This window comes from Pipistrellus hanaki (genome assembly GCF_964339955.1).
Source record: "Pipistrellus hanaki genome assembly, chromosome: 4".
Lineage (NCBI taxonomy): Eukaryota > Metazoa > Chordata > Mammalia > Chiroptera > Vespertilionidae > Pipistrellus > Pipistrellus hanaki.
The window spans coordinates 44,121,841-44,193,929 of NC_140506.1; the positions used below are offsets into that span (position 1 = coordinate 44,121,841).

The 72,089-nt window shown below is 36.2% G+C and overlaps 1 long non-coding RNA gene across 1 annotated transcript; it reads right to left on the bottom strand.

Annotated features, from left to right (window-relative positions):
- Positions 1-3,383: 3,383 nt before the first annotated feature.
- LOC311621698 lies at positions 3,384-31,604 on the bottom strand. Its single transcript, XR_014794867.1, has 3 exons — positions 31,537-31,604; positions 18,496-18,676; positions 3,384-4,485 (listed from the first exon to the last, which is right to left on the bottom strand). It is a non-coding gene; the product is annotated as an uncharacterized lncRNA (long non-coding RNA).
- Positions 31,605-72,089: the final 40,485 nt, after the last annotated feature.

A 72,089-nucleotide genomic window follows, 5' to 3' on the forward strand; every position in this document is an offset into this window, starting at 1 on the left:
GTACAATATGTCAATTACTTGTTAAGACATTGCCTAAAAATGAATAAGGCATTGGAGTATTTTACATCCAATTAGAAAGTACAAGTGAATATAATTATCAATGTAACAAATGGAATAACTTTTATAAACCCACCCCCCCACACACACACACACACGTGTACTAGTATATATATGATATATATGATTTTAGGAAATATTATAGAAAAAGAAGTCTAGAATATCCAGTTTCTTTACCAGAGAGAAAGAGGCTCTTTTGAACAAAAATCAGTGTTGCTTCTGTCTCTGTAAGCATTAGCCATGTCTGGGAATAAATGGGCCAGCCGCAGGCAGAAGAGCTCTGCTGGGGTAGCAAGAAATACAGAAGAGGTGTTAATAGTTGCATGGGCTGGCATGACAAATTGGAATCTGTAGTTTCCCAAACATAGAGCTGATTCTTCTGGCCAGGAAGTGCATTCTTATGGAGAGTATGGCAATATAGAATGTCATTGGCTGGGCTAGAGACCAGAGGGAAATCTCCAAATTTCCCCTCAGGGGGTACCTGTAACCACTCAAGATAAATTTCCCTCTAAAGACATTTGTACACTGAACCTCAGGCTGCAACCCAGGTGTAACCTACCTGAATTCCATTGGGATAGAAATAACCAACTCTTCATTCCAGGTGCCTGACAGAGAAGGTGATGTGTCTGCTTCAGGAAAACCATTTTTGCTCCCAATTCCTTGGCTATTTGAATATGTACTCTGCACATTACCAAAAATGATAAGACATGAAAGGAAGGGAGAAATCAAAATATAGAAGCAGATCTACACATGAATCACACATAGGAATTAACAGATTATTGACTTTGAAATTACATTATTCTAGTAAATGTTAAAGAAATTTGAAGATAGACAAACTAGGGAAAATCTACTTCTTAATACAGAAATAAAATTTCTAAAGATCAAACTGACTTTCTAGAATAAGTTTTTCTTAAATCTGAAATTAAGAATATGTTGGATCTGGAGTTTAGTAGCAAATTGAATACAGCCGAAGGGATATCAGTAAACATAAAAATAGGTCAATAGAAATTACCTAGATTAAAACCCACATAGAAAATTACTTTAAAGATGTAAGGACAGCTTATAAAATATATGTAGAACAATGTAGAGTCCCAAAAGAAATAATTTCTATCCTTTTATGGATATTCTCTATTTCATAAGATATGTATCTTATCTTCTTAAATTCTTTAAGCATAAGTTTCCTTAGTTTTGAACCTAATTATAGTATTTGCTTTGAAGTCTTTTAAGTCCAACATCTGGGCCCTCTCAAAGGCAGTTGCTATTACCTGCTTTTCTTTATCTTTGTATGGGTCACACTTCCCTGATTTTTACATCTTGGACATATCCTTTTAATTTTTTCTTTCACATTACTAATACATGTCTTTGTCCATATAGTATACAGTGTAAGTTTGATATGGTTCAGAAAAATCCATCTCTGTGAAAGAGAAACAACTCAAAAATCTATAGTCATGTATTCATATGTTACTAAAAAACACAAAACACCATAAAATAATTATTACCACTAGAAATTTATACAGGGGGAAAAAAGTAAATTTTTGTTAATTATTTTAACCTTTGTGTGTTGTCTCTACATAGCATGGTTCAATGAGAAAAGTTTTCCAATACCAGCACGTGGAGTGATGCCTTGTATGGTTCCTTGGGATATATCTAGAAACATTTCTCTGCAATCACATTCCTAGACTGTTCTTCATTTCAGAGCTCCTGGAACCTTTCTTTACATCTATATACTGTTATAAATATACATTTTTGACCTGATGTTTTAAAACCCCATGAGAAACTCCTACTTTTGTTAATTACTTATGGTAAGAATTGACTATTTACTGCCTTCACACTAGTGCTGGCCTGTGATGGTGGCCACAGGTTCAAGGTTCACCCATGCACATATCTAATTCGGACATATAACTTCACTAATTTCACATTTTGAGGGATTTTGTCTTTCAGTGTTCAAATGTTGCTTTCATTTTCAGCACTTTTTCCCTAATGGTTTTATGGCTTAACAGAAAAATTTCACAGCATAATTTTCATCAAATTGTATTTATTTTTAAAAAGAAGATGACTAATAAAAACTACAAGTGGTAAAAATCATTTGGTTATCTAATATGTGATGTCTCTGGATAGTGTTTAAATTAGCAATATTCTAATGGGCAATTTTTTCTCTTCTGTAAAAATATGTAAACATTCTCAAGATTGAATTAGCCTTTATGTGTTTCATTCAGGGATATTATAGTAATTTTTGCAGTCCTGCATAATATATTCTAGGATTTTTCTTTTAAAATAAGTACTTCTGGGGCCAATTGTTTCTAATTTCCAAAGAAACACAGAGAAATACTAAGTTAATTGTAAGAAAAACTATGTATCTAGATAAAAAGGCTGAATAAAGTGAAGATACCAATTCTCCCCAGATTAAAATATCAGTTTAATCTAAATATATAAAAGCCTAAGTGACCATTATAACCAGTTGCTATGATGCGCACTGACCACCGGGGCGCAGGTGCTCAATGCAGAAGCAGCCCCCTGGTGGTCAGTGCACTCCCAGCCAATATCCTGCTGTCACCCTCTCCCTACCCCCCAGCTAGCCATGATCAATCTGATCGGGACTGGGCCAGATGAGCCTGGATCAGCCCTGTTTGCTGGCCAGGCCCAGGAACCCCACCTGTGAACGAATTTGTATACCAGGCCTCTAGTACAATCATAAAGAAAATATGACAGTTTGTTCTTTTTCACTTCTGACAAAATTGTTCAATGTTTTCCTTTTTTTAAGGATTTATATATGATACTAGCTGTAAAATATTTGAGAAGCAACATTATGTCATGTAAAAATGACTTTAAAGACTTCATAAATAAAAGAATAAAGCAGAAATAAATCAATGGTAAAGATGAGAAAAATCAGAAACAGATAAAAATATATCTAATAACTGAGGATATAATAAATATTGTATGGCAAATCAGTGAAGAAAGAATTTCATAGTATTGGGGAAGTTGTTAACCATTAGGAAAAAATAAAATTGGATTCTTATGTCACACCATATAGCAAAATTCTAGGCAAATAAAAACTCTAAATAAAATACTAGAATAAATACAGATGTTAACTATGTAATTTGGAATGAAAAAATTTAATATATGACACCATGTAAGCAGAAAATATTAAGGAAAAGAGTGTTGGATTTCACTATATAAAAATGCAAAGTGAAAAGCCCCATTATAATTGTATGTGAGGGTAATGAATCAACCAAATTAATATGTAAGCATTTCCCAGAAATCAAGATGATTCCAGTAAGAACTTGAACAAAGGAGGAACACCAAAATTTAATAAAAGATAAAATACAAAGAAAAACATTCATATAACCAATAATTATTAAATGCTATTAAAACAATACAATATAATTTACTTTTTGCCTCTCCTGCTAGAAATGACATTTAATGAGGCTTAGAACTAGGAGAAAATAAAAAGTCCTTACAATAACAAAAGGGGCATAAATTGATGCACTTTTAAAAACAGAATTGATCACACATACTAAAGTATTAAAATATTTATCACTCATTGATCTAATAGTTATTCAGAAATCTATCACAAGGAAAACCCATAAAAGTATGAAAGGTTTATCTATGAGGATATTAATTGTTTATAATAGTAAAAAAAAATAGAAGTACCTTAAAAGGGCTGATGATTAAACAATGTAGTATACTTACATAATGATTAATAGTAGTCATTAAAAATAAAATACTAGATGATAGTAATGGTCAATAATATGAAAATATTTGTGCTAAATAATACACTGTACAATCTCATTAAAGTGTGTGTGTCCAATTAATAGTGAAAAAATATGCAATGAGATTTTTTTTCTCCTTTTGCCTACCTGTATTTACTAAAAATTCAATAATTAACATATCATTATTGCTAAAATAATTATTAACATGTTCCTTCTTCATTGAATGCCTCAAATTTCTGAGTATCATTTCTGTGTATTTGTATGCTTCCTTGTCAGAGTTTGTATAACAATAGATCTAATGTCAATTAAATATTCCAGGGATTTTTGTCTTGTTCATCTTCCTGAAACATAGTACAGTGCTTTAAACAAACCATCCTATTTCCAGATATTTTTTTGTTGAATTTAACCTTCTTCAGTTCGCTTTTTACCGTTGATAGATTCAGCTTAATTCTCCCTTTGGTGGTAGTAAATTCCCCAGTGTAGAGGAGGAGACAGCTCCTCAGTGCTCCACTGTTGATTCTCCCTTTTGTTTAGCTGGAGACCTAGGCAATGATTACAACCTTGAACACCCCACTGCTCTTCTTCTGCTTCAAAGGTGGTATTTTGCTCTTTAATTAGAATAAGCTTCTTGAGCACTGGAACAATGCAGTGTTTTTAGTTTCCTTTTCTTCTCTAATGATAACTGTGCTTTACCCAGAATGGACAAGGAAGGCAGACACTGTAAAAAAAAAAAAAAAAAAAAAAAAAAAAGTCATGAAATGGATCAGAAATCATTTTCTTTGGGATACTTCCCTAATCACACAGGAGGAATTTAGCACTTGTTCTTTTTTATTATTATTGATTAAGGTATTATTATACATATGTGTCCTTATCCCCCCATTGTCCCTCAATCCACTCATGCCCTCACCCTCTTGGTGTCTGTGTCCATTGGTTAGGCTTATATGCATGCATACAAGTCCTTTGGTTGATCTCTCCCCCTCACCCCCACCCTCCTCGGCCCTTGTTCTTTTATCTGTGTGTCCTGTCAAATGGTAAAATACATACATTATATTTTTTTTTCCTCTTTGTCATAATTTCTTATATACAATCCTCTCACCTCTACCAGAAAAAAAAAAAAACAAAACAAAACAAACAAAAAACGAAGCTTTGGGGTCAGAGCATTTGCTTTACTAATCTCTATATTTTTAGTCTCCACTACCTCAGAATATATAGTGATCACTCAATAAATGAATTCATGAATTATTGTCAATCAATCATTCTAGCACAGGCTCTGCACTTACCAGCTCTGTAACTTTAAGATGGTCAATTATATTTTTGAAATAATTTTTTTTCATTTATATAATGAAAATAATACTATCTACTTCATAAGATTATTGGGAGGATCAACTGATGTGTTATTTTTTTCCACTCCCAAAATTACATTAAATGCTCAATGAATGCACACTAATGATTCAGATTCTACTTTAACCCTGAAGCCAAACTTTTTATGTGTAAAAGGCTTAATTTGCACAAAGTCTTACTCTGGTTTAGGCAGCTTGCGTGCTCTTTATCCTTTCTTCCCAACCATGCCATCACTGATGGTGATACATTTTCACATCTTTGTAAAGAGATCACACTCTCATTCCTAATACAGTATTCACATATATAGACACCTGGCAGTTTTTCCTTTTTTTTTAATATTAGATTGTGATATCATCCAGAACACATCGTCTTGTTCATAGTTGTGGCCTCATAGTTAAAATTAGTGTCTAATACTTATGAGGTGCTTAATATGTTTTTTTGAATGAAAGAATTAAAAAGAATTAAGGATAATAACTTTAAAATACCACACATGCCCTCTCCCAAGGTATAAAATAAATATTGACATCATTTGCAGCACTTGAAATGCTAGGAAGATAATTTATAGGAGTTGGATTATTAAAGCTGATCCAACCAGTTTCCTAGGTTCTATTTTCCTAGTCTTTGTCCTGGAACTAAACTTTGGCAGGTATGCTCTAGTTATTCACTTTTATCCTGTGGAAGGAAGACCATGGGATTTCAAAATTAATTTTGACAGATATGACAAATGGGGGTTGCCATTTCACACCTAGAGCGTGAATATTTCAATGGCAAAGAGTCAGCAACTGTTAATTAAAAATGGGTATTGTTAATTGGGCCCAGTGTTGTGGTTTTGTCAGCAGCTTCAGACCCTTTCAGACCTATTTCAGTGGATCCTTATGGTCTGATAAGATAAATGTCTTTTCTTTCTGGTGTGGATGATAGCAATTATGACCCAGATTTTTTTCTCCCTCATCACACTAATTCTATAGGTGTATATAATTTTATAAAGTGGAGAAACTCACAGGAACTGAAATTTGGCTCAACAGTCCTCCCTGTATCTCAATTCAAAATATTCGTTACACAAAACAATATGACAGATAATTATCCACTTCACAATTTTGTACAACATAGAGATCAGCCATGAATTGGAGGATTCTTTTCACACCAAAGGAAACTTTGCTTAAAATGTAAAAATATTTGAGATAATAGGAAATATTCTTTTTTTTAGGTTATTACAATTTATAAATATTTAATCCTCTAATTTATTTTTTATTCTCAAAAACACACAATTGACACAGTACTTTCATGTGGAAGCAGTATTTTTCTGTAGACAAAGAAAAAATAATATTGAAAAAAATTGCTTGTTGGAATAGAATATTAACTGGGCCAGAATTAACCCAATAATCCCATTAACAGCAATTTAGCAAAACAAACAACAAAAATGCTTTAAGTATACAGTTGGATCTTCAATTCTATTTTTAGAATATTCCCTTTCTAAGTAGGTTAGCTTTAGGGTTATGTGACAATATCCCCAGATCTCTAATGAATATGAGGGAGCTAATCTTAGTGTGTATTTATAAAGGGATGTTGGGGGTTGGGAGGAGTGGGGTGTTGGGGAGAGCCACATGAAGAGCTAGTTACTCAAGACAGTGTGACTCCCATTTTTTCCACTCTTTGGTGATCCCGAATTAAATTATTTTGGGAGCCAGTGGCCAATATAATACAGAAATACCCTAAAGCCATTTAGAGTGTGCAATGCTTTGATGACAATATTTTGAGGACAAAATACTCTTCCTTCTTATTAAGTATCCTTTAAGCTAAGTAAGTATCATTAACATAGTGAGGCAATCAAGTTCAACAGTGCACATGCTCAGAGGCCTTGTCTGGCCCTCAGTCTAAATTAGGTAAAGCCTCCTTAATTCTTTCATAGATCCTTCAACTTCCTTTACAAAAATTTTCAGTTATAAATTATATACACACACTCACATACACACACACACACACATATATTATCTTTACTTATGCCTTTGCTAACCAGTGCCTAGCAGGGTATTTGGAACAGAATTGGTGTTCAGCAAACTCTTGTTGAATAAATGTGTGACTAAAACAATGAAGCAACAATTGTAATTCTGGTATATAATTTTAGTCTGAGACACTTGAAAGCTATAGGTTAGTATCATCACTGGCATTATGTGTTCTAAGTATTACCAGAATCATTACAAAGATGAAAACTATGAATGAAATTGCTAGTGTGAGGGATCTGACTGATATTTCAATCAAAGTAGAACTAGATAGTCTTAAAATTTATATTTACATACTTACTCCAAAACAAAATGAAACAAATCATTAACAATGAACAAACAATTTCTTATAGTAAATTCTAGAATCCATTTCCCTGACAATTTGTGCAACAATTTGTGCAAGTAAATATGGTCTTTATTTAAAACATGGTCCCCTGCCCTTTTCTCTGGCACACAACAAACACAAATTCACAAAAAAACACTGTTAATCATTTTATTCTTTTACATTTACAAATTAATACCAAACACAAACAAGCCCTTGCAAATGGGGCCTGGGCACATTACAACCTCCTGAATGAATCAAAATAATATTGCTAGTGTGTGACCAAAAATGTCCAGGCCCAGAGGCGTGCCTGTTGCTAAGTGCCCACTCAATCTGGCCTCCTGGTGCTCCTGGCAATGATGCCATTTAAAGCCAATGCAAGGGTGACCTTATTTTTTTTACCTTGAGATTCATTTGCTAGAAAATCACTAACTTATTTTAATTCTTTACTAACAGCTATCAAATAATAAATTAGTCTACATCAGGCTAGGTTTGTTCAATCTTTTTATCTACAAGGGAAATATTCTATATCCTGTTATCAATCCCCTGAGACAAAAGAGACCCCAAAATAGACTTACTCATAACTGAGACCTAATAACCAAAAATGTGGTGATAAAGGTTGAATTGAAAAGGTAGGATTTCATAAATCTGGTCTATAACCCTCAAAGTAGGGTAGTTGGTTCTGCCGCAGAGTTAATTAGCATACATCTGGAAACAGTTTACGATGCAGTTTAATCCCAAACAAATGTGAAAATAAGCTCACATTGTTTTGTAGAATGATTTACATTCATTATCATCTACTTTAAAAAATGCATAGGTTAAAATATCATAATTTCTACCAGGATATCAAAATAAAGTATTTTCCTATTTGTACTTTTGAAAAGTATGTATTTCCAGACAAGTTCATATTTCTTCAAATCAAAATAAAGTAGAAGCTTTGTCTATGTCTATGGTGCCCAAACTTCATCCAGATACAGAGATTACTGAATGACATCGTATTCATGATGTCAACAGATTTAATTGACTGCACATCATTAAAAAAACAAGCTTGTTCACATTTAAAAAACAACAACACATTTTGGAGCTTCATTAAATAAGATCTTTATAAGAGATTCAGGATGGAACTAGCTTTAATACTTCTATCATTTGATTTTGAAATTAACAAGACTTACATTTTAATATGGCTTATAAAACTACCTCTGTTTGTTTGTAAATATGGTTGTGAGAGAACACTGTTTGACCAAAGACACAGATATGCTCCATAGTAACAATGATGAATTATAACTACAGGCCCAGTGCATGAAATTTGTGCACAGGGGCGGGGTGTGTGTGTGTGTGTGTGTGTGTGTGTGTGTGTGTGTGTGTTCCTCAGCCCAGTCTGCACCCTCTCCAATCTGGGACCCCTCTCACAATCCAGGACTGCTCGCCTGCCTGCCTTATTGCTCCTAACCACTTCTGCCTGCCAGCATGATCACCCCCTAACCACTCCCCTGACAGCCTGATTGATGCCTAACTGCCCTCCCTTGCCAGCCTGGTCACCCCCAAATGCCCTTCACTGCAGGCCTGGTTCCCCCAAATTGCCCTCCCCTGCAGGGCTGGTCCCCCCAAACTGTCCTCCCCTGAAGGCCAGCTTGTGGCAGTCATTTTGTGTCCACATGGGGATGGCCATCTTGTGTGTTGGAGTGATGCTCAATTTGCATATTACCTCTTTATTATATAGGATGAATCTTATTTAGTGCTCATAGGAATCTAATGTCAAAGTGAATATACCATAGGCCGAGTTCACTGCCTCAGCTTCCTCTAAAATAATCTAATTATTGTAATATGCTTAGAAGAAAAATGGAGTCTTCTCACTCCTGGTAGCTTGAACTCAAGGGGGATGATGTAATATTTACCTAGGGATACCCTATTTGTAAAGCATTTGATATTACCTTTGCTTCAAATACAAGCCTTTATTCAATCAATAATTATTAAGTCATTTATCATGTGGCAGGCATAGGATTAAAGCCTTTGATGCAGTGGTGAATAAGCAAGTTAGTGTTCCTGTTCTTCAGAGGGACAAAGGCTCCTGGGGTAAATAGTTACGTAGTATGGAAATTACTAACTATAGGATAGATCCTATATAATAAAAGCCCAGCAACCAAAACAGAATGACCAGAATGACCAGAGACCAGAACACCGCAGCCTCTTGCCCAGGCCAGCCCCAACCACCAGCAGGAACCCCCATCCTGATCCGGAGCCCCCATCAGGGCATGCCAGCCAGCCCCCACCTGTGCACTTGGCCTCTACCTATATAATACAGTAAAAGGGTAATATGCAAAAAGACCCTAATGGCAGAATGACCAGAACGACTACTGGACCAGTCAATATGAGACACACTGACCACCTCTCTGTCCCTTTCCCAAGCTGTCAGGCATCGATCACCCGATGGCGAAAGGGGCACGGGTGTTGGTGGCATGGGGGGCGGGGCTAGCTATGGGCAGCCAGAGAAGATGGCCCTGATCGCAGGCCAGGCCTAGGGACCATACTCACCCATGAATTTAATACTCTGAGCCTCTAGTTTTATAATAAAGAAATTACAGAGTAGTTAAAATCTATAGGAGAGTCACAAACTCAGGGGTGAGGATATGTGAGTGCATCAGGGCTGATTACTCAAGGTAACTAAATGAAGGATGAATAGAAGGCAACAAGAGAGCAGGAAAGAGACCATTGTGAAGAGATGCTATCTGGGAATGGATAGTAATCACTGTGGCTGGCATTTCAAGTTTGCCAGTGGAAGATTAGTGGCGAACAATGCTGGAGAGATAAGTAGGGTCAGTCCAGGATGCATATTGAGGGCTTTGAACTTTCCCTTTGTTTTAACATCTACTTGCCTACACTGACGCCACTCTTCTGTAACATTTGTTAAATGTTTACTGTATGTTGAACAGTAGTGCATGTAACAGTTATGTGATTATACAATTACCTACTTGTCTCAGTTGAAATTTTGCGTATGATGATTTATCTAACTCCACCTAAAGGTGTTGATTATGGCAAATTTGAAATTAGGCACCCATCACTTCTTAATTTCAATACTTTTTATTTCCATACACACCCATCAAAAACTATTGAGTGAAATGCAAAGTCACAGTGCTTGCCCAAACTTTGTCAAATTTCAATATAAAATTATACCAAATCACCATTAATCCACTATTTCTATTTAAATATAACTTTCCCTGGCAGGCAATAAGACATGGTTGATTTTTTTAAAATATATTGTACTTTATTGAATTTTTTACAGAAAGGAAGGGAGAGAGATAGAGAGTTAGAAACACCGATGAGAGAGAAACTGCCTCCTGCACACCTCCTACTGAGGATGTCCTGCAACCAAGGTACATGACCTTGACCAGAATTGAATCTGGGACCCTTCAGTTCACAGGCTGATAATCTATTCACTGAGCAAAACTGTCTTCGGCTGACATGGTTGATTTTTTATGGGAAATGAGTACATAGAGTAGTCTTAGAATGGGCACATAAATTTATATAAGCTTGATTTGTGGGTGGGAAGTGAACATTGTGTAGCAACTACAGAATATTTGATTTTGAAAACTTGATTTGCTGGATCTGAGACTACTTATTCCAACTAAGACTTAGACATTAAGTATGTTTCAGTTCCCTGCAATGCTTCTCCTAAGGTTGGCCTTTCCGTATCTTATCATGAGAGCATCAAGAGGTAACATTATGCCTTTTGAGGTGGAATGGCTCAAGAAAATCAAGTTATATACCAGTGATCCTTTTGCACAGAATTCCACTTCAAACTGCATTATAAGTGATCAGATTGAGATTTTTAAGAATACATTAATCCCCTAAATCTCTTCTAAGTGAGTCCAGTATACAAGAGGAATGTCTGCTTTTATTCAAACTTCGTGGGCATTCTTACAATTACATGAAAACAACTGAGTTTTATGATGACAGATTCCTACCAAAAGATTTGTATGTAATATTTTTCTTTCTGTGTTTCTATTTTTTAGGCAGTAGAAGGAGAGCCCTCTAAGAAGACTCCCTGCCGCTGTCCTGGATTGTTAATCTCTTTGTTCTTTTTAAGGGTAGAACTGGCCATTTCCAAAATTGAACAGACACTAAAGACACCATTGTTTGGGAGATGCCAACTAATAAATCAAAATTTTCTTTTGGAACCGGTAGCATCAGAATTCCCCGATTATGTGGCCAACCAGATTGGCAGGCCAAAATATTATAAACACATATCTTTCTTGGTTATTTTTTTTTCTTCCTGATAGCTCCTAAATCCTCTTTATTAAAGAGCACTTCCTCAGAAGAAAACTCACCAGTAGAAGTATTGCACTGAGAATTCAACTTCTTATTCACTTTAAGAACACTTTAAATCAATAACAAATCTGTGGTAGTTTTCTCACTTCTTATCTTCCTAAATTGGAAGAGAACACCTGTTTCAAATTTAACAATAATTTGTATAATGAATTTTCATTTAATTTAGACTACAGCATTAGTTGATTTCTCTTTTACCCCCTGAATGTGAAAATTCCTTGGAACATACAAAGTGAGTTATTTTTATTGGTAAAAATTGGTGAGGGAGGTGTTTTTGCCACAAGGCTATATAAAGTATCAATAACTTTTATTTCTTTTTCTTTTCCTTATTTTTTTGCCACTATGACTGAATAGAAAATGCACCTGAGATCAACACCCCTGATACACATAAACTCAGAGAAATAAAATACAATTTTCATGTATGTATTTTCCTCATTGACCCCAGTAGTGTTAGAGATGTTTTAGCTTTTGTTTTAAGATAATGTCATTCCATTGCAAAAAATCTTTTCATAGATAATCTCCATTGTGTTCATGGGGGAAAATTACCAATCTTAGAGTAGGCACTACTCTAAGTACTTAAAATGAATTGAGAACAAAATGATGATCTTATATTCTATATTCAAGAAAGGAAAAGGCTAATTATTCTTTAGTCATAGCAAGTAACCACGAGAACTAATTTTGAGCCCATCCTGACGTCAGACACTTCGATCAGATACTAATCTATCAGTAACCACACTTCTGAACGGTCCAATCAGCAGCAGCCTCACTCCAATAACCATGCTTCTGAGCTCAGCCATGCGTAAGAACCACACTGCAGTAGCCACCCTTCCGTGGCTAAACACTCCAGTTTCTAAAATTTTGCCAATCCCCAACCTCCACACTTCCTCAAACTTCTAATAGTTTATTCAGAGAGACTATGTCTTATGAGAACTGTTCTCCTTTGCTTGCCATGCCATAATTCAGCTTTTTTGTTTTAGATATTGAGTGACAGCCTCTTCTTTCTAAAGTACTTAAAACCTTATTTTCACAATAGAGTCAGAGGTAGCACCAGCTTCGTGCCCATTTTAACAAACAGTAAAGGAGAATTTGAGTCAGACCATCTGTTTTCTGAGCCCATGATATTAACCACTAAGCCCCTATTAGTCCCTTCCTTAAGTGCTGACTCTTCATGTTCACTCCTCAAAACTCCACAACACTCACCACTCCCATCTTCCTTAACAAAGTGCCTACTGCCAGTCGCCCGAATGCTCCAGGCTTGCCTTTCCCTGTGATCTCATTGTACACATCGTCTCCTTAGCAGAAAATATTCCCTTCCTACCTCAGTTATGTCTGGGGTAATACCAACCCTTAGTTAACATTTACATTAACGCTAAGAAACGTCTAAGGATGCTATCATCTTGCAAATGTAAAACTGAGATCCAAAAAGATAAATGATGTGTCACACGGCCAACAAGTAATAAAAGCAATATCATATGCTAATACTGACTCAGTTTTACTGCATCTCATAGAAAATAAGTTCTGCATCGTAATCACTTAAAGGAAGTTCTTCCTCTCAAAACGCTCTGTAGTTTCTCTACATTCAGCTAATTTTCCCGCTCTCAAAATTGGACACACTAATGGCCTGACTAAAATAACACCAAGGGGGCTTCCTGTTTAGAGCTTACACATCATAGTATTCCACACTGTCTTTATTTCCCCCTGAAAAACAGCCCTCTAATGGTGGTTCACAGTCATCCTGCAGCTGTGACTCTGGTACTCAGGTCTAACTTGGCGGTCCAAAGGCAATCTCTGTAACCCCCTTGGTGCACTGGCAGAGCTGCTGCTCAAGAAGTCACAGGTATGATCTGCATTCTTTTTTTGCACTAATTATTTCAATGCACACCCATGGATTTCTGCCAGTATGTCATTTTGAGGTAGTCAATACAGTTGTAAGCTGGTCTTTTTCATCTTCCTATAAAAGCCTTTTAATTCTAAATATATAAGATAGAAATAGTAACATGCTTGCCTCCTAGAGTGGTTTTATGATTAAACATGACAATTCACACATGGCTTAGTACAATCATGGACACCCTCAAGAAATGGTAGCTTTAGTGTCCTATTTTAATCATGGCTATTTATCTCTTATTACATGTTTTAAATGGTAGTAAGTTCTTAAAGGGGTGCTTTATAATCAGTTTTCTTCATGCTAGTGGAAGACCGCTCCTCATTTCTAAAAGATTGGGTGATTTTTACAAGTGGTAAATATATTTGATCAAAGATGACTATTTGGTTGACTCTTGACTCTGTGCAGAATCAAAACAAAATGGGTTGCACCAATAAAAAAAAAAAGGGGGGGGGGGAGAATCTGGGCCACTAGTTGTGCCACTAAAAAAATCTTTCCAAAGTAAATAAATAAATCACCTCATCTCAATTCCCTACACACTACTGCCAAGTTAACCTTCTAAAGTGTGATTTTAACATTGTTTACTCTAATCATGAACTTACAAGGACTCCCCATTTCTGACCAAATACAGTACAGATTTGTCAGCTGAGCATTCAATCCTTGACCTATCTTCCTAATGTTTTTGCTCATCATTTCTCACCAAAGGTTCGACATCCTCATGAAGTTACCCATTCTTCCCTTTAGGTGCATCATGATTTCCCCCTGCTTGCCTTTCTGAACGTGCTCTGGATACCTTTAACGCCTCTTTATCATATCCCTCCATATGCACATAGCCTCTGTCAGGTTCGTCCCCTCAAATACTCTTTGGTTTCCAGCACAGCTCCAGGAAGCCTTCACAAAAAGTGGAACTAATCTGCTTTACCCAATGCACTACTCTCTTAGCTCTCCTGAAGCACTTCTTACTTCCTGCCTTACACTACAGCCCATTTAAGTAAGTGATTTCTTCTACTGGACTATAAATTATTTAAGTTCAAAGTCCATGTCCTTTTTAAACATTCTAGCATACCTAGAATACATTGAATGCCATAGTTGTTCGGTACATTTTTTTTGTGTGTGTTCTATTAATTTACATTTAATTAGGAGTACCCTCAAAATTTCTTTTAAAATATTGAGTTATATTTTTAAATTCAAACTTTGGCATTCAATAGAGATGCACTGAAGAGCATGAGTTCTAAATTTGACTTTGGACTCATACTCTTCAGTGTATTGATTTAGGACTCAATTTACATTTAATGATACATTTTTAAAAAATACGTGGAACATTGCACCCAAATTTTAACACATCCAAACTTTGTCATAGACATTTTAAAAGGAGGCTTAAAAAACATGGTTAAAAAAATTCATATTTGGGGTAATCAAAGTCTAGAACCATAAGTACCACCTACTTTGTATTTAGAATATTGTTTAGTTTACAATAAGTTCTCAAGACAAAATTAATTAAGATTCTGAAAATATTGGTAGTATATGTTTAGAAAATAATCCTATCATATATCCCAATTACCTTTTATTGCAAATTTTAGTTTCCTTATTGTTTTGTCCAGTCAATTTTTAAAAAATTCTATGATTAATAGTATTTCAAATCTGGGTATTTCAACATTTGATCATAATCTGACTGAGCTTCAGAGAGCAATCAATCAACCTGTGAACTAGCATTGCAATTTATTCTCAAAACCAACATAAAATTAATTAATGTTATTTGCATTTTCATGATCACAACTTTTGCCACTGAAATTAATAGAATTCAGAGAACAATGTCAAAAAGTATAATGGCACAATATAAAATAAGATTTTTAGATAAAAGTAAATACTTTTCTTCAAAGGAAGTGTAAACATGTTGAAAACAAATTTCTTCTGGCTCACCTCCAGATATTTTTCTACCTTCTCACATGCTCCTTCTCACAGCTACTTCTCACTCTAGTTCTCACTGCTGAATATTCTGTTATTATCCAGCACCTCTAAGGATGTTTCCTTCTCTTTGCTCCATATCAATTCCTTCAAGAAATATTTTCATTGCTCCCTTTTTATTTTCCATAAATTATGACTCATGCAAGGAGTTTTCTTTGTATGTGGCATATTTCCCTGAATGTTGTAGAAAAACAGGCTTTTATATTGGAACCATCCAAAGTGATTAAATAACACAAAGCTTTGTTAGTAAAAGGAGAAAAACTTCAGGTCATGTTACATTTTTAAACTATCCTTTCTCCTCTCCTTCCTCTGCTCCCCTCCTTTTCAACCCTTCACATTCCTATTGATTATTATATCAAATAGTTATTTCTTCTTATCTCTAGCCATCATATTCCCTTAAAGTTGACTTATCACCCCAGACCACCCTCTCATTCTAAGCATTTATCAAAAAATTATCTTAACCTAAGAGAAACCAAACCAAGATAAACCAAGCACTATATCTCCCCAAGAGGAATCTTGGTGCCAACTGTCAAGATTGTCTTAAAGCCTCCTACAGGTGTAATCTCTGAACTGCCTCGGCCACACTCCCGATCGCATGTTGTCTGGAGATGGTTTTCTGGAATCTGTACATTGAAATGTAACCAAGCATGACCTTTGGTGTCAAGCAGCGTGATATTGTCAGCAGTGATGTTGCACCATCGCCTGCCTCTTCTCTCCAGCAGAGGCAGAACCTGTCCCTTCCATTGAGTTCCCCTCTTGGCGATTTCCATGGTACTTACACCCACTCTCAGGCAGAAATCTACTTTCTCTCTGTTTTCAGCTGCATAAACTTACTCTTCCTTACCTTTTCAAGAAATCACCTCTTTAAAACTCTTCCAGGGTAGAAGAGAATGGTTTGATTGGGATAAGAGAAACAATTTACTCTAACAAAACAAAAAGCTATTTCCTTCTCTAGCTTTCTCTATCAAGAATAGAAAAATTATGATTTTAAAAAATCAGCAAGAGCTTGTTCTTATTGCATTTCATGCTATTTCTGAGTTTGTGAGCTCTCAGCAGCCTTCCATGGTGTCAACCCATTATATACCTTTAAAAAAAAAAACTGCCTCCATTAAACTTTAAGCTGTCAAGGATTACAACGAAAAGATGCAATTTTTTTCACTGCAGGAAAGGTCTGATTTAGTAACAAGCTATAAGCTAGCAGAGCAGCAGAATCCACATATAATGTTTCATTGAAAGGGAAAACAAAACATGCTGCTTTTTTGTGTGCCCCAACCTTGTTTTTCTCTTGTTATTATTTTTCAAAATGTATGGTCCACTTAGCTTTCAAATACAATAGAGATGAGGAAGTGTGTTCTTCTTTACATTTGTAGCTACAAATATTGGTGTTCAAGCACTCATAGATATGTGGTTGGTTTATGCACCTGTTATGGTAGAAGGGGCACCATTGAGGAAAGAACTGTTAGTCCACATTGCTGTCTAGCTCTCATGTTTAATTTTTTTAAAATATATTTTATTGATTATTTTTACAGAGAGGGATAGAGAGTTAGAAACATCGAGAGAGAGAATCATCAATCAGCTGCCTCCTGCACACCCCCCACTGGGGATGTGCCCGCAACCAAGGTACATGCCTTTGACCGGAATCGAACCCGGGACCCCTCAGTCCACAGGCCAACACTCTATCCACTGAGCCAAACTGGTTTTCGGCCTCTCATGTTTAATTTTAATCTAATTAGTTATTTAATTCCAAACACCCTGATTATCTACTTGTTTGAAAAGGCTACTTATTTTCACCACAACGCATACATTAGAACAAGGAACTGAGTAGAAAGCCAGGCTTGTGGCCTGGTGCTTTTTTGGTGCAGAAATGATTACCTCCTCCCCCAATTTCGTTAGAGCATCGCAATGTCAAACATTCCGCACACATTCCCCGAGGAATCTGCAAGGCTAATTAGGGTGAGCTTCACCATAAAGAATACAGTTGTTAAAACAGCTTCTGTACACGCTAGAGTAATGAGCATTCTTTACGCACACTGTGATTTGTTACTGCAATTTGCAGTCATATATCTCTTAGGAAATAACTCACGTGTTGTTATTTATTGCATGTATGATTATTAATGATATATTAACAACTGTTGAAAGCAACTTATTTCACCTCAATAACTCATGTACTTAGCTCAATGTCTAAAGATCTAGGGAGACATCAATTTTTTTCAGAGAAACAATGCCTTTTTAAATTGTTTTTGTTGTTGCTGTTTTTCCTCCAGGATGGTAAAGAAAATGCCCAAAGTTTGATAAATAAAAGAAATATTACTTCACTTCCCTTAAGAAAGATTTTTATCATGGTTATAGAAGATAATGTTTTTAAGGCTAAATTATTTAAAATTTTTAATTTTTTTAATAATTCAGAATATTCCTATAAACCATTGTCTGATATCATAAATAAAATGTAAATAACATGTGCCAATTTTTATTAGTGATTTGAATAGCAATACATCAGGTACACAGCTATTTTTTTAATTCATGCTACTAAAAGAAATATGTTGCTGCTCATTCAAACTCAACCCAAATATAGTTACCTAAGTACTTCAAAATGCTGTGTTGGTAGTTTATCTTGCATTAAATATTCAAGGGAGGTTAAGCTACTGACTTAAATATTACGTGTGAGACATCACACCGTTAGGCATTGATGAAAACTGAGCTCCTTACTGCTTCACCTTCAGCACTGACAGATTTTTACCAATTAACTACTACCCAAATGTCTTCTGATAATTGGAACACAGAAGAAGAAAGCTTTTGTTTCAGAAATTAGGAATGTAGCATTAGACCTAAGTTTTCATGGCTCTTTGAGCCACTACATGGGATTATTTCAGGGTCGCAAGACATGTTCTGGCTTACCTGGAATCATGGCTTGGTGTGCTTGCATCCCTGCAGACATCTTTTCTAAAGATATCAATTGCATTACAAGTGTGGCTCAGTTCCAGGGAGACAAAAGATTCTTCCTTTTGAAATATTCAGACATCTGAAGAAAACACTGCATTATATTCAGGTTCATTACCACTCCGATAATGTAGTAGATCTACAAGGTATTAGAGACAAATAAACCATTAACTCAGCTTTGATGATTAGAAAGGACAATTGTTGACACCAAGTGGTGCCATGTGATGAGATAGCACCATAGGTTACTAATTACTTGATTTTATAAAATTATTTCTGACACGTGTTCATTTTATGAGGCTTTTCAAGCTCTTGGGAAACAGTTTTGCAATGCATATTGTTGGAACTGCTAAAAGCTGATATTAAATACTACTTTCTTTGAAGTAGTATCTATTGCACAGTGTGTGTGTGTGTGTGTGTGTGTGTGTGTGCATTTTAAAATGGACTGCATTAAAAAGTCAATGGAAGGTATTCAGTTCTCAAGAGCTTGAAGCTAGAGGTCTGAGGCAGAAAGCAGTATAACAATAAACAAGCAACAAACCAATCAACAAGCAATGGGGGTGGGTCTGAGAACAATTTTTTTTTAGCAATACTGAAAGGACAGGACTAGAAGAAAAGCAACACATCTGCATGTCTAAGGAGAATGATAATAACATCAGATGAAACAAGTGAATATCAGGATTGAAAAGGCTGCAGGAGTTTGCAAGCAGATGTCAGAAGGCATACAAAAAATGTCAAAAAAGTATAACAAGCAGCTAAAACTGGTTGAGAGATTAGGGTGCTAAATATATGCATGATGAGAACACTACTCTACAGCATACAGACCAAGAGCTGCTTCACAAACAAGAAGGGGAAAAAGAGCTTCATAAATAATTTCTTCAAATAAAACTGGGGTCAGAATGTAAACAAAAGTAAAATGCAAGAAAAACTATGCCTAGAATTTGCTTCTAGAATTTCTGTGTCAGGCTACTTTATCAGATAATGAGAGAATGACTTCCATTAAATATAAATTGTAAAATGCTCTAAGTCTAGAAGGGAAATATAGAGAGATATCCAGAGGTAATTATAATCTCTAATATTCAGAAGCCTACTTTATGAAAAATTACAAATTGGAATTAGAATTGTAGAATTGCAGATGTTTTCATTGCAAAACGTTATAGTAGAATTAAGTTTCCTGGGCTCAATGTAAGGGATTTTTATTTAATGTAATTTTTGACACGACTCAGTTCTATTTCCAAAAAGAGTCACAAATTTACTCTAATTAGGCATTAATAATTTAGAGATGACAAGTTACCTGATCTACTATGCAAAATCAATAAACTTTATAGATAAACTGCCATGGAGACGTTAGCTTAATTTTTAGCTTAAACTTTATCCTTCTATGACAGCACAATATCCTTCACTCTTTAAAATACGGCTATAAGAGTTCATTATCCTCTAAGAATAGTGTTACCATGCCAAGAATCAATGAGACTAGCAAAACATTACTTTCAAAAATACCAACAACCCGACAACCTGATGGCACCACCAACTCGCCCTTGGTTTCTCTTTCAAGGACAAACTATATCTGTAGAGACCAGAAACCCTTAAAAAATAGTCAGAGTCTTAATGTTTCTATTATAAAAATTTATCTTTTTTTATTATGTTTTATTGATTTTTTAGAGAGAGAAAAGCAGAGGAATAGAGAGTTAGAAACATCAATGAGAGAGAAACATCGATCAGCTGCCTCCTGCATACCCTTTACTGGGGATGTGCCCACAACCAAGGTAAATGACCAAAATCGAACATGGGATCTCCCAGTCCGCAGGCCAATGAGCTATCCATTGAGCCAAACCAGTTAGGGCCAATTTTATCCATTTCTTACTTTTGTTATGGTAGATAATGAGTTAGCCTTTTTAAAAAAATATCACTTCAGTTTGCAGGCCAACGCTCTATCCACTGAGTCACACCAGTTAGGGCATGAAAATTTCTCTTAAAGACATATCAGTCTTGCTCACCAATACTGGAACAAAACAAGTCCTCAATAAATATTTGCTAACTTAAATTTGCTTTAAGTTCCAATTCTTTGAGCCTTTCCTAGTGTTTTACTTGCTCCTGGTCTTCTCAGCTCAGAGAAAGTTAATAAATGTGGTCCTTTATCAAGCATTTCTAAACAATCCCTTAATAAGTTTTTAAGAAGACATAGCACCTTCTTGTCCCGGAAGCATCACTTGCACAATCACACCCACTTCTGGCCATCTCAGTTCTTCTGAGTCCATCTTATCCACAACATGGCCTTTTGCATTTTCTGCATACGTACTTGAATCACATGAGAAGTTTACTTTTTATAAGGCTGGAAAAGACTTTCTAGAAACTGGTAACTCCTATCACTTAAGTAATTCAACTTAATTATAAAATTATAAAGTTTTATCAGGAAAAATATGGTAGATAATAATAGATAGATAGATAGATAGATAGATAGATAGATAGATAGATAGACAGACAGATAGATAATGTGAATACATACATACCATATGAAGTTGGGTGGATTATTTTTGGGGTGTGTGTGTGTGTGTGTGTGTGTGTGTTTGAGTGTGTGTGTGTGTGTGTGTGTGTGTGTGTGTGTGTTTCAATCCTCACCAGAGGATATGTTTTTCCTTGATTCTAGAGAAAAAGAGGAAGGGAGAAAGAGACAATCATATATGTGAGAGAGAAACATTGATCGGTTGCCTCCCATACATCTCCAACTGAGGATCACACTTGCAACCTGGATATGTGGCCTGACTTGGAATCAAACCCATGACCTTTGGTGCACAGGATAATGGATGCTTTATCCTACTGAGCCACACCATCTAGACCTGAAGTTTTATCAGTTGAAAAATTAAGCACATGGAGCCATTATATTACATTGCAGCTCATATGATTTGAGAGAAAACTAACCCAAAATGAAATTACCTCATGCTTCTACCAGAGTGAAAACAGCCCAGAAAACCACTCTTCACTACTACCCACTTCACCAAAGATATAGTTCATAGGGAGATTTAGGAAGAAAAAAAATGAGTTTCAGAAGCCAACAGAGTAATGAGAAAGTTAAGAGCAAGTGATTCTACAGAGCCACAATCTCTCACTCAAACAAGATCATTCTCAGAATTTTGGTTAATGGAAGGCAATAGCTCAAAAACCCATGGCTTTGAGCATCTAAAGAACTTCTTATGACAGTATCCAGAGCTACAAAATCAGCATCACTTTCTATTAATTTTAATAAAAGTTACACATACATCTATAACAATAAAAGCATAAAATGCTAATTAGACCAGACATCCTTCCTTTCAGACAAAGCCTCAGCAGGCGGACAGGGGCCAGGGCCAAGGCCCTTGCATGAATTTTGTGCATCCGGCCTATAGTCTATACTAATAAAAAAGAAATATGCAAATTACTGTCACTCTGCTACACTATCAGCCATTCAGAGTGAGTATGCAAATTAACCTGAAACCATTGTGGCAGCCCGCCCCCTTGCTGCTCCAGGCCTGTGGGGGTTGGAGAAGTCTGGTGCCAGTGCCTGAGGCTGGCTACAGCCTGGGAAACAAAGAAGCTGTACCTGCAGCACCAGTACCTGCAGCTGGCTGTGGCCCAGGAGATGAAAAAGCCACCCACCCTGTGGTCCAGGTGCCAGCACTTGCGGCTGCACCCCAGGCAAAGTCACCTGCTCACCATCTCCTGTGGCTGCAGCAGGCCTGGGTGCCTATGGCTGACCAGAAGGAGGGAAGCCCGGATCCTGGGTGCCTGTAGGCCCAAATTTTGTGCACTGGGCCAAAATTTAAAAGCAACCTGGATCCAACCCATGAAAATAAAAATAAAGGTTTCATTGCATTTTTATCTCTGACTAAACTCTATCCTGTCTTAACTAACTCTGCTCCCCCTGACTGGGGGAGACATGAGAAGAAGAAAGAAGATCTACATATTGTGCTGTGCCTCAGATGCATTTCTTCCTGAAGAGGGTTTTACTACTGCAAATATTTATCATTACATTTTTTATCATTACATTACACTTAAAGATAAGATTTCACATTTTATTATGTGAAATTTTATCTTTATTACCTCTTCTTTTGCCTTCTGTTTCTATCACTATACATTATTGTCACTGTAGTACTGCTCCTACTTTACCACTTTAATAAATAACTCCATTACAATAACTCTTAAATCTATCTCCAGCTCTGAACTTACTTTTCAATCCCAGATTTCTCTCTCTAACTCAGGTGTGAGGCAAGCATTATAAATCCAACAAACTAAACCACAATGCTTCCTATTTTCTTTAAAACATATTAATGTAAAAATTAAGTAATTTACATAGTATATTAGAAGGTAATAATTGACACAGAAAAAAAAACTAAACAGACAAAGGAAAAAGGTAATATCAGGGGACAAAGGTAACAATTACTATCAAAGAATCTTTTTAACCATTCTTTGTTTTTGGTAATCTACTGCTTCCCTTTACATAAATCCCTCACTTATTCACATTGAACTTCTGAAATATTCTCCATGGCCTTCTCCAGCACCTTTATCATAAAATTGGTCCTTTAAAATGTGTTTTTTTTTTCATTATGTCATTCCTCTCAAAATTCTCTCATGTTCTTGTATGTTCTTAAGTCCAACTTGTTATGTGTATTCAAAAATGTCTCCAAACATGTTCTCTAATACATTCATATCAATTCTGAAACAGAAGTGACTGAGCATCTACTAGGTACCATGTATTGTATGCTGGTGAAACATAATGATTAGGATACAGTCTCTATATCAAAAAGTTCTGGCAAAGGCCAATAGCAAACAATAAGTAATTCAAACCTACCACACTTGATCTTTAATTCTAAACTTTATTCATGGCATTTTCCTGCTACTAACTGCCATAGTACTTAAGCAATATTATCCACCTCTTAGAGCTCATTTATGGATATTCCAAATCTCCTCTCTGCAAGGAAGCTTCAACTATTAGGATAGTTTCAAAACTCCTTTAAAATTGGTCATTGGTACAGTTTATTTTGACACTTGCCTACTAAAAATCTACTTTCCTCATTGTAAAACATATATTAATTTTACTCCAAGAGGAAATATGCCCACCTAAGGAATTATGGTTCTTAATCTTCCTTGATGATGATGGTCACAAATGAGAAGTAAGAAAAAGAACTGGAGTGAGGCTTTCAGGGAAAATTTCTAAAGGAGCTGAATCAGTTGGGGCTTGCTTTGTTTTGCCTTCTCCCTGCTTCCTCTATCTTTCTTGCCTAGAACACATACATGATGGCTGTAAATCCAATAATCATCCTGGTTCATAAAATGACTTGGAGCATGAAAACCACAGAGGGGAAAACTGGATTATAGATCTGATAATTGTGGGTCTACCATACCAACTCTATGAATATCTATGAAATTCTTTTACATAAAAGAGAAACACTTATTAGTCTAATCACCAAATTTTTGTTGGTAGTGGAAAAAAGAAAAATTCATTTCCCTTACCACATGTAATTCCTAACAGATTTAGCACTGTTTAGTCTCAAATTTAGTCATTAACAAACATTTGTTGTGCACTGGACATTTGTTATGTGCCAGATATTTTGCTCCATATTGATGACACAAAGACAAATGAGAAATGGTTTTTGCCTTCCAAGAGGTTCCAAATGCAGTTGGAAAAAACAAAACAATGAGTTCAATGCAATACTAAAGCACTATAGAGACAACTCTCAGGTGCGAGGAGGACATATGCGAAGAACTTTAAAGAAAATTAAAGGCATTCTGAGCTACCTGTAAAAGGAGTAAAAAGGGAAGTAGAGGTAAGGGATTGGATACCTGGGAAAAGCACAGGTTATAAAATAGTTTTTATGCCATGTTCATGAATTTAAGGCTTTATTTGCAGGTGATTAGAAGAAATTGAAGGATTTTCAAAAGGATCAACAAAATCAGTCATATTTTGAATTTATTCATCCATCTGGGAATTATTTAGAAAAAAATTTTAAGAGAGAAAGATAACTTAAATGATTTATCTTGTATCCTCAATCTTATATAATAAAAGGGTAATATGCAAACTGACCCCAATGGCAGAATGACAAAACATACTGACTGCCAGGGGGCAGATGCTCAATGCAGGAGCTGCCCCTGGTGGTCAGTGGGCTCCCACAGGGGAAGCTCTACTCAGCCACAAGTGGGCCTAAGCTAGCAGGTGGACATCCCCTGAGGGATCCTGGACTGCTGAGGGAGCCCCCCTGCAAGGGCACAAATTTTCATGCACCAAGCCTCTAGTTAAACTATAAATTTCTAGAAGGCGGGTTTTACATTTTTTTCTATTCTACATATGTATACATAAGAATATATATATTGCATACATATATTTATGTATAAACGTTTGGGATATGTGTATAAGTGTTTATCCTATATATATATAACAGTGCCTACTAAAGTACCAATGACTAACATTCATTGATAGATATACAAATGAATTTCAAGGACTCCAAGCCCACGTGGGCAGCAGGGACTTTTAATCCTTTTTATTCCTTTCCCCCCATATCGCCTAAGCAATAGCCAACCTGTTTTTGCCATAGTCTTTTGAGTAAACCAAGTAGGTAGCCTGATGTTTCTCTTTGCTCTAATTCCTTTTATTTTTCATATCTGCATTTTCTTCTTCCGTTCAGATCATTGAGATCATGAGCAGCCTGCCTTCACCAGCTGGCATTTATAGAGCTATAAGTTTCCACAACTTCTCCAGGAGCTCTTCGCGCAGGAGCATGCCAAATCAAGCCCTCAAGCTATTCTGCAATAATTTTTACAGTAAATTTCATTTGTAATGACCTGAAGTTGAGTTTGTATCCTTTAGGAAAAGCCATATCTTCTTCAAGAATTCACAAGCCCTCTCCTTGCGATGTAAAACTCAAATTTTACTAGTATAATTGCTTTATATATGGAATGTATGGCACAAAAAGTATATCTGCTTAAAACAAACTAATGTCTTTAAAGGGTGGCATTCAAGCACAAATACACTTTTGTTTTGAAAACCACCTATTCTTCTTACTGTGCCTTCTCCTTTAGAGTTCCCTCGAACCACAATATGGTATGTTTGGGGCCTCTATGATCTGTTTTGGCATTTCACACATGGAACACCTGCATGAGATAGGTTCCTTGACTCTCCAAACAGCTTGCAGGATAAACATTTATTTTGGACGAGTTTTATTCATGCTGTTTAAGTGAAAGGAGGACCTTCAGTAATGATTTCTTCAGTTTAGTAACCGGAATCTTTTATATTCTTATCTAACTTTTATTTTCCTCTGTCTGCTTAAGTCTATTTTTGTTCAGCCTCTCATAAACCTTTCCTTTTCCCCTTTCTTTCCCCCTGATGTTCTCCAATCTAAACCAGTTCCAAACTAAATGAACTCCTGAGCAGGGAGAAGAGTTGGAAGAATGAAGGACTCAAGTGAACAGTGGAGAAGGAACCACTTTTCAAAGACATATCGTGTAGCTCGCCTCAGTCATTGTTATGTTACACAACCATTGAGTCAATAATGCTCCTAAAAGCTTTAACTTTCTACATCTATCCCCACTGGTCTCCCACAGTCCCACCAATCACCCTTGCCCCTTCCTCCACTTTATGCATTCTTCCCTCTTGTGAACTGCAGGCTCCTGGTATCTTGTGCTGTTAGAAAAGCAGGAAACTAAGAATGTCAAGCCAGGCTGTTTATGTCTCCTTATGTGGTCCCAAGGAACCATAGGGAAGAAGTGCATTCTTTCTTCACCTCCCAAGAGCAGCTTTAGTTCCTCTTTCCACAGTGAAAAGATGCAGTCCCTCCAAGTCCATGGCATGGTGGTCAAACCTCATTTCTTCCTTCGTTTTCAATCCCACTCTGTGTACGTAGCGGGTGTGGGGGTTCAGGGGTGGGAGTCTGGAGGAGCTGAGATGGTGGGAAGCTTGATTTGCAATAATTGAGAACTTCCTTCGAGCAAATTACTTCCATCCTGGTAAACTTAAATGAACACCCACATTTTTTGAAAATTTAACAATTGGCTCTCATAAACTGTTATCAGTTAACTTCTGCATAACACTGCAAAAAGATTTGTTAAAAAAAAAAAAGTTGAGGAATAATACACTCCTTTCACTTTCTACCCTTCTAATTATTTGCATTACTGAAAGATCTGCCTGTATAACTTTCTCAGGGCCACCTCTAGGCAAACTTGCAAAATTAGTGGGACTTATCCTCAGAGCCTTCTGCTTTGCCTTTCAACTTCCCTGACTTTTCATCACTTCGCTGTTCCCACTGCTTAGCTGGTGTCCTGTGATTTAGCAGTCCTGTAGTATGCTCTCACCTCCATTAAAATCACTTGCTCTGCTTAGCATTCTGTCACTAATCTAATAACTTAAGTAAGCCAATAAACTCACAAATGAGTTAATGGGCTCTAAGTGTTAATGGAGATAAGAGTTTGAGTCTGTATTCTTTCTTGTGTTATCTGCAGTATTAAGAGTGAAGGTTGGAGAAGAATGCCTGACTCTGAATTGTAACTCCCATAGCACTATCAGGCACTAGGAAAACAACAGAGATTTAGTTCTGTCATGTCAATTCTTAAGTGTCAACTGGAAATTCAGTCCAGGTTTCTGCAAAGCAGACAGGGAAAAATACTGGGAAGAAGAGCTTATCTTACTCAGTTGTTTCTGGTTGTTGTTTTTTTGTTTTGTTTTGTTTTTTTGTTTTTTTACTCAGCATTTCTCTCTGACATTTCAGAGACATTTCATTCACGATTCCTCTAAAATCTTGACCAGAAGCTAGTTTGTCTCCCCTTACTCCTCCACCTCTCACTCTCTATTCCCGTGTTTTTTCACTATACCTATAAATTGATTCTTGACCTTTCTTGTACCTCAAAGTCCTCATTCCTTTGAGATTGTGCTAAAAATTTAACTCTTACAAAAAGAATTTCCTAATTACGATACCACTATATCTCACCTTTACTTTGAGTTAATTACATATATACTGTTTGTCTTATTAGCTAGAAAATCTGGAGCAAGTTACTTAATATTCTGTGCCTTAGTTTCCTCACTTTAAAATAAAAATGTCAATAATATCTAACTGACAAAGTTATTATGGGCATTGTGTGAGTTTGTCTGTGAAATGCATTGTAGTAGAATAACTGCACATATACTAGTAACTTTGCAATGAACATCAATCTTCAATTGTAGTAGTAGTGAGTGATAGTTTATTCCTCATCAAACTCTTAGTTCTTTAAAATCAAGAGACTATATCATAATCATTTTTTTCCATTCTGAGTCTCTTTCTTCACTCAGTAGAGTTTCAATGGATATTATTGACTAACACAGGGCACCTGACAATTTTGTCTAGTTATATTACAAGCATATGTTTGGTCCTATAATCTAAATTGTAAAATTTATCATAAGAGTGATATGTCCTTTACTTTTTTCACATTCCTCAAGGAACTTAATGCAGTACAAGAGACAGACTCAGAAATAGCATTAATGAATGAATCGAGTATAAAATATTGTTAACCTTGGGTGACCTAAGTTCATTGTGTTCTCATATTATTTTTTATTTTTCTGCAATATCAGTTGTAGCACCCAGGAGAGGAGCTACCAGGGCTGCATTTGATCTATGTATTTAAAAGTGTTGAATAAGTTTTCAGTACTCAGTGAACAGTAATGACAATCCTATCTAACAAAAGAGTAATATGCAAATTGACCATCACTCCAACACACAAGATGGCTGCCCACATGTGGTCAAAGATGGCTGCCCCCTTGTGGACACAAGATGGCCACCACAAGATGACCAGCATGAGGGGGCAGTTGGGATGAACCAAGACTGCAAGGGAGGGCAGTTGGGGGCAATCAAGCCTGCAGGGGAAGGCAGTTAGGGGTGACCAGGCTGGTAGAGGAGGGAAGTTGGGGGCAGCCAGGCCTGCAGGAAAGGGCAGTTGGGGGGACCCATGCCTACAAGGGAGGGCAGTTGGAGAGGACCAGGCCTGCAGGGGAGAGCAGTTAAGGATGACCAGGCCTACAAGTGAGGGCAGTTAGGGGTGACCGGGTCTAGTAGGCATTCTGATTGTTAAACTATTATGGTCGCTGGGCTTTTATTATATAGGACTAGAGGCACAATGCACAGAATTCATTCAAGAGTAGGCATTCTTTCCCTGACTGCCAGCACTGGCTTCCCTCCTGCACCCAGGACCTGGGCTTCCCTTGCAGCCCTGGCTTTGTCTGGAAGACCCAATTAGCATATTGTAATTTTGTTATTTTATATATATATACTATTGAGAAATGATATTAGTGAGAAAGCACATAAAATATAAAAAAACCCTCAGCCATAGCTAGTTTTGCTCAGTGGATAGAATGTTGGCCTGTGGACTGAAGGGTCCCAGGTTCGATTCTGGTCAAGGGCACATGCCTGGGTTGTGGGCTTGATCCCCAGTAGGGAGCGTGTAAGAGGCAGCCAATCAATGATTCTTTCTCATCATTGATGTTTCTATCTCTCTCTCCCTCTCCTTTCCTCTCTAAAATCAATAAAAATATATTGAAAAAAACAAATGTTAATAATTATATATTTTATATACATAATATGTATTATACACACATATTATATATACACTATATGAATATATAAAAATAAATAAATGTGTATGTATGTATATATGTATATGTGTCTATATAAACTGACATTAGAAAAATAAGATAAGAAGGAAACACATATATCAAATAAATTAGGGGGGGAAATAGAGTTTGTTAGTAAATACAGATGAGGAAAAATGAATCTACTTATGAAAAAATATATAACTCACATACTGAAAATAAATTTGAAAGTCTGAATAAAATGAATGCTGTGTTATAACAGAAATTACAAAATTTGTTGTAAAGAACAACAGAAGGCAAAATTTCTTTCTAATTGTCTTAATGGAAAATTTTAAAAATTATTTATCCCTACTTGTAAATAAGCCAAACACTCTCTAAATCAGAGTTTCAGTGATGAATTCTAACCAACCTCTAAGGAATAGATAATTTACAAAGCTATTTAAAATGTTCTAGAAAGCTATAGCTTACATAAAGCCAACATAAAATTAATGTTCTAAACCTAGAAAATTATATTCCCAGATTTAAAAGGGGAAACCATAATCCTATACTACTTTCATATTTAAACAAAACAAAAGGAATAAATCCTCAGAATATCAAAGGAATAGAACACAAAATTTATACAAGAACTATAAATACAAACATCTTTATATAAAATCTATCAGTGTATTTTAAAATGTTAGAAAATAAGGAAATAAAAATAGGATTACCTTTGTAAGTAGCAAAAAAGTTAGTTGGCAAATATTAATGTCTAATCTTGATTTTTATAATTCTTAAAAATAATTGGTATTTCAAACAATTTTATAATCTATTTAGTATATGTCTGAATACAAATTCTACAATAGTATAATATTAGAAGCGTTGTCATAAATTCGGCAGCAATGAAGTAGGATGCTTATTATTATTAGCATTATTTAAATACAATAATGGTGTAGACATACCAGACATTTCAAAATAATTTTAGAAAGTTAAACTAACATTTAAAATAGAGATAAAATACTGGAAATGATAAAACATTTTTTGATATGATTATATAACTGGAAATTTTTAATTAAAATTAAAAGCAAATAAAAATAACAAATATTAAAAAATTAATTGCTTTCCTATAAACAAACAAATATTAAAAAATTAATTGCTTTCCTATAAACAAACATCCTACCTATAAAATGCAGAGAGATAGCAGTTTCATCTTTAAAATAAGAAGAATAAATATCTAGATATGAAGATAATTATAAATGTGAAAGATTTTTATGAAGAAAAACTTTTAAATTCTTCTAAAGAATATATATGTTTTTTAAAAGCTTCAAAATCAAAAAAGATAAAACATTCTTGCACAAAAAGACTCAAGATCGTAAAAATGTAAGTTCAAACTAAATTAACCTACAGATTTCACATGATCCAAATAAAATAGCAACAACCTTATTTTTGGAACTCAAGCTCGCTGAGTCTAAATTTCTTATGTAAAAATAAACATGGAAAAATTGGCAGTAGTTTCTGAAACAAATAAAAAGTAGAAAGGAGAAAACCTCGGCAAGATAGTAAGATATATTTTAATACTACTGTAATTGTTTGGTGCTGATGTCTGAACAGGCAGATTGATCAATTGGACAGAGGCTCAAAAAATGAACAGAAATACATATAAGAATTTATTGTATGATAAAAATGGCATTTCATATCAGTAAAAAAAACAACAACCGGTAGCTTTTCAATAAATGATATTGGAATAACGAGCTAGCTATTTAGAAAAAAACAAGCGCTGGTTATTGCCTTAAGAGTAGACCCCAGCCCTAACCGGTTTGGCTCAGTGGATAGAGTGTTGACCTGCGGACTAAAAGGTCGCAGGTTCGATTCCGGTCAAGGGCATGTACCTTGGTTGTGGGCACATCTCCAGTAGGAGGTATGCAAGAGGCAGCTGATCAATGTTTCTCTCTCATCGATGTTTCTATCTCATTCCTTTCTCCTTTGTAAACAATCAATAAAATATTTTTAAAAAAAGAGTAGACCCCAATAAATTCTAGATGTATCAAATATTTAAATGTAAAATTAAAAGTTTCAAAGCACTAAAAATTATATTAATAAAAAACTTGTCTGATATGGAAATATGCTTTCAAAATAAGATAAACCATCCAAAAGCAGCATTCGAAAAGATTAAATTTGACTACATAAAAATATTTTGTCAAGCTTACTAAATAGGATATTATTCTTTACTTATAATAAATAATAATATTTTTTAAAATCATAACTGAACTAGAAAGTAGGCTCATACAGAGGATAATTGAATCATACATATCTAATTATAAACTCTTATCCTTTGACTCAGTAATGTCACTTCCAACATTTATACATGCATTCATTTGTAAATAAAGATATAAGAACAAGAGTACTCATTGCACATGCTTAGGAAGAACAGAAATCTGCAATACCTTTAAATGTCAAGCAGTAATAACGTTGAATCAATTTCAGTCTATCCATAAATGAAATACACTGCAGCTGTGAAAAGCAAAAGAAGCCTCAGAGCTGATAACAAAAACATCACCAAAATATAATGCTAAAGAGAGAAATATTTCATGTCTGCCTGTGCATATAATTTTTTTTAAATAAATACAAAAGGCTTAAATCAAAACGGGGACTGGAGAGCAAGGAGAGGGGGGAGAGTTGTTCTTCATATTACAACTTCTTTATCATTTAAAAATTTTCACATGTAGATACTACTTTTTAAATTAAGTAAGGAAAAATACTGTTAAAACACGGGAAGTTGAAGTATTACTTAGCCTCTTTATACACTTCATATTTTCATGATTTGACAATGACCAATACATTGTACAGAAGTATTAGAATTTGATTACAAAATTTCATGTCACAATTTCTCATCTGAATATATCCCTTCCTTCAAAGCAAAAATAATGCTGGGAGTAAAGAGTAGGCAAAGAGTTGTGCAATGATCAATGCAATCTTTCAAAATCCTTATAATGCAACTGCAAAAAGATTAATATATTTTATTGATGCTGTAAGAACCTATTAGCATGTATGTGACTTAAAGGAAAGAGTACAAGAATTGTATTCAGATAACCTTGGTTAGAAGCTGTCTGTATGTCTTACTTGGGCAAGTTATTTAATCTTTAAAAGCCTCAGTTCATTGAATGAAAAAAACAAAAACAGAAACAGAGATATGTTAACAACTTTACAAGTATGGTTGTGAGGGTTAAATGATGACCTATTAATGCTGAATAAAGATTCCAACCAGGACTTTTGGTATGATAAATTGGCTATACAAAAGAGATTATCTTTTTAGTATTGTCTACAATAATATCTTCGGGCCAGAAAAATGGTTAGAGGTCCCAGCAGATCCAAAGTAAATTCCAAAAAAAACTATAAAAACAGAAGAATGGAAACCACATGCAACTTAATAGAGTCTCAATTCACTAAGCAACTTCTGACCAAATGTGAAAAGCTCACAGAGGCATGTGGGTTATATTCAGCTGGGTGTGTTTTGAATGCTCTTTAAATACTCTTTAATTTGTTGTTGTTTTTAAATGACCTGATTGAGAATTTCAGGGTCTACTAAAGAAGCATTTTGTTTGTTCTTTAGCACAACTCTTTTCTTCTAATTTTTTTCTCTCTCCGTTTTTTGCCCCTTCTTTCGTTACATAAATAGATAAACCCATGCCATATGTGTAATTTGCTTCAATTTCACTCTTTCTCCCCTTATAGCAAGCTGTTTTAAATGGACTCTACCAGCAGAACTGGAGGTGCTAACTAGATCAAGCAGTTAATTTTGAAAATGTTGAGGACTTTCTGTAACATTTGTTTATGTTGGCGTTTTCATTTAGTTTCTAGGAAAATTTTATCACTGTGACAGTTAATTCAAATCCCAGCAAGACCTGGTAAGCAAATAACTGGCCAAGTTTTAACTAGGAGTATTCCTTAGCCTTTACCAAAAGAAGAACCAATTTGAGGTGTATTTCTATAATGGATGAGCCTTCTGTCTGAGTATTCCATTACCTCATTCATTTTAAAGTCAATTTAGAACTCGTGGACAGTGCCAAATTTACAGCCCCGAGTCCAGACTCCCTTTTTTAGTCCACAGAGAAGGCATTGCATAAGTTGTCATGTTGCAAGCCTTCTGAGCTAGCCCCACTCCATCACATCCTTATTCCTGAGGGGACACAATGGTTTCAGACTCTCAGACTATCTAATAATGTGAGTACCATTAAAGATCAGCAAATCTAGTTGAAACCTTGGATCCTCATCTTACAGGACATTATCATATCGCTAACAGAATAGGTTGCCAATGGCAACCAGGCTCTAAAATACCCAAGAATGCAAGCCACTGGGTATGTATGTGTTTGTTCTATAATTACAAATTAGTAATCAGTAAGTTTATAAAATACTTAATTTTCCCAAAGTTATTTAAGAACCATCTCCTGAGAGAATTGGGCCCATAACAATCTAGGTTTAAAAAATGACAGTTTAGCTGAAACTGGTTTGGCTCAGTGGATAGAGCTTTGGCCTGTGGACTGAAAGGTCCCAGGTTCGATTCCGGTCAAGGGCATGTGCCTTGGTTGCGGGCACATCCCCATTGGCGGGTGTGCAAGAGGCAGCTGATCGATAATTCCTTCATTGATGTTTCTAACTCTCTATCCCTCTCTCTTCCTCTCTGTAAAAAATCAATAATATATATATATATATATTTTTTTCTTTTCTTTTAAATGACAGTTTAGACCTTCATCTCTAAGAAGAAATGATGTCATGGTTGTTTAGGGACATAGGCCTATTTGTGTGCATACCCCATCTATAATTAGCATTTTCTGAGGGATGGGCTAACACATTGCTGGGATAGGATTATCTTTGCTATTTCTCAGTATCACTGCTATTATGGGCTTGGTTACATCATTTTGTGAAATGTCCTGATGCATGAGAGAACAGAGAGCTTTGGCCCCACCAAACAACTTGCCTTTGTCACACATGTCCTGATCTTTGCTGTCTGTCTTTTCCTGCTGGTCTCCTCTGCTTAAAAATATTCATCTTTTCTCTAGGTGGCCAATGTGAACTTTGGGGGAACATCAGGTAACATCTGGGGCTCTGTGCTTTGGTATTTAGGTGAAACCTATGTCCAAGTGGAAGTTCAAAATTGAAGAAGACATCTGTTTTCAAGTGTAGGGGCAAGAACAGAAAACAAGATCGAGGCAGTTGGGATTTGAGAGGCGAGTGAAATCTAAGTGTCTAAGAAGAAAATTTTCAAAAATATGATGGGTGTCCAAGGTTCGTTTTTAATTGGATAAAAGAGCATAGAGTAGGGATGCATCAGTCTTCTTGGAAGTCTAGAGTCCAGGCGGCCAACTGTGCCTTCTCTCTCTTTTCCACCTACCACTGATGTTTTCATCTTTCACAGCCTAACTCAAATATCATCCATCTGAAGCCTTCTGAAACTCTCTTTCCTGACTCTCAATAGAATGAATCATTCCCTCTTCTCAGCTCTCTCAAGACTTGCTCAAATTGCCTAGTTTAGAACTTATCATTTTAATATAGTTAGTTAGAAGATTCATCTTCTTGAGTTGAAACTAGGTATGGTATTTTATTCCTCTTTATATCCCTAAAACATAACCAATTCATAAGGCAGATGCATAATTTAGATTAGATGAATTGAATTCAAATATTACGTGCATCCTCCATGAGATCTGACTATGCATATAATAAGTCAGAAGCTTTGGTGAACCAAAGTTTATTTCCTACCTGATTAATTCCACCACCACCATAAAAGGTGTGTTAGTATACCCTTGTATGATATGAGACATTTACATAAAATTTGATACAGAAAAACAAAACTAAACAAAAATGTTACTGGAATTATGGGTATGTGGATCAAGTGAGGTGAGTTTCAGAGACATGATAAATTTATTTCCTGCAGCTGACATGAGGAAGAGCTAGTGGGCGGATGGGGGAAGAAACAATTCCATTGATCTACCTACTGTGGAATAATATTAAATAACTATGATAATTGTGGTACCAATAACTATTTCAAAGGCAGGAAATGGTATTTATGTTCCTACTGTGGCATCCATGAAACATTTAGATAATTTTAGTTCAAGGTTTTAATCTGATTTTCGGAGCCTTCGCAGTGACAGTGTGCCCTGTCATGTTTGGAAGGAGTGCTTATTCAGAAGGAGCTGCATCTCCATTCTTTAGTCATTAGTGAAAATGGGTCATAGATCATGTCATGTTGTCTGTAACCTAGTTACAGTTCTGGCAGGAAGGAAGTTTCAAGATCATGATTTCGCATAGGAACCTTTAAAAACTCATTAGCATTTGATAATTATACTAATATCTAAAGCCTTAAAATCATGGAGCTAATTTCTGCAAAAAAATCAGCTGAGAATGTGTTCTGGTTAAGTTTTTCTCTTTCAACTTTCAGGGAACAAAAGAGAAGGCAGTCCAGGTCTCTAATATGTCACTCTATTTCAGACGCAGTAGAGTTAGAATTTCACAGGAGCATCGTGAGTTAGCGGATTCTAAAAGGAAAAGCAAGAATATTAGAGCAACATCTCAAAATGTGACTCTCGGCCCTGGAGAAGCGTCTCTACTTGTGATTGATTTGCATTTCTGCCTATGTCTGAATTCATATTCCATAAGCACAGATGGAGGTGTGATAGATTTTTTTTTTTTTGAGCACATCTATTTATTCAGACACCGGATTCAGTCTCTGAGTGGAGAGATGGTAAAAGCTGCTGTGAGCAGATGGCGCATAGGCACTATGACTTCAGAAACAACATTCTTTAAAGATAAGTGGCACAGTAATAATAATAATACTTAGCACATATATTGCACCTTTGGTCTGCCAACATTAACTAATTAATCTTCAGTAGACCTCTGTGAGATAAGCAAGTGCATATAATTATCTCTATTATGCAGTCAAGTCAACTAAGAAAGTGTCTGCACATACTGTGGAAGAATTGGCCCAAGTTAAAGACTGGTTGGATACAATTTGCATGGCTCTTTAAGATTTCTGATCTAGCAGCAGAGACTGGTATTTCTAGACACTCTGCTGTTTGGGGCACCAAGTAGATTAGAAGCAGGATCTCAACTGCAAGACATATCTCCTTCAGAAAGTTTCCGCTGCAGGAGTCCAGTTTAGGCCTGGGGGAAGTTGAGTCATTTTTCTAAAGCCCAAAAGGCCATGGTTGGTCAGAAGCAAGTGTGGAATTAGAGTGTCTGTCTACTTCTTTTATTTAAAATTTACATAAAATCAGGCAATTGGAGTACACATATCTATCAGGTACATTCTTTAAATTATTGAACAAAATTAAGAGTCCAGAGAAGTCCAAGTTTTCCTTGCTGTACCTGAGGGCTTTCCACCACAAGTTGGTTGAATGTACCTTATGGCTTTAACCAAAGATATTAATTAATAATCTATGTCAGAATGAAGGGCTGGTAAGCTTCTTTTGACAATGAGTTTCTCAGAGTATGGGGTTTTGATGCTGCTGACATAAAGGAACAAGAGTGTCTGCCTCAAGGTCTTAAATGTGAGATTATTAGAGTGTTCCATGACAGCAAGAGGTCTCAGCTTCGATTTGAAATGCATGGCAAAAAAAATCTGTGTCCACGCAGGAATCTTAATGCCACATACACAAACTTAACATGAGGATTTAAGAAGCAAATATATGGGAAGTGTCTCTCAGTACCTCTATATGATGAATGAACAAGTAATATTTCAATCCCAAAGCCACCTCTTGGTATAACTTTAGACAAGTCACAATCATCTAGACTCAGTTTGCTCATCTATAAAATAAAGGCTAACACCATCAATTATAAATAAGTTAAGACTATAAAGCTGCTTCTTTTCCTCTCAAAAGGGTCAAGGAGAATGAATAACCTCATAATTTCACATTTTAAAATCCTTTTGTTTTCTATTAGAATACTTTTTATTTTTTATATCTGAAGTCACCAATTTTTGACTTGTAAACATTAGAAGGTGATCACCTTTGATCTACTTTTCTCTTGTCTATTTTAAACCTGCTCTTGTTTTGTGGAAGAGCACTCAAATTTAAATGCTTTAAAAGGCAAGAGAGAGAATATTAAAATGTGCAGTTGCTCAATATCAAACAATAACCAGTAATGGTGTCCAAAGACAAACTAGCAACTGCATGCCCTGAATTTAAGTACTCAGATTGAAAGTCATTTTTAACACACATCACATCTAGGCACAGGTATATTTCTTAAGTCACAAAAGGTATTTCCTTCTTTGATACCACACTTGCATCCTATGCTCTGTTGTTCCCTTGGACTAGAATGCTATCTTCCTTCCTATCAGTTATCAAAGGTCTTGCCATCTTTAAAAGTTCAGATTATATCAAAGCCTTCCCCTAAAGTCATTTCTGATTTTCACAGTTCATAATGATCTCTTCATACTCAGGATTCACAAGTTCAGTCTTCTGAATACCACATTTAGCATTGATGAATGGTATATGGTACCTATTTTAAATATTACACACATTTGTACTGTTATCTTTTTAGGCTATTTATACATATCAGTTAAGAGAACTATCAGAATTAATTGAGCTAAAATACATTGAACTGAGAACTATGCTTGGCACTTAAGAAATCCTCAATATTAGTATAATTATTTTGTCATTTTGATATCATGATTTCCCCCTACTAGATTTTTCAACTAGATTCTTCCCTACTTTGCCTGACACAAATTATCATAAAGCTACCTTACGTATTATAACAATTTAGTTTATCAAGCAGTTGGTCAAACATTTCATCCTTAAAAAGTACTTAGGGGTAGGTCATATTAGTTGTCTCCATAACAGGAGAAAGTAAGGCTCAAAAAAGGTTTGCAAATTAAATTCAATAATTCAGCTAGAATCTAAACAAACAGGTGCATTGAGCTCTTGACTTCAAGACCAGTCCAGAGGAAGAATTTATCAGTGAGAACAAATGTGCTGACTCAGCAGCTGTTTCTAATATAATCCCTAAGCTTCCTTTGGCTTCCCTTCTGAGTTCTATGAGTTATATTGCATCTGAATGGGTCTATAAGTTACTTGCAGGGTATATGTCTTCTATTTAGATTATAATTTCCTTTAAGTTGCACCAACCCCTGGTGATAAAGCTTGATATCCTTTTGATGTTAAAAAAAATATTTTAATAACTCATGCTACTTAGGACTCTCATGTTAATTTTTTCTACTGATTTTTCATGTGACCACTAAGAAAACCAGCAAATATTTACTGCAAACATATTATCTGTATGTATTTTTAAGTATTTTTAATGATTTTTAGAGAGAGCAAAAGGGAGAGGGATAGAGAGATAAAAACATTGATGAGAGAAGAATATCATTGATCAGCTGCCTCCTGCAAGGCCCCTATTGGAACTGAGCCTGCAACTGGAATCAAACTAAGGACCCTTCAGTCCATAGGCTGACATTCTATCCACTAAGCCAAACCAGCCAAGGTTATATACATTCTAAAAAATGATTGCCAATAAAATGATAAAGTAAAATACATAACCTCTTGGGTTTTCACTAAATCTACTTCACTTACTCAAATTATTTTACTTAAGTAGAAAAATCATTAAAAATATAAATGCAGCAAAGTTTTCAGACTTTGTGACAGTACAATCCTCAGAAATTATGATGTCATTTGTAAAAGTCAGTTCCATCTCATTCACAGTACTTGAGCATAATTGTTGGTTGGTACTACATTGTTATGCACTGTTAACAATGCAGATTTTATGGAAACATAATTATTTAAGAACTAGAAGCCTGATGCACAAAGATTCATGCATGAATGGGCCTTCCTTTCCCTGGATGCTGGTACTGCCTTTCCATTCTGGCCCTGAAGCTTCCTCTTTCCACTCCAGCCCCACCTTCCTACATCACCCAGAGGCCCTAAGTGGCTGGGGCTATGCAGAACACCCGCATAGTCACCATGGTGACAATGCAAGCATCCTGCCCCTCCCCCAGTCACTGGGTGTCTGCATATGCAAATTAATCAGCCATCCTTGTTGGGTTCATATGCATACTCACTCCTGATTGGCTGGTGGGTGTCACAAAGGTACAGTCAATTTGCATCTTTCTCTTTTATTAGTGTAGATACCTTCTCTTCTAACAAAGGGAGAGGATCATAGCAATCATGGGAAGGCCCTGACAAATTCAATTTGCCATTATAACAGCTACAATTGGTTCAAAAAGCTTCATGTTTGCTGGGTGTTAAAAACAGAAATCAATACAAACCTATAGATTGAGTCCAGAGAATATAATAATTACTAAGTTAAAGGCTCAAATATATAAATAACTAAAGCTGTCTATCTATCTATCTACCTACCTACCTATCTACCTATCTACCTACCTAGAAAGAGAAGTGGCATAAAAGGCAAGTCAACAAGAACATTTATTTTTCAGCCAAAAATTGTACATATGAATATTCCGTTACTATTCTGATGGTGATAGAAAGAAGATTAGAGAATAATTATCATGAAAATTGAGGAGCAAATTTGGTATTTCCTCCTTTTAGTAAATGTCCCTCGCTCATTTTAATCTATCAGTTCCAGGAAAGCTTCCTTTCCAAGGCATTTGTACCCAGCTCCATGAGATTACACAGGTGGTGCTGCCTCAGTGGGAACCAGTCTTCTTGCTGAGGACCCGCCAATTATTTGTAGCGAAACTAAAACAGAAGAATAAATATTACATGTTGATGGATGCTTGTCAGGGAAGGGAATGAGGGGCTTTCAGTGGGGCTTGTCAGACACAAAAATCTTCAGCAGATCTGCCTTTTTCAATGGCAAAGTGGCTAGAATTCTACAGCTGCTCCACTGGTGAACCTCAAGATTTATCTCATAAATTTAAATTATAGATGACATAGCACTGGAATGGAAATAGATGACACCTTTAAAAATAAACCTAGTGCAACATTTGGGGGAAAAAGAATCACACATTTAAAAGGGGGGGAAGAAAGAAAGTTCGAATTTGCCAAAACAGAGCTTTTATTTATTGTCCTATTTACAATTCTCTGTCTAAAATTAGCACCTCTCTTACTTTTCCTTTTAGTCCCTTTTATAAGACATGCTGTGGAAGAGCTCTGGAAGTTTTGTGCAACTCAAGTAGTAAGCCTGGGTGCAGCTATAACAAAAAGCATGCCAAGGTTGAGAGCCAAACTGGCAAGGTTTTCTGTTGTGTCAGCGTTTGCGTATTATTGCAATGTTATCATATTGCTGAAGACGGGAGCACGGCTACAGCAGAGCCAAGGCTGAGAAGCACTGGAAGGAACGTGTGCACCTAGCTTCAGCAGAGAGTTCGGCTGCAGTGGAAGGGGCTTAACTTCAATGGGAACCAGTCAACTCAACTTTAATCCAATCTTGTAAAATTGTGCTTTAAGATTTGTTCCAGGAGATCTTGATTGGAGCAGTCTTTCTAAATCAGATAGTGGTAAAGAGTAATTAAGAATATAGGTCTGAAAGCCTGCAACATCAGATGAAGACTTGCATGCATTATAAGGAAATTTCCACTAGCCATAGTAGGGGGAGGGAGGGTTCTTTTAGGGAAGTTTGGAGAAAAAACAAAACCTGAGATCTCCCCCTCTTCCTTTCATGTATTCATTCACATGTCCAGATAAAACGCAATGAAAATTTGGACATTTGTCATAAGAAACCCCAATAGATTTCAAAATTTAAGCAAAGTTACTACCAATATTGGAGGAGTCAATTGATGAAAACTCAAAGATAAAAGCAACAGCTAGAAGCAAAAGGAGTTAAACTAGAGCTATAACCTATCATTAACATCAAAATGTTTGCGGGGAAATGTATAGCAACATTTTGCTCATTCCATGCAAGCTATGATGACAGTTGGGCTGCACTACATTAGAAACTTTTTTTAGGGAGGGGAGAAACTAAATAAAAATCAGAGGGGCTAGAGCCCAGAGAGAAACATGAGTTTTTCCAGAGTTACCTCCTCCCTCCACTACTGGTGGTTTCTGCTCTGAGGTCAATCATGGGAGTTCGCATGTATTATTCAAAAGATTTAAAGATTGAAGTGGTGAGTTTAAGAGCTTTACCCTCATTCACTACTTGCCTCGTGTGCTTTCCAAGTCCCTGTAGTGAGGCAGAGTCAAATATATTCTCACCTTGTGATCAGTGTTGGTTTTCAACTGACACTCTGCCTGTGGAGCTCAGGAAAACCAAACACCTACCGGAATGTGAGGGAAAAACGGATAGCAAGGCTGCCGAGTGCCTCAGCCTCTGTTCCATTCCTTGGGCTTTGTCAGCTTTGTCAATGGGGCATATGTGCTGAGAATTATGTAACATTAAACATGGGAAACACTTCCTGTAAAAAATGTTTCATTTTTTCTCAAGGCCAATACACTGATAGGTCTAGTGTCCAGGTAAAACACCACCCTCTAGTGTACACCTCTAAATAATGCTTTTAGGACTCCTTTGATGGTTGGTAATGACTATGACATTTGAGAATATTAAAATAAATATTACAATGAAGATTGTTTCCTATTAATATCCATAGGGCAATACATGCGAGAAATAACCATACTATGGGTAATCAAAGTAACTGTTGATTTTCATTAAAAATAAGCAAACAGTTGGCTAGATGAAAAGAATCCAGCAAAGCTCATTAATTTCATGAGTATTAGTTAGTATTTTCTATGGAATAGATGGTGTTCTATGACACAAGGATAATAAACACAAACTATAAAATGGAAGAAAATTATTCCAATAGTGGACATTATCTGAGAAATCCCCTTGATGCCAGCTTTTCAGGAAAATAACATAAATCGTTGGGGCTAAGGTAGCATTTAATTACTTAAAGAAACCTGGAAATGTATTAACAGAAACCTAACAATGTTTCTCAAAAATGCTCAAAACAATTGAGAAATAAAATGCAAATCACCCAAATACATAAGAGAAAAATTATGTAAGTATAGATTAGATGCTTTTTTGATATCATTTTGCCTGATTCCATGTGAATAAAAGGAGTAGATGGGGCAATTAAAAGTATGCTACAGCCAAAACCAGTTTGGCTCAGTGGATAGAGCGTAGGCCTACAGACTGAAAGGTCCCAGATTCGATTCTGGTCAAGGGCATGTACCTTGGTTGCGGGCACATCCCCAGTTGGGGGTGTGCAGGTGGCAGCTGATCAATGTTTCTCTCTCATCGATGTTTCCAACTCTCTATCCCTCTCTCTTCCTCTCTGCAAAAAAAAAAAAAAATCAATAAAATATATATTTTTAAAAAGGTATGCTACAATTCCCTGGCATGGGAGATTGTTGAGAAATCCTGTGAAAACATTTGACATTGCTCTCTTCTCTCTTGCACAGAGCTCAAAGAAATTGAACTCTTTTGTTGAAAATGTCTGCAGATCCTTTCTATACTGGTGACTGCCTTAGGAAACTTATTTTCTTCATCCTATCCAGCCTATATTGTTGAAAGAGGATTTGGCCTGGTACATAAAAGTGTGAAACATTTGAGAGTGTTAAAAATTCTGTCCACATTTATATTCTAGATAATACCTTCCAAATGCCTGGTTAAAATTCCCGCATTGATATTTTCCAATGGAATCAGGAACATCTAATATTTCCATCTAACAGAAACATCATTGCTTATTAGTATTATCTTTAGTCATCAGCAAGTTATTTTTGCTAACAAATCTTTTCTCACATACATACATCCATAACCTAACTGCCTCCAATCATTTTTGAAAGTTGTTTAAAGTTAATATGAGACCTGTACATGTATGTATGCATGTGTACATTTTGCCCAAGTTGTTTTGTATGTGTATAATGAAAATCAGCGGCACACAATGTACTCAGGAAGAAAATATTCCCTCAAAAGAAAATGATAGCGAATGTGCCCTAGAATTTGTCTTCAGTTATTACTAAGAAAGAAGTAGAACTTATCAGCACACTAGCATCCAGGAGATCCAAGTTCTTACACTGGCTCTAATTCTAATCAGGTATTATGAGTGGAGATAAATAGCTTTCTTCACAAATCTCAGATTCTCAATTCATATATGTATGAATAAAGCAGAATGATTGTAAAAGCCTTTTCAAGTTGTGATAGTCTGTAACTTAGAAGGCTTAGGAGTTTGGCTCTCTAATTAATATTCAAATATAAGGTTATATTACATATTTTGGAAAATTTTAGAATAATATTGACTATAATCGATACCAAATAATGTGGAACATCTAAAAGAACAACCTTTGAATAAAGAATTCAATCTCATGTTGATTCCCCTGTTGGTCTAATTCTGTGTGACATTGAGTCAGGAGGACAAGATGTGAAATGAGGCTGCCTGAATTAGGATCATCCTACTATCACTAGCTGCATGACTTCCATCACTTATCTGCACCTCTTACCAAAATATGGGAATAAAATAGCACCTCTTCTGCTTTGTTGGGTTGAAGAAGAAAAGGTAATTAAGCATATAAGGCTTTTAGTGCAGAGTATACATAGATATAGAACTTAGCAATTTTTTTATTATTATGACTATTCTACCATAGAATGATAGAACAATACGAGAGGAAAATATACTTCAATTCTTATTTTTAAAATAATTTTTAGGGGGCTATGAATTTTTCAATACGAATTCATCAAATGGTTAATAATCTTTAATTTTGCCTCCACAATTGGCATAATCTCTCATATTTACTAGTTAGAAATACAGGTAGCAGCTGGCCAATGCTCTGGTTTGTGCTATGGGAGAGATCATGCTTTCGTGAGACCTGGCTAAGCTGTCAGGTATGAATATTGAATAATAAATTAGATGGGAGAACCTTTATTAATAAAGGTATCTTTCTCGCTTTATTCCCAACAGCATATCAGTAAGAATAATTCTGAACCAGTAGCAGCTACCCAAGCGTCTGCTACCACACATACCAAATGAAAGCTGGAAGAAAGCACATATAACTGTGGTGAACATAGCAATCTACCACAGGAAATTTACGTTATTTAGTTAATCCAACAATATAGTTTGACAGGTTCTCTTAAAATAAACAACAGTGTATTCTGTAATTTATCAAGTGATTTTTTTCAAATAAATATCCACGCTGTTTCAATTAACTCAATGACATTTATATTGAGTTATACACTTGCTATAAAAATGGAAACTTGGATCCCTACAAAAGAAAGCCTTTTGGAGTTGAGAAATAATTTTCACTGCAGTTTCATAGCATCTTTCCAAACTTCAAATCCAAATGTCAGAGCTACAGATTATGATGACTGAAAAAAGTAGAGGTTTTGTTGATGTTTTCTATCCTATTACTGTTCTTATAAAGGTTTTTGTTCCAACTGAATACAACACATCATATGGTCTCTAGTTAGCACTGGCTGAGAGAAAATGAATTTGTGAGTTTGGAGAGACTAAATAGAGATAATATGGCCTGAGGATATCAGCTTCTGTACATCTATTTTTCATATTTACCAGTGTGCATAAAAAATAAGGAGGTTTTGAGTACAGAGCATTATCTTACAAGGGTGCAAAAACACCCTGAAACTAAAATCATTTTTTCAGGATTCTGACAGAAATGAGGAACTGGGGCCAAACTGACACTACTTAGCAATCAACAAAGTTGTCCGTGTATTCATCAGCTCTACTGGGCACATTTAGCACAATTGATCAGGCTAACTTTGAGAAGGATCACAAGGATATAAAGACTCTGTCGAAGCAGTAGGGAAATGAATAGTTGAATGGAGAAAATTGTGCCACACATCTTCTTGTCCTATAACTGTTAACGCCAGCAGTCACAATCAGTAGTTTATTGTATAGGGCAATCTTGTTGATTAGAAACTGGATTCAAGTTCATCAAAATGGAATAGCATATAACTCATCCCTTCTATTCCTACAGAAATAACTTATGCATCTTTATAGACATTTTTATTTGTAGCACTATGTCATAAGGATTGGCTTTGAAAATGTATATAGTGCCTTGTCAATCACTTCTGCCATTCATTTCTTAAAGGAATTTAAAAATCAGCAAAACACACACACACACAAAGATTTCACTGTGGCAAAAGAAACATTTCTATATTAATTTTATTTAAAAGTTTTGAAATATTTTTGAAATCTAATTGCTTTGTCACATTATTTGGATAATTTTTATATCAGGATGTAGGCATTTTACTAAAGTCCCTTTTGTGTAATTGTTAATTTAATGATAAGAGAACATTAAAGAAGTGGAATAATGTGCTCAGAATTACCCAGGAGGTCACTAGATGGGAAAACAATGCAAAGCCACGAAGCTTAAAGTTCATCATCAGCCACTGACTTGTCTTTCTGATCTGCAACATCAGCTCATTACCCCCAGTCTTGACCCAAACAGGAGAGGATAAACAAACTTAGTTGCTTAGCAACAAGATTGCTGAGCAAAATGGTGGTGGAACTTGCTTTAATGTTGCTTTTTGGGCTGATTGATCACTTCAAGGTCCTTACAGATTTGTGCAACTTTGAAGCCAGCAACAATGAATAGAAAGCCATTTCAATAGCAACACTACAATAATTATAATAATATTGCTATTTAATTAATATTTATTGATACATGACTATATTAAATACTGTTTTAAGTGCTTTGTATATGTTAACTTCTACTGTAGAAAATGGAGAAGAGTTGAAAATTATACATTATGTATTAGGATCACTCTACTATATGTGTGTGTGTGTGTGTTTGTGTGTGTGTATGTGTGTGTGTAAGTATAAGTATAACATATATATAAAGTATATATTACAGATGAAAAATATGCATTAAAAGTAGAAATGGTTATTAGGTTAATCCAAAAGGCAAAGATATGAAAGATATCACCATGTGTATATCTCTTTGTTTTAAAGTACATATAAACACTTTATATGAGCTTTACTTTCAAAGATCTTAAAACACTTAATTTCCATTTATCTTTCAAGTTCTTAAAAGTTGAATATAGCATAGTATGTTTTACCTTATAGGAAAAAAGTAAAAAAGAGAAAGCTTAAAAGATCATTGCCTCTTGTTAAAAAGGAGAGATCTATACTAATAAAAGCCTAGATGGTCCTCGTGCAACGCTCTCACATCATCACAAAATGGCCACCACAAGATAGCTGCCACAAGATGGCCACCCTCATGTCATCACAAGATGACCACCACAAGATGGTTAGCAGTGGAGAGCAGATGGGGTGACCAGGCCTGCAGGGGAGGACAGTTAGAGACGACCGGGCCAGCAGGGGAGGGCAGTTGGTGGTGACCAGGCCAGCAGGAGAAGACAGTTGGGACTGACCAGGACAGCACGGGAGGGTAGCTGGAAGTGACAAGGCTAGCAGGAGAGGCCAGTTGGGGCAGCCAGGCCAGCTGGGAAGGGCAATTAGGGCTGATCAGGCTGGCATGGGAGGACAGTTAGAGGTGACCAGGCCTGCAGGGGAGAGCAGTTGGGGGCCATCAGGCCAGCAGAGAAGTGGTTAGGGGACAATCAGGCTGGCAGAGAAGTGGTTAGGGGACAATCAGTCTGGCATGTAGAAGCAGTTAGGAGCAATCAGGCAGGTAGGTAGGTGAGAGGTTAGAAGTCAACAATCCGAGATTGTGAGAGGGATAACAGATTGGAGAAGGTGCAGGCTGGGCTGAGGAACACCCCCCTTCTGTGCATGAATTTTATGCACTGGGCCTCAAATTAGTCATATAATTAGCTTATAAACTTTAGTTTAATGTTCCTTTCAATTTATTGCTCTTACAAAATAAATGTTGTGTGAGTTTGTATATGAAATTTTAGCAACACATCTTAGCTAGTACAAAGGAAATAATGCGTATACATAATTGTAGTAAAGTCATTTTGCTAAATAGTTACCTTTATCAATGCAGTTAATTTATAATCATCAATTATTTGGGGCTCACTCTAAGGATGTTGATTACTAAGGTTCCCAGGGAAAGGACAAAAAACACAGCATCCTCATTTTTCCTCCTCATACAGGCACAATGTAGCAATAGAACACATAAAATTTCAAGAAAAAATGAATCATTCCAGACATATAAAAATATAGTATTTTCTACATGCAATTTCTTTCTTTAAATATTTTTACGAGAGGCCCGGTGCATGAAAATTCATGCACTGGAGGGAGGGGAGTCCCTCAGCCCAGCCTGCCCCTCTCACAGTCTGGGAATCCTTAGGGACAGGAGGTGACTCAGCAATCAGGGGAAGGACCTGGCGGTCAAGCCCCATCACACCTCTGCTGCTGCCACTGCCGGCAACACAAGCCTTGGCTGGCCCTGGCTACCTGAGCCTCAGGTGTCCTTGGGTGGCTGGGCAGCCACCATCTGAGGCTTGCCTGCACCTCAGGCCAGCCCTGGGTGGCTAGGGGGCTAAGGAGACTGGGAGATTATAGAGGCAGGTGCCTGAAGCAGCCAGACCTGCCTGGAGGTGGGCCCGGCCAGGTAGTACGCCTGCTGCCCCAGCAGGGCTGAGGGACTGGGTGCCACCATCTTGTGGCTGTGAGCTCCATCATCTTTGAGGGCATGGCAGTAAATTAGTATATTCCTTCCTCATTGGCTATGGGTACCACCATCTTTGTGAGGTCATGATGGTCAATATTCCCTTTATTAGATAAGATTGATTTCAGAGGGGAAGGGAGAGGGAGAGAGAGAGAGAAATATCAATGATGAGAGAGAATCATTGATCAGCTGCCTCCTGCACACCTCCTACTGGAGATCAAGCCTGAAACCCGGACATGTGCCCTGATCAGGAATAGAACTGTGACCTCCTGGTTCATAGATCCATACACAACCACTTAGCCATACCAGCCAAATTCTGTGTGCAATTTCAATGCAAACTTACTTATTTTGAAATATGAAATGATGCCATGGTTGCCAGAAATACTACAAACTTCATTTCTAACCAAGTTTAGTTGCTTATCTTGCTATTGTCCTAAGGTTTTTCAGATCCTGCAGATTCACTGGGAGGAGGAGGAGGGCAGTTCACAGTGAGAACAACAGTTCAAGACACCACAGATGGAAATTTAAATGTGGTGTGATACTGCACATCAGGAGCCAGGTAAGGTAATTGTATTGCAATCTGTGAAAAGATCCCTTGGCATTTTCTTAACAAAAGCCAAGTGTTCATGCCAATGCTTTGGCTTTCTTCCATTTTCCAGTGTCTGAGCTCCAATCACCAATTCTCTTTCTACATTTCACTGAGCTCCAATCACCAATTCTCTTTCTACATTTCACATCTTAAATAATTTTAGGGTTATACAATTCACACTGATATTTTCCCTCAAACGTAAACTTCCGAGATGGCAACACAGACCCTACTATGTGATTATGAGATTCTTCAGAAAAAACTATGTTCTGCTCTTGAGCTACAGTGACAATAGTCTTATGTCTTTTTGAACCAACGTTTTAATTACCTTTTCTCATGATCCAGTGCTTAATCAAGTCAAGTGACTTAATAAAACTGAACCAACTTCAAGACAGGCACAAATAAATGCAAAATAAAAGAGACTGGGAGAGAGAATACACACATCTATACACAGAGAGACCACACACATAATACAATATCTAGTAGCAAATTTGGGATATTTATCTTTAAAATTTTGCACATATAAAAATAAAATGTACATTATAAAATATAAATGTGTAATTTAAAAGATAATTTATTTTGTCATCTCATCAACACCTTCAATACTGTAATCTCATGAAGGCTTAACAAATCATTGACACAGTGATTTGTTTAAATATCACATTAATTTCAAAGATACAATGTTTTGAGGACTGAATCTGAAAAGTGATATGTAAAATTTTAATTTTAATATCTGCAATAAAATATCTCAAAAAATTGTCAACAGTGGATATAAGGCTTCCAGTTCCCAGAATGGCATGTACGAAACTTGGAAGTTGCCACTCCATTTTGACAAGTAGAAAGCTGAACAAAATGAAAAGACAACAACCCTTTCTAGATCTGTGAAATCGGGGTCACAGGGGAAAGTGCTGCCCTGGAAACTGGAGCCAGGCAGAAACTGAGACCTCACTTTCCTGGAGCAGAAGCCCAGGAGCAGAAACATCTGTGGGTGAGGGTGGAGGGGCTGGCAGGAAGGTAGGAGAACCTGCACTGTAATTGATCAAAAACCCAACCCGAGGCTCAGCATGCACAACTTTGAGGTTTAAATCTCCAGGGGGCCCAGTCATAGGGGTGACCCCTCCCCCCCACTTTTGTGAATTTTACCTCCAAGGGTTCAGGCTGGTTCTCACAATGAATATTTGAGAAAAATCCCCTCATGTTTCCAGCAAGAGGAAGAAACAGGAACCATTTTGACTATAAGATTGTGTTCTTTTTAACCAGTTTTGCTCTCAGGGGAAACAGTTTAACCAGAATCTAAGCTGCTGGGCTCTCTGAGAAACAAACTGACCTGAGTGAAAGGAACACCCAACTCCAGCCAGCTCATGTTGGGTTTTTAGGACAGTGAAACCACTTTGTGTGATACTACAATGGTGAATACATGCCTTTATACATCTGTCCGAACCCTAGAATGCACAGCCCCAAGCTAATGTACACTGTAGACTTCAGGTGATTATGTTATGTCAATGCAAGTTCATCAATTGCAATGAACGGACCACTCTGGTGGGGGCATTCAAAATGGGGGAGGCCATACATATGTAGAGGCAGAAAGGTTCTTGGGAAATTTCTGTGCCTTTCCCTGGTTTTACTGTGAACCTAAAACTGCTCTAAGAAATAAAATCTGTGTTGTTGTTTTTTTTTTTAAAGCTGATAGAGCCTCAAACTTACTTTTTAATCTTTCATTTTTATCCAACCATTCTCATAATTATATTCTTCAGTTTTTCTCTTTTCAAATCATTTCAATTGTTTTACTCTCCCTGCATTCTATTGTTAGTACATAGCATTCATTGGATGCTCACTTGGCATTTAGTGCCTAATGCACATAATTCCACTTAACTATTCACATCCATATCTTTAAGTAGAAATTATCATTTCCATTTTATATGTGAGGAATATTAGATTTAAAAATGTTATTAAATGTGTTTAAATCAAATAGCTAAGAAGCAACAAGGGTCTTAGTCCTTTATAATAAAAGCCTAATATACTAAGTGTCGGGTTGTCCAGTCATCCATTCAACCAATCAAAGGGTATTATGCTAATGATATGCTAAGACCACTCAACTGCTCTTTATGACATGCACTGATCCCCAGGGGCAGACACTCCAACCGGTAGGTTAGCTTGATGCTGGGGTCCAACCAATCAGGACTGAGTAAGACATGCCAGACATGTCCTAGAGCCCTCCCATGGTCCCTCCCTGGCTGGCTAATTTCCCGCATCCCTCCCCAGCCCTGATTGTGCACCAGTGGGGTCCCTTAGCCTGGCCCACACCCTCTTGCAATCCATGATCCATTGAGGGATATCAGAGAGCCAGTTTCAGCCCGATCCCACAGGCCAGGCCAAGGAACCTGGTCTCTAGTTAGAACATAATGTTGTCTGTTGAGTTATAATAATGTCAACCATAGTATACAGTTGTTAGTAAGGAAAATGCACTGAATCCTATTGGTATTTTGTTTCTTTTCTAAAATAATTCCTCCACTTGTCTGTTATGCATCTACTAGTGGGCTGGTGCACAAAATTTGTGCTTTGGGGGTGGGGGGTTCCCCCAGCCCAGCCTACAGCCTCTCTAATTGGACAACCCTCTCACAATCTGGGACCACTGACTCCTAACAGCTCACCTGCCTGCCTCCTTGATCACTCCTAACTGTCTCTGCCTACCTGCCTGATTGCCCCTAACTGCTCTCCCTTGCTGGCCTAATCTTGTTCCCAACTGTTCTCTCCTGCCAGCCTGATCTTGCTCCAAATTGCCCTCCCCTGCTGGCCTGATCTTGCCCCTAACTGCTTTCCCTTGCTGGCCTGATCTTGCCCTTAACTGTTTCTGCCTGCCTTATCACCCCTAACTGCCCTCCCCTGCCGGCCAATTTGGTTCTGATTGGTTGGTTTCTATGCCAGTCAGCATCAAAAGCTTTGCCTCCTAGGCAGCCAATGGCTCCTCACAGTTCACCCAGATTGGTTCTGATTGGTCAGTTTCTATGCCAGTCAGTGTTTCCTGATCTATCTCCAGGCCTGATCAGAGAGGTGGGGCTGATCAGCAGCCCCTGTGGATGCCCAAAGGAAAATAGAGATGCGACTGCTGGTGAAGCAAGAAGAGAAAAAGAGAGGCAATGGCTGATCAACAGCTGCTATGGGGGCTGCAGATCAGATACTGCCTCTCTCTCCGGGCCTCTCTCCAGGCCTGATCTGCAGCCCCTTCAGCAGTCAGTGCTGGGTCTCCATGGAAACACAGCATTTTCTGCAGGACTGACTTCTGGTGTGCAGTAAAGCCCTTGGCTGGTAGTTGCAGACCCTGGGTTTTTATATATTTGGATAAAGCTACCTTCTCCAGAATTTCTAAGTAAAATTAATAACTTCTTTTTATATATGAGCATTAGTTGATTCAAATGTTTCTAAAGCTAGGTAAAATTTTCTCTTTTTATTTTACTTGTTATCATTCAATATTTTATGCCAATATTTTGGGACAATTAGGGGTTATATTTAAGGGAATAAGGTTAACTATATTGCTGGTTAGGTGTTAAATATTCTACAAGAAATAAATGATGCCATTAAATTTTAATTAGAGAAAAAAGTTACCCAATGATACATTAACACTGCTGAGGTACATAGTAAGATTTAAAAAAGTAGATCAATCCAAAGCTTGAGGACATGAGTATATATAAATAAAATTAGAAAATAGCAGATTAGGCAGAGATTCTACTCCTCTGGAGTAAAGAACCATTTCCATGTCCATAAATTAATGGCATGTGAATATTTCTCTTGCAAGGAAAAACATTGGATAGCTTTTGGAAGACTCAATGCCATTGATAAAAATATTAACATATGAAAATGTTGACTCAGTCTTTTCTAAAAAAAAATACTAGATTTAGTAAATTGTGTTATGATTGTGAAAATCAAATCAGCATTAAAGATTATAAGTCTTAAAGTCAAACCTACAATGACTAGTACTGGTAACATAACTATTATCAAATCATATTTTGTTTCATTTCTAATTTACTATCCTTGCTAAATACATGGATCTTAGCTATGATAAATTACACATGAGCATAATGAGGTTTACAGATTAGGTGAAATAAAACTTTAGTATTTTTTAGAAATGGAGACAGCAGGGAAGGAAAGGGGAGCTCAGGTAGCTATAAAATAATTAGATTTAGGATGGCTTCATCTTCATTAGTGTTCTCATTTTTCAGACATAAAATATACCGTAACTGCTCATTAAAATACAAAAGCATTATTTCACAACACAAAGAAATAGAGAAAGATAAATTTAAGGAAAAGCAAAACAATCACATTTTAAAGCCCAAAACACCCTGAGTTTATTCCTTATTAATGGACTGAAACTTTTTCTAGGGGAAAAAAAATCTCTAAATAGGCATTTTCATAATATTACTATAAAGAAAGAGATTGCTGTAATTTAACCACTGAGCTGAAATTGAAATCCTTAAAGTGCATTTTTAGGCACTGATCCTGACCTCCTACAGACCAATTAGAGTTGAATAATTGTTGTTGGTATGACAACCTCAGGGAGAAACAAAAGACTTCAATTTCTTTAAGCGAAGCCACAAAGTTGTTCTTTAGAATAGAAAATACGTAGGGGTGGCTATAAATCATGGTGGCTTATGAGATCAAGTTGGAGAATAGCATTTTTCTTCTAATAATGTTATTAAGACCACAATGGGGCATGGAGGGCTAACCCATGCATATAATTGATTTGTACATTTCAGCTGTCTTTAAGAATTGATTATCAAAGCTAAGTTGATCATTTCATTTATATGAATAGTCAGTAGGCATTTAAGCACCATTTCAAATACATATATTTCTTAAGTGTAGCTTTAGTTTCATGTCTCAGTAGGAGATATGTTAAATGGTCTGAGTCAAACCCATGTACACTTCATTAAAAAAAAACAAAAAACACAAAACTTGAAAATGGTCACTTTTGATCTATGGAAAAGCTGCTATTAACTGATCACAGACAAATAAAGATGTCCATAGTTTTTCTTGTCTTATTTCAGATACTAGAGGCCGGGTGCATGAAAATTTATGCACTGGAGGGAGGGTCCCTCAGCCAGGCCTGCCCCCTTTCACAGTCCAGGAGCCCTCAGGGGTGGGAGGCGACCCAGTGAGCAGAGGAAGGTGATGTCCCATCAAACCTCTGCTGCTGCCACTGCTGGCAGTACAAGCTCTGGCCAGCCCTGGTTACCTGACCCTCGGGTGGCCCTGGGCACCTAGGCAACTGCCTCAGGCCAGCCTTGGGCAGCTGGGGGCTGAGGGGACTAGGGGACTACAAAGGCAGGCACACAGAGTGGCCACATGCCTGCTGCCCGGTGGGGCTGAGGGGCCTGGGCACCACAATCTTGTGGCTGAGGGGAACCACCATCTTTGAGGGTAGGGCAATCAATTAGCATATTCCCTCCTTATTGGCTGTGGGTGCCACTATCTTTGCGACAGCATGAGAGTCAATTAGCATATCTCTTCTTTATTAGATAGGATATTAGTCTTGATTTTAGGGTAGCATTGGGGTATGATTGATGTAAAGAAATTACAATACTAATGTAGAATTTTATGGGTTTTAGCATTTACCCACCCATAAAACCATCATGACAGTAGAGGTAATGAATTATACATTATTGTCCCCCAATTTTTTCTTTGTGTCCCAATGTAAACTAGTCCTTTATTTCCCCCTCCCCTACCTGCCATCTCCAGGGAACCACTCACTTGCTTTCTGTCACTATACATTAGTTTTCATTTTTTAAAATTTTATATAAATGAAATCATAGAATATATTATCTTTCTTTGTCTGACTTCTTTCACTCAGCATAGTCTCTGACATAATTCACAAATTAGGATGCTAGAACACATTCATGTTATTCTCTATCTCCTATAGAATATGAATATTATAACAACTGTTTTAATGTCCTTTTCTACTAATTTTATATTTCATTGTGTTTGAATTGATTGATTTTCTTCCTCTTTATGGTTTATGTTCTTTGCATGTCAGTTTTTAATTTGATGCCAATTATTTTTAACCTATGGAATATATATATGTGTGTATACACACACACACACACATATATATATACATACACACATACACACACACACATATATATATATATATATATATATATATATATATATATATATATTTGAGCTTTGACTTAGAATGGAAGTTACTTGAAAATAATTGTTATCCTTAAAAGTTTGCTTTTAAGCTTTGTTAGGCATTTCCAGGGCAATGTTTAGTCTAGGGATAATTTTGCCCCCCACCCTCCATCCATTGAGGCAATACCCATCTTGAGTATTCTACCTTGTGTCTTGTATATTCTGAGGACTTTCCCTCTTTGCATAGTGAGAACATAAACTGATGTATTCTCATCTCTTGTGATCACCAGGAATTGCTCCGAATATTCTCTTCCAGAGATTCTTTCTCTGGCCTTGAGTAGCTTTCTCATACACATGCATTCATTATGTATACAACTAAACCCTGTGCAGATTTCCAGAGCTCTCTGTCTTTGCTCCTCTCTCTCTTCTTAGTACAATTCTCCTTTCTGGAGTCTGCTCTGCAAAGTCTCCTCATGTTGGCTTCCCTGCCTCTTCAACTCAGAGAGACCTCTGGGCTCTCACTGGTTCCCAAATTCCCTGCACCCTGCCTGACAATAGCTAGGGAAATCATAGGCAATGAACTGGGGCAACCATTTAGCACAGCTCAATTAGTTCCCTTCTCTTAGACCACTGTCTTATACTAATTTTTGTTCAATGCCCATTGTTTCATATATTTTATCTTTTTCTTTAGTTGTTTAAGGAGGGAGGTTAAATTAATTATTTTAAATAAGATGAGGGTGGTAGGGAAATTTTTTTTATAAGATAGTATACAAAAACTACAGGCCCAGTGATGAAATTCATGCACTTGAAGGGTCCCTCAGCCTGGCCTGTGCCCTCTCGCAATCCAGGAGTGGGGAGGCTCCTGCCACCGCCGCTGGGCTCATCAGCCATGAGCCTGGCTTCTGGCTGAGAGGCACTCCCTCTGTGGAGCACACTGACCACCAGGGGACAGCTCCTCCATTGAGCATCTGTGTCATTGCGACCCGTGGTTCTGCCATTATGTCAATTTGCATACTAGCTTTTTATTATATAGGACAGGTAATAATAATCATATGTAAATCTGTTCTGTCCTTAAGGAGATTTTTTTTAGGTTATTTCTTGGGCATCTGATATCTGAATTAGTTTGGGGGAAATATAAAATGTAAGATTTGGGATAATCCTCATTTCATTGTTGCTAATGAGGCCATAGGAAAAAAAATATTTCTATAAAGTCCTTAAAGGTACATTCTTATTAAATTTTTATATTTATGTGCAAAACTTATTGATAATACTTAACAGTGTTTTCAGCATAATGTTATTGATAATACTTAACAGTGTTTTCAGCATAATGTTTAAGACTAAAAGAACCACATTTTCTAGTGTCATATATTCCAGATACCAGAATGGTACCCAAGTATTAAATTTCTAGTAGGCAGGAAAGTAGAACGTTGTATCAAATGCTTTCTACTCTTGATAGCTTAAGAAAAGGTGATCCCCTTAGTAGTTATAAGCATTAAACCTTGGGGTAATCAAGACATGAAGCCTGTTCAAGAATTTTCCATTTCTCCTTCAAGTAAAAAGGTAGCAGTATTAATCTACCATGTTTGGGGTTAGTAAGTATCATGTGTCTTGCTTTGGCTAAAGTAATGTGCTAGGAAGTGATCCATGTCTCTTCCAAGTAGAAGCTTTAAGAGCCATGAAGTAATTCACCTTGTTTCCTTTTCCTGCCTGAATAGTAATCAAAGTATGTGTTGAAACAAAGCCTCTATCCTCTGGGTCTTGGAGTAACTACAATAAGAATATCCAACTAACCTCAAGATTGATGCTTCTCTCCATTGAGTATGTAGTGTAAGAGAAAAACTCTTGTTTTATTTAAGCCACTGAGATTTAGAGATTTAGGGGTATTGTCACAATAGCACTATCTAGACTATCAATGTGTACTAGTCCAGCATTACTTTAGACATATCCCCTCAAAGACATCCACCAAATGAAATGCAAAGAAATTATTTCAAAACTAAGGATTCTAATAGAAGGTTAAATTGAAAACTGAAAAGGCATCCTGGCTTGATAAGTAATGAAAATATATCTCAGAAGTAGGAAAACTATCTACTTTCAAAAACAATTCTTAATATTTTAGAAAAGGGTTGTATGTATTTTAATTGTTTCATTATTTGTGAACTGGTACTTAAAATTTTAATTTTTTACTAGTTACCTTAAATGTTGGTGCCTCCCTATTTCATAGCTCTAATTTGGGGTTATTTACATTTAGCTTAAACAAAGAATAAGCCTTAGAAACAAGTAATACATTAAATAAATGTGCACAGTACAAAAGATTATAACATACTATTCAGGAGTCTCTCCACAATAAATCCTAACATATTGGCTAGTAGCCTACCTTGTGCCTTTGTCAATAGCAAATAAAAACACTCAGAGTTTGAAAGTGCATATTGGTTCAATCGAAGATAATGCCTGTTAGTACTGCTTAGCACTGATGAGCCATCAGTTCCTTATTCCCTTGGAATCTAGACCATTTCTTAGACTTGAGAGTAGAAGCCTTTATACATTTTAACAATATGAGTTTTGAAACATTATAGCCAATTTTATAACCTCCTTAAGCACTTTTTGTTAGATAAGACCATTTAAAAGCACTGAAAATTAATAAAGAGCCAGAAATCTGTAAAGCAAAGATATCAAATGTCTTTGACCAGATAGTATTCAGAATATACATGAGCCTTACTACCTACTTTGAGTTATAAAGGGAAAAGGTAGTACACATTTTTACAGGTGTTGATAACAATTGTTAATAGAGTGCTGCAGGTAAATTCTAATGATATAAATGATTTTCAAATAAAACGCTCATCCATTGTGCTCCATTATCTGATATGTGTATCTTCAGAAGCCACTGGGTAGATTGTAGTCTATTATAACCTTTAGGCCTTTTAGTCCTTATACCCACTCCAGTGAGGACATAATGATTTTGCTAACTTTGAGTGAACCTAAGTAATGTTCCAGATTAACCATACATGTTTCCTTGTAATAATTTCCTTGCAAATCTTTCTTCTCTATACTTAGAACTTAAACTAGAACAAGTAAAAATTTTTTATTGTTCTTTTCACTTGTTAAATAGTCAGGGAATTTAGTTTGCAACAACATTAAATCATTGAAGGAGAAGACATTAGTGATAGTTAAACCCCCAATTTTTTTTTAGGTGTCTGAGAAAATAATTAAGGCCTGATTCTGTAGGTAAATTATCGATGTACTATGGTGAACTCTAAAGAGAATGTTACTTTTAATGAAATGCAAATAATTATGGTATAGAATATAGTTATAAAATTTTGAGAGCTCCAAGTTTTATTCGTAAATCAAGGATTGAAGTTGATTATCATATCTTTGCCAAATACTCTAGATTTGGTAAAAAGCCCTATCTTATTATAATTTCTTCTAATGTGATTTCTAATAATTTAAACAGTGTAACATCATACATAATACATGTCAATACACTGTGCCAATATAGGATGTGATATAGCTATACTTCTCTTTATATTTAAGATGTATGAACTCAATACATCCTGTTATCAAACGCAGCCAGGAACACATTTGTGAAGCAAGTTAACTCCTATCGTTCTCTCTCTCAAAAAAAAAAAAAAAAAAAAAAAAAAAAAAAAATTCCACAAAAAACTTTTTTCTTTCTTCAAGTTTTGAAAACATTACCAAACTAAATAAATTACTTGCATTATAGCCACCTAGGAGGAAAAATCATGTTAATTGAGAGAGAAACATGTAAATGTGTTGAAGGCCAATGCAGTAAACAAATTCAAAAGGCCTCTATAAAAATACATTCATATACATCTTGTTCAGTTTTTAAATAAAATAATGATAGTGATAATGATGATGATAAATATAATCATTTTGATGATAATAGAAGTTTCTAGGTTTTTAAAGAATGTATGATTCCTCTGGGGAGAACACCCCAAAATATTATAAACACAATGTTAATGAGACTTCAGACCTTCAAGATTCTGTCAAAGAAGCTGCTCCTTTTAAAAATTTTTTTATTTTATTTTTTTGTAAGAGGAATTGAGAAGTATAAAAGCTTAGGGAAAAAACACACAAAATATAGGCTGGCAAGAAGAAATTCCATCTTGTTGGGTCTCTGAAACAGCTGAGGACTGAACACTTGTAAACACGGTACCTTAAGCAATAGTTGCCTTATGGCTTGTAGTTTGAGGCCAAGAATAGCATGATAAACTTAGAATGTGTTTATCTCTTGGCAGCTTCATTTTACTTGCAAGCTGGAAGGGACAAAGACCAACAATTTTCCACCTACAAAGGGCATCTAAGCTGGCAGGCAGCTCAGCGAGTGAGTCAACTTGAACCTACAGATCACAACTACACTCAAAGACAGATGGACAATTTTGGAAAGAGGGATGATTCAACCAGTATCTCCAGGCATTTGTGGTTGCAATGTCCTGTAGTTGCGGGTATGTGAGGGAAGCTTTAATTTGGAGACTTCACATACCTTAGTGCTATTTTAAGAGACAAATGGCATGTGTGCAGATTTTTATAATTCCATGTGCTTTGCTAGTTGAAAATAGGTAGGAAGGTGGCAGCATTTTAAGAACCTGTGTTTTCTCTCTATGATCCAGAAAGCTAAACAAGTTTTTTCCAATTATTGGTTATATTCTTTTTTGTTTTGTTTTATTTTCCATATCATAAACTGCTGTGTCTAATTCAATGGCTTAATGTCAACTGTTTAATGACTGATTATAAACTCAGGTAGACATTTATGTTGTATTCTCAATTTGCTTAATTTAGGATCTGTGTTAATTATATAAAATGCATTTAGAAAAATAGGAGCTTGGATGCAATATTTTTTTTATTTTTATTTTTATTGATTTTGTACAGAGAAGAAGGGAGAGAGATAGAGAGTTAGAAACATCGATGAGAGAGAGTCATCGATCAGCTGCCTCTTGCACAACCCCTACTGGGGATATGCCCGCAACCAAAGGATGCAATATTTTGAATACTGTGTAAAGGGAGTTTTTGTTACAAGGTTTGAAACATCTGCCAAAATTGGGTTATTAGGGTAGTAAGCATGTTATGTTTCAAATTATGGAGAAATTTTGATATCATAAAATAAAACTTTTTTTTTTAATCCATTGGATTTGAAGGGGTTTTTTTGTTTGTTTGTTTGTTTGCTTGTTTTTGCTTTTAATACAATCCTCTTCTACTTCAACATAGAATCCATTACCCAAGATTATTCTGACCCCTTGGAAAGTGTGGATAAAATCTTTTGGGTATTGAAAGAGCTCACTTTATGGATATTATATGATTTCAATTTCACAACAAATTGGAAAAAATATATTTTCAGAAGGAATGAAGGATGATTCTTCCCTTTTTCATAAAATATTCCATGACCAAACAGAAAATAGAAAATAATATCAGAATAGAAATTAAATGTAATCAGATGTTTACTCAATTTAGGAATTTTTGTTAGAGATTTGTTTCATGTGGGATAAAATAAAATGATTTTATACTTTTTGTTGTTGTTGTTAATCCTCACCAGAGGATATTTTCCATTAATTTTTAGGGAGAGAGAGGGAAAGACAGAGAGAAACATGGATGTGAGAGAAACATACCAATTAGTTACCTCCTGTACTAGCCCTGACTAGGGCTTGGGCTAGGGAGAAGACTGAAGCCAAGGTAGGTGCCCTTGACTGGAATCTAACATCAGACCCTTTGGTCCATAGGTCAATTCTCTATCCACTGAGCCAAACCGGCTAGGGTGATTTTATACCTTTTACAAGTATTAAAAAGTATTTGTGTGAAAAGAAAAAGCAATGTCCAAAGCAATAGATACTTAGAATGTTATAAGTAGATTTTAAGTAGTTCTGTGAATGACTCATCATGATTTCTTCCAGACAGTGGCAAATGAACATATCTTACACCAGAGAAAAATTAATGCAGTTGAGCTTGCCAAATTCCAACTCCTTTGCCCTGCCACATGTCCAGAATAATTGTTTTTCCCTCCCCAAAAGGGTGTCCTATGGACCTCTACCTCAGCTCGCATTGGAATATAAGTCCTCACAAGGATAGCTATTTATTTTACCTGGTACCTGGCAACCCTTAATTTGTTGAAGACATCCCACCCAACACACACCAGTGTTGCTATCATTTTGCTTCTATTGTGCAAAATAAAATATTTCACTTATTCTGTTTGAAGAACACCAGTACATGGAAAACAAACTTGATTAAATATTTTCTGATTATAGATATCTAATGTTTACAACCTGGCATTGGAGAAATGGTATTTTAAGAAACTGATTTTTATCTTGAGAAAAAAAGTAATATATGTATCATTTCAATTTTATATATTTTAAGGCTTCAATTTGGATAAATAAATGAGCACATGATTGGACACACGGCTTCATGCCAAGTCCACTATACGTGTGAATCAGAATTTACATAAAGCATCGCTGCTGTTAAAGGTGAATCAGCCCCACTCAGAAAGCAACTATGTTTAACTAAAATTTGTCATTCTCACTATCAAATCATCCCTCTTTAAATATCAGTGTTTTAAGTACTATCATATATAGCCCATGGAATCAGAATTGCATCTTTGCTGAAAAGAATTCATAAGTAAAGGTACTTCTGTCTTATTTCCATAACCCGCTTTGCCTTCCTTTCTTTCTTACCTTCCCATCCAAATATTGGAGAAGCTATAGCATCAATATAAACAATATTATATCCCCAAAGGAGAAAACTGTTCAAAATGAGCTAGAACTTAAGGAGAAAAAAAAAATAAACCCCAGTAATTCTAAAAATAATTCTCAAAATATTTGTCAACAACAAAAATGCCAAGGTTGAAGAAGAGAGTCTATGCAACCCCCATACAGATGTTCTAGATGCCCAAATGTATTCTCATGAAGGAAGGAATGTTGGTGACGATTCTTATGCCCAACCAGTCCATGTGGACATGCATTCTAATGGAGACATAAAGATTCAGGAATGAGTGAAGAAAAGTGAGGTGGATCAGAATGGAAAAGAAGTGCTTCTCTTTGACAAGGAGAGGGAATACACAGATGCAGCTGTGGCCAATACACATTGAGAGGAAGGAGGGAATGTTGCCCATGTTCTGAGAACATGCAGTTCTGTTCAGGGAGAGAACATAAGGTGGGGGAAAAAAAGAGAAAATGCATTTTCAAGGCAACAATCCAAAAGGATCCTGACCTCTTAGCAAAAGTATAGTTCTCTTATCTACCAAAACACTAGAGTAATTTGTTGTTTCTAGCTTTTATTGTCATAACCTGGCATAAACACAGGAGCTTTGAAAAGTCTGAAAACATAGAAAGAAAAAGCTTCTGCTCTGTGCCAGAAGAGACACTCTGCCAACTACCTCTTAACTTAAAAAGGAGAACCCCGTCCAATGAGACTAAGTTAGATGGCTGGAATGTAAAATATTACTGTCCAGCACAAACAGCCAGAGAACACTTTCCATTTAGAAACTTCTCGCTGCTGAACAAACATAGGCCACTCCCTTGCAGATTATTTTAGCTCTCATCATCTTTTCACAAAGATTCCTCCTGTTACTTTGAGATGGAGAACAGGCCATCTCTATGTGAGTGTGCTGAGACACGTAAGCCACTGAGGCAGACTGGAAGTTTGGCTCTGGACCATGCCATTGGAAGGATGTGTAAATGTTTACCAGTCCTTTCCCTTGGCGGCACGACGCCTGCACCTGTGTTTCATGCTAAGAAAATATTTCTGTCCCCAGGAATATTAAAACTGCTTCAGTTCAAAACCCAGAACACACCTCTAACTCTGTGCTAAGGACCTGATCGATCCACCACTGTAGAGAATTGCAATCCAATGTTAGCATCTACCTACCCACTTTTTTGTCACATTCTCTTTCCACCTTTGTCGCTACCGATATTTTGGCTAATTAATCTTGTGCCCAAGAAGATTTCCAAAGGAGAAACCAATATCAAAATAGAGAAAGAAATCCAAGCATTTCATATAGAATTATACTTACTCACCAAAAGTTAAAAGCAATCTCAATTTTAGTTCTCATGAGTTTGATTCCTAAGCATTAATTATGTTCTGTAATTTTCTCTGGACTTAAAACTTATCCAGCTAATCTCTGAAAGTCTACTCACTAGGAGAAAGTTCATTGAAAGTTAATTTGTTGAAGACTACACTATTATTTGCTTAACATTAAAGATATAATTTACAATAGTTCGCATTACAATGTTTCATTTGTGACACTTTTTAAAGATTTCTAGAAAGTTTTAGTTGACAGTGTTTTAATTTTTATTTATTACAGCACCTTAAAGAATGCTCTATTTCTCTTTGCCCCAATAGAAAAACATATCCATAAAAATATATCCATCAGAAAAATATTTTCATGAAGAACACATTTATATAATCATAAAGAATACAGCTTTGAATAATTATTTGAATATATTTTAAAGTATATTTTAAATACAGTCTCATGTCTCTCAGATTTTCCCTTTCTCTGCTCTATCTCCTTTATTGCATCTGATTATCTCAGTCTCCTTTTTCAATGCGAATTAATCTCTCCTTCTGTCACTCAACCTTAAATCCCCCTGCAGTGTGCCCCTAGGTAAAGTGGCCAGACATCCTTGCCCAAGACATTCCTGTTTTTTCACTGTGGTAGATAACATAATGTCTCTTAAATATTTTAACATCCTCTTTCCCTCTCAAATGATTCTGACTTGAACAATATCTCATGTGGTCCTTCACCTCCCTTGGGTCCTCTGTCTCTGGCATCTCCATTCTGCGTATTGTTCTGTGATGGCGGTCCTAGCTCCCAGTAGGTGGTCTCTACTTTTTATCTCAGTTCCTTCCAGTTAGAGCAACAAATAGACAGGGAGAGACAAATTAAAATTATTGAAAACAATGTGAGGGGGAAAAAAATTGAAATTGTCAAATAAAACTTGCAGGAAACGCCAATGGTTAGTAAAACTATGTAGTAAAATTTATTGTAAATGTGTTCAAAACAGCTAAAATAAACAAATAAATATGGATGATTGGATTTTTATCGAATTGACCTTTGGATAATTGTCTTCTAGGAAATTAATCTAGGGCTGGGTAAGGGGAACCTGGACAGGAAGAAGGGGTAGTCTATGCAAGCCCCTAGGATGACTGTGCTATGCCCCGCCCCTCTCAGAGCATAATAGTGCTATCGAACTTGTCATTTTTAAAAAACATCCCTAATTTTTTTTTTTTAAGACCTAGACAGTTTGGCTCAGTGGATAGACTGTCAGCCTGAAGACCAAAAGGTCTCGGGTTTGATTCTGGTCTAGGTCATGTACCTTAGTTGCAGGCTCCTCCCCAGCCCGGTCTCTAGCCTGGGCATATGCAGGAGGCAGCCAATCAATGTGTTTCTCTCACATGGATATTTCTCTCTCTTTCCCTCTCTCTTCCACTCTCAATAAAAAAAAATAATGGAAAAATATCCTTAAAGTGAGGATTAACAAAAAACAATTTTCTAAGTTTAATATAGGCATAGGCTATAAAATGAACTTACACACCCTATTGCACTGCCATTTGTTAAATGCTTATTTTGTGGCTGGAACTATACTATATATTTATATAATTTCACCTCCAAGATAACCCTCCAGATTAGGATTATTTCTGTGAAAAAAGAAACAACTAATGTTCAAAGAAGTTTTGTATCTTGGACAAGGTTATAGATGTAGTATGTCATGAAAGCGAGAAAGAAACCAGGATGTCTGAGTTCCAAAGCTGATGTATCTGAACATGACTAAAAGAAAGCTGGGAAATATGATGTGATTTAAAATATCTAAAAAACCAATATGGATATATGAAGTATATATGATAAATAAATATGACATATAAGTTCTAGCATTCATTTTATTGATTAGAGAAATGTAAAAGAAAGAGGTGGAAAGGTTTTAAAACCACTAAGAGCATTAAAAGCAAACAAAACAGAACTTGAAATTAGATAATAATATTTGAAGATTTAATTTCAAACTTATTAGGGAATTACTTAAAGAGCTATTAAATTTTGTCATGTGATATATATAAAACTGGAAACATTCAGTAAAATATTCTGAAAAGAGCCTTTTAAACAAAAGCATTGGTCCAACCAGCATGGCTCAGTTGTTTAGTGTGGACCAATGAACCAGGAGGTCACAGTTCAATACCTGGCATAGGTAGGGCATGTAGGAGGAAGCCGATCAATGATGCTCTCTCATCATTGATGTTTCTCTCTCTCTCTCTCTCTCTCTCCCCTTCTTCCTTCCTCTCTGAAATCAATAAAATTAGTTTTTTTTAAATATTGTACATATTTGCATATAATTATTTAAAAACAGAAATATGAAGAAAATTTTATTCATTTCATTACTAAAGATTCTAACTTTACTCAATCAGAGAAATGCATTTATCCCTTTTTAAGTAGGAATATTTTATAACAACCTAAAACTGTCATTGTTCAATTTTAAAAATAATTTTGAATCTTTCACAACATTTTGATTTTCTTACCATTGGTACAATAAAATTATCTGTTTTTTAAACTCTAAAATTTCTCTTGAGACATCAAGTAGTTATTAAATCAATATTTTGATATTTTAATTTAAATGTATCAAACATATGGATTAGCTTTCATCGAATGACATGATATTAAAAATGAAGGCAAAATGTTTTTGGAATAATACAGTTCAGTTTGAGCTCATCAAAAATGCTTGAAAAATACTGATTCTCACACACAACCTCAAAATTTAAATTCTACATATTTTTTGCATTCAATATTTTTTTTGCATCTTAAATTGCTACATTTTTCAACTAACTAAATTTATTTTACTTTGACTTGTTTAATAATTACTTTAAGTATATTAATAACCTAATAAAACAGCATTTATTGATGTCCCCCCAAAAGTTTATATATATATACCAGCCTAAGCGACTGAACAACCGAATGACCAGTTGCTATGATGCGCACTGACCACCAGGGGTCAGACATTCAATGCAGGAGCTGCCCCCTGGTGGTCAGTGAGATCCCACAGCCAATTTCCTGCAGCCAGCCAGCCAACCTCCTGCAGTCTCTCCCCACAGCTGGACAACCTCCCATGGTCCCTCCCTTGGTCAGCCAGTCCCCCTGCCGAACACTGGCAAGGCTGAGGGACCCCCTCGTGCATGAATTCATGCACCAGGCCTCTAGGAACTACATATTTGTTGTAGTATAGAAGAGATCAAAGAAACATAAAACAATAACAATACTCATTATTTAAGTAGCTATACCATTAACATCTAATCATGTAAAATTTTGGTGTCTACACCAAATACCATATTTTCTGGCGTATAAGGCGACCCCCTATTTTTTACAGTTAAAACATAGGTTTAGGCCTATATTCGCTGTATAAGACTACCCCTTACTTCAAAGAAAAGACTTACTTTGCCGTCAAGATCTTCAGGTAATTTTTGTGCAATTTTGGTCTTTTGCCCCCGATTTTTGGTTGACTTTTTTTCATTTCAAAAGTCGTCTTATACGCCAGAAAATATGGTATATGTGTTTTCCAGACAAATAAACAAGTGCAATATCTTTGTGAATGCTTAGCAATAAAAGAAAGGATTCAGAAATAATCAGAAGGAATGGCAAATGAAGAAAAGAAAAGAAAAAGGAAGGAATAAAAAGGAGAGAAAGAAGGAAGCAAGGGAAGAAGGGAGAGAAAAGGTAGTGTTTTGCCAAAATGAGGTAATTTACTTGCCATTGCAGATTAAAGAGAATTTAATCTGGAATAGCATGAAAAGGAAGAAGCAAGTCCATAGTCCTAGATTCTGATCCTCCAGGAAGCTGTTGTTTATGCTTTGTGTTGTGTGTTGTTGAAGATTTGCCTGGAATAATTTGATGGAGTGTGTGTCCCCCATGATGTGCCAACACTGTGGAAGCTATTGAGTTTTTTAAATTGTTGTTTTTATTTTCTTCTAGTCTGGAATCTTTGAAGCCATTCTTAGATCTGCATAGGAATATTTTGGTGGTCAGCCACTTATTGTTCAGATTTTTTTCAATTACCTTGGACCTATATAGCCCATTTTCTGAAGGCAATGTATTACATTCTTTTACATAAAAATTCTAACTTAAACATTAGCAAATGGAATACAGCAATGTATTAAATATGTAATACTATATATATACTAGAGGCCCGGTGCACAAAATCATGGACAGGAGGGGGGCACAGGAGAGGGGTTCCCGGTTTAGACAGTCAGATATCCCTCTTACAATCGGGACCACTGGCTCCTAACTGCTCACCTGCTTGCCTGCCTGATTGCCCCTAACTTCTCTCCCTCACCCCACTAGCATGATCAACCCTAACTGCCTCTGTCTACCAGCCTGACCACCGATAACTGCCCCCCACTGCCAGCCTGGTTGCTCCTAACTGCCCCCCTACTGGCCTGGTTGCTCCTCACTACCCCCTATGCCTGGTCACTGATAACTGCTTCTCCCCACCAGCCTGGTTGCCCCACACAGCCTATTGTTCAGTTGTCCATCTGGTTGTTTCATTCATGACATCGCCTTTTTATATATCAGGATAAATCTTTCTATTTATCAGCTATCTATCTCTTATCTCTTGACCAAGTTATATTTATTCCAAGAATGCAAGGTTAGTTTAATTCAAATATATATCAATGTAATTTAACAATTTAGAAAAATATAGGAGAAAAACAATCATATTATTATTTGTATAGATGCACAAAAAAATATATGATGAAATTCATTCTTGTAAGTACAGGATGGTACAAAAGTAGGTTTATAGTTGTGAGTATGTGAAACACAGAGCTTATTCTTGTTTTATTATTTATCACTGTATTATTTTTCATAAGAAAAACTATAAACTTACTTTTGCCCCACCTGTATAATAGTGAGCAAAATAAGCCAGACAACGAAAAGCTGCATACTATATTATTCCATTGATATAAAGTTTAAAAATAGATGAATTTCTACTATGGTGTTTACAAATAAAAATTCGTTTTCTAAAACTACAATGAAAGCAAACAATTAAAAGAAATTTAGGTTAGAATCTACTTTTATGAGTGAAATATAATGTAAGGGGTTCTTTTGGATTGGCAATGTTCTCTTTTTTGAAGAGAAGGGTGACTATGAATGTTCACTTTGTGATAAATCCTTGAGTTTTACAACTTTGTATATTTTCTGTATGTTCATTTAGTTGACAATAAAAATGATATTATTCATTATCTTGACTGCAGTGATGGTTTTAAGCATTTATATGGAAACACATTGTTATATACTTGACATATATATGCAATTATAATGAATGCATATCAATTATAAATAACGCAATGTTAATTATAAAGTTGCAAAAAAAGTTAAAGGTGTATTATTTTTTAAAAGAAACAGGTTCTATATGTTGGGTGGTAACCATAGATTCTTCAACTTTAAGAAATAAACTTCCAGGCTCAAAATAGATTTTACCTCTCTATCTAGTATATGTTTTATTTTGTAAGTTGAAAGAAAATTTCAACTGCACCTGGAAAGGCTGGAGTATGCAATATTTTTTTTAAAGATGTGATTAACACCTGCTTAAATATTTTCTTCCAATCTTGAATTAAACAGTTAAGGTAGGACTCCATTTCTAGATATACAATTAGACTAAGTCTGAATAATACTCAACAGCTGCTAATTTCCCTTTCCAAAGAGAGAGTTAAACACCAAAATTTTCTTCACCTTGTAAAAAAGCAAAAATCTCAGAATACAAATATATAACCTATGTAATAATATGCCAAGTGTCCGACCGTATGATCGTTCGACCAGATGCTATCATGTGCACTGACCATTAGGAAGCAGATGCTCCAACCAGTAGGTTAGCTTGCTGCTGGGGTCTAGTAGATCGGGACTGGGCAAGATGGGCCTGACATGCCCTGGAGCTGTCTCTTGGTCCCTCCCCGGCCCCAATTGTGCACCATGGGGTCCCTTGGCCTGGTCTGTACCCTCTTGAAATCTGGGACCCCTCAGGGGATGTCGGAGAGCTGGTTTCAGCCAGATCCCCACAGGCCAGGCCAAGGAATCCTACAGGTGCATGAATAGTGGACCAGACCTCTAGTGTATATATAAGTAGAGAAAACAACTGTAACCATATTTTTAATTCTGAAAATTAAAAGTACACTTTTTTTTTCTCTCTCATTCCAGGAGGACTGTTTAAAGATTCCAAAGTAAATTTTAGGTCAATAAAATAATAAAGTGAGCAGCTTTCCTCAGCATATCAACTATTAGTACTATTTTAGAATACATATTCAATGTTAAAGACAATAGCATTAATAAACTAAGTTGCTAAGTTCCCATCAGTATGATAAGGTCTTTATTATTGGGCTGGTCAGTTCGCTTCTCTCAGGTTCTAGAAGGCAGTGTGAAAAAGTATACAGAAGGCATTTTTTACTTCAACTCTATAATACTTAGTTGATATTTATAAAACAGTTAAATCTAGACTGTTTTCATAAGCTTTGTCCAAATCTTTTAACCTGTTTTCAGATTTGCAGAATTTTAGAGCTTTTTTCAATCCTTTGACCCATTAGTTGTTTTGTTTTGTCTTTGTTTTTTTTTTTGTTTGTTTGTTTGTTTGTTTGTTTTTTAATAGTGCACTCTACTTGGTAAAGAAAAAAAGAGAAAAAAGAAAGACAGAGGAGGGAGGGAAAGAATAAGAGCAGCAGATGATATTATCATCACAGCATCATGGCAGTTTTAAGGCTACTGATCACGGTTTAGTTAGAGGAACAGTGCTTTGCTGGTAATTTCTTTTTTTTCTTTTTTTTTTTTAAATATATTTTATTGATTTTGTACAGAGAGGAAGGGAGCGAGATAGAGAGCTAGAAACATCGATGAGAGAGAGTCATCGATCAGCTGCCTCTTGCACACCCACCACTGGGGATATGCCCGCAGCCAAGGTACATGCCCTTGACCGGAATCGAACCTGGGTCCCTTCAGTCCCCAAGCCGACGCTCTATCCACTGAGCCAAACCGGTCTCGGCGTGGTAATTTCTAATGCATACTAGAGTGAACAATAGCAATGCTATCTATTTCTTGTGTATACGTCAATTGTCTCTTGAGAAGGAAGAGGAAGAGTACTCCTGAGAATGCTTTTCTTAGGGAGGAGACCAAACACTCAATTATGAAGTTAGACTGCTTGTTTGAATAGCGGCTCTATCTCATATTTGCTATGTGACCTCAGGCCAGTCACTTAATCACTCTGTGCATGCATTCTCTCATGTGTGAAATAGGAATATTAATCACACATATTTCCCAGGGTTGTCATGAGAATTAAATATGTTCATATATTGAAAGAGTTCAGAACATTGCTTGGCACATGTTCTATATAAATGTTTAGTATTACTAATATTTTACTATTATTTCCATTGCTTAAGAAAGTAAGAATTTGGTGCAAAAACCATATTTTTATTTATTTGAGTTCCCATTTCCTTAACTTTAAAACATCATCTTTCTCACCCATGACAGTTATTCCTCTATAGTTATTCCTCTATAGAAATTCCTCTATAGTTCCACCACAGCATACAATTTATAAAGGAGTTATTCCAAAAAAACAGTGATTTAGTTCATGTAGTACCTACCCTAAATAAATGCATATGCTTTTATTTATGTAACATAATTAGACTTATAATCTTCTAGTGGGAGGGTTTTATAATTTTTTTAAATTAAAGCAACTTTAGGATATCATGAATGTAATCAAATCTTTCCTCAAAAGGTCTTTTGAACATTTTCTAAAATAACAAATTAATCTCATATTAAAACATTGATATAAATACCCTCAAATAAGTATTAAATTGTAATTCTAAATGACATAATAATAAATGAATTCCAGGTGAAATAATAGTAAATGTTATTATATATTATCAGTGTAACCATTTGACCAAATTTTGAGTTACCAGTATAATGTTTCACTTAATATTAAAAAAATAACACTAGAAACCTGAAGCAGCCATAGAATAGGTGCAACTATCTTGGTCCTTGTACCTTGTCCCAGATACTAAGGTCTGTATCACCTTCTATTAATCTATGAAAGCAAAGCTCAAAAAATGCTAATAATTTCTGGGAATAATAAAATCATTATAGAAAGTAGAATATTAAGTAAAATAGTAATGGATGAGAAAGTTATTAATCATACCAAAATGTGCCTGCTTATTTCAATTAAGAGTGTATACAACTGCAGTGGGTATTATTGATATCATAATGAGATCCTTTTAGTGGCAGTGACTCCCATCACCAGTTAGTGGAATGTCGGTTGCTAAAGGTTCATGGCTTCCCTCTTCTCTGGATAACTGACCTCACTGTGAGACCTACCTCACCAAGGAGGTGCTCTCCCATACCGCACACCTGGCACATCTAAATCAAGGTCAGATCGAATCCTTTTCTTCCACTTTGCTTCTAGAAAACTCAACCTAAAGACCAATCGTTTTTCATTCTTCCTCAAAATCAATCAAGTGGAAATATATCTAGGATTTAAGTTAGCAACAATAAGCATTATTTAAATACTAGAGGCCCAGTGCATGAAATTTGTGCATGGAGAGGTGTCCTTCAGCCCAACCTGCACCCTCTCCAATCTGGGACCCCTGAAGGAATGTCTGACTGCCTGTTTAGGCTCGATCCTACCTGGTGCAATGATTGGGGCCAGCTGGTTTGCCCTAAAGGGTGTCCTGGATCGGGGTGAGGGTTCCCTACAGGCGTGAGGCATAGGGTGGCCTGAGTGAGGGGTCTGTGGTGGTTTGCAGGCCAGCCACGCCCCCTGGCGACCCACGCAGAGGCCTGGTATCTGGGATTTATTTATCTTCTATAATTGAAACTTTGTAGCCTTGAATGGAGGCTAGGGGAAGGCCAGGAACTTGGCTTTCTCCATTGCTGGGGAACCCCAAGCCTCCTGTTCATTCTGTGGCCACAGCCATTTTGGATGGGTTAAGTTTGAGATTTGGGCATGGCTAAATCTAGCTCATGATTGGCTGGTGGGCATGGCTTGTGGGCATGGCTTGTGGGTGTAGCAGATGTACGATCAATTTGCGTATTGCTCTTTTATTAGATAGGATGATTGTTAGTTCCTACTAAAGTAGTGAATCAATTTTTTTTCTATCATTATTATTTTAACAGAAATAGTATTTTTGTAGTGCTGGAACACAAAAACTAACAATATGATCTATTATGGATGTCTAAGTATGTGCATGTGTGTTTATATCTATGTGTCTGAATCTGTGTATTTGTGTGTATTTATAGTATGGTTTCTGAATCAGAATGGCATATAGCATACACAACATTTTGCTGTGGCCAACTGATTGAAATCAACATTTAAAATGTGCAAGTTCAGGAGAAAATGGACTCAAAAGTGTGTCAGCTTATTTCAAACTCTTTCAAAGAGTAAAATTTCTATGGTATTCTATTTTTTTTTTACACCTGCTATTTTTGATGGATCTAAAAATTCTATAAGTTCGATAGGATAAACTAAGGGATCACTTTGTCATCCAAAAAATATACTTCAATGAATTTGGGCCCACATTCCAGGAATTCTAACATATTCACAGATAACTTATAGGTATCAATTCAGTTTTCTATAGTTAAAATTGCAGTTCTTTTCAGAATTTAAAATAAATTTTAAGAGTAAATTAAAAACATGTCTCATCTTTTATCATACTATCTGCTGAACTGGTAGAAATAGAGACATTCTTCATATGCATAGCTATAATTCAAGGAGTTTAATACTGTTGACATTTTCTAAGATCTATGATTATCTTAGGTAAATTCCAGATTGATCCTTGTATAGATTAACTCTCTCCCAGGTAT